The 71,791-nt window shown below is 35.5% G+C and overlaps 4 protein-coding genes, 2 long non-coding RNA genes and 1 other non-coding gene across 7 annotated transcripts; 5 read left to right on the top strand and 2 right to left on the bottom strand.

The window, feature by feature from the left end:
- Nucleotides 1–1,719: 1,719 nt before the first annotated feature.
- Nucleotides 1,720–4,000, top strand: LOC112737602 (putative cyclin-D6-1). The gene is made up of 6 exons (XM_025787569.3): nt 1,720–2,238; nt 2,325–2,405; nt 2,524–2,619; nt 2,695–2,905; nt 2,983–3,113; nt 3,495–4,000. The coding sequence occupies exons 1-6, from the start codon at nt 2,059–2,061 to the stop codon at nt 3,801–3,803; spliced, it is 1,008 nt and encodes a 335-aa protein (XP_025643354.1). The 5' UTR covers nt 1,720–2,058; the 3' UTR covers nt 3,804–4,000.
- A 13,324-nt stretch (nt 4,001–17,324) lies between these two features.
- On the bottom strand, nt 17,325–18,821 carry LOC112732914 (uncharacterized). Its single transcript, XM_025781734.1, has one exon. It carries the CDS (start codon nt 18,819–18,821, stop codon nt 17,325–17,327), a length of 1,497 nt encoding a protein of 498 aa, XP_025637519.1.
- A 12,760-nt stretch (nt 18,822–31,581) lies between these two features.
- Nucleotides 31,582–31,685, top strand: LOC112738505 (small nucleolar RNA R71). Its single transcript, XR_003169462.1, has one exon. It is a non-coding gene; the product is annotated as a small nucleolar RNA R71 (small nucleolar RNA).
- A 3,867-nt stretch (nt 31,686–35,552) lies between these two features.
- Nucleotides 35,553–37,281, top strand: LOC140177478 (uncharacterized). Its single transcript, XM_072210590.1, has 4 exons — nt 35,553–36,185; nt 36,417–36,824; nt 37,040–37,111; nt 37,216–37,281. The coding sequence occupies exons 1-4, from the start codon at nt 35,553–35,555 to the stop codon at nt 37,279–37,281; spliced, it is 1,179 nt and encodes a 392-aa protein (XP_072066691.1).
- Nucleotides 37,282–42,246: 4,965 nt separating this feature from the next.
- On the top strand, nt 42,247–45,412 carry LOC112737601 (uncharacterized). Its single transcript, XR_003812982.2, has 2 exons — nt 42,247–43,654; nt 45,164–45,412. It is a non-coding gene; the product is annotated as an uncharacterized lncRNA (long non-coding RNA).
- Nucleotides 45,413–49,128: 3,716 nt separating this feature from the next.
- LOC140177881 (uncharacterized) lies at nt 49,129–52,320 on the top strand. The gene is made up of 2 exons (XR_011869446.1): nt 49,129–50,559; nt 52,069–52,320. It is a non-coding gene; the product is annotated as an uncharacterized lncRNA (long non-coding RNA).
- A 5,376-nt stretch (nt 52,321–57,696) lies between these two features.
- Nucleotides 57,697–65,313, bottom strand: LOC112737600 (UDP-glycosyltransferase TURAN). Its single transcript, XM_025787567.3, has 18 exons — nt 64,988–65,313; nt 64,225–64,368; nt 63,972–64,084; nt 62,401–62,434; nt 62,217–62,272; nt 61,996–62,127; nt 61,111–61,259; nt 60,904–60,993; nt 60,744–60,810; nt 60,122–60,185; nt 59,928–60,042; nt 59,594–59,760; nt 59,404–59,514; nt 59,261–59,322; nt 58,871–58,923; nt 58,699–58,774; nt 58,138–58,266; nt 57,697–58,037 (listed from the first exon to the last, which is right to left on the bottom strand). The coding sequence occupies exons 2-18, from the start codon at nt 64,229–64,231 to the stop codon at nt 58,020–58,022; spliced, it is 1,443 nt and encodes a 480-aa protein (XP_025643352.1). The 5' UTR covers nt 64,232–64,368; nt 64,988–65,313; the 3' UTR covers nt 57,697–58,019.
- Between the last annotated feature and the right edge of the window lie 6,478 nt (nt 65,314–71,791).

Genomic DNA, 71,791 nt, shown 5'->3' with positions numbered 1-71,791 from the left:
TCGATCACTCATCAATTACGGTGACATTGAATTGGTCTTGGGTGCATGCATGCGTGCCTAAGGCAATATCTCCACCAATTTCAGTCTCATCATTATATATGACATAGTTTATTATGCATATCAATAATTTATCTCTTATTTTAAATTGTTAGTCACCTAAACGTTCTTATATTAAATTCTAAAAAGAAATTGCAGCACTATTCACTCAAATCTTGATATCCATAGTATTTTTTTTTTGTTTCTCACAGTATTTTTATAATTCGACAGACTAAGAATTAATCCATCGCAGTACTGAGTGCTATTTAAGGATTTGTCATTGCCAATAGGTTACTGTATACACAAGATGAAATTTAAACTCCCAACACTTATTTAAGCAAATTAATAAATTACTTATTAGATCAACCCAATTTGGTTTTCTAGTATTTTTTTAATGTAAGGTTATTTGAATTATTGAATAGTGGCTCCATTTTAATAGTAAGTAGCATTTCCCATTTTATGTCATGACCAATCATGTACTGATGTACACGCATCTTAATCAGAGCGAGGCATGCCATTAAGCACAAGTAAGCTACTTAAGGGCACAATCAATACCGAAGAAAAAGAAAAAGAAAAAGAAAGGGGGGGGGGGGGTAAATAGATTCAATAAGTACATAATATCACATAGATATCGGATCAAATTCAACTTAAACTTTTTTCCTTTTAATATATAATATCAATTGTTAATCAACAGAGAAACGCAAATTCAAATTCAATACTTGAATATGATACTAAAATATCTTAATTAATTTAACGGTGACTAAATATAATATTTACTTTCTCATTTTATAAATTTCTTTATTTTAGAAGATTTTGATTCTTGTGGAATGAATTTAGATCTTTCAAATAAAAAAAATTAGTAAAGTAATAAAATAAAAAATTAACTATAGTTGAATTTGTAATTTCTATCATATGTGAATCGAGTAATACTACACATTCAAGTCTTTTTGTTAATCAAGTCTAATCAAATTGGTCTAACATAACAAAAATTAGTTATGGTTAACATTATTTCAAGTCTTATTGTTTAACTTGGTTGGACTTAATTTATAAAAAGATTTTAATGTATAGCATTATTCATATGAGTCTTACTATCTTAATTCAGTTGTTGATTATATACTTATTTTTTTACTTTATAAATCTTTTCACTTTAAATGATCTTAATCCTTGTGAAAATCACAAGTTATAAATAAATAGTGATTTAAGAATAAATGTGAAATTAATAATTTTAATATTTGATTTTAATTCATTTAAAATTTTATATAAGATGTCAAAATTTAATTAGTTAACTTGAGTGAGTAGTTAGCTCACTTGTTATCAAAGATTTAAATTTTATTTTGTACATATAATATCTCATTAATAAATAAATCGTTAAATAAATTTTTAATACATAATAGAGTAATCCTTATTTTATCGAATTAAAAAATACCAAAATAAATAAAAAATAATTAATTGTTTATTCATCAAAGTGAAATAGTCTTTCTAAAATGAGATTGATCTCATCTCATTAACCATCTCCATTTTAAAGTAAAATTTAGAATAATTTTACTCTACATACACTCAAATTTAAAACTTGAGAAGCACTTTATTAGAATGGTTGTGAACTTTCAAAAAACAAATTGAGCTGGGCCTTGAGGATCTAACAACTCTGGTTCAGTTATTAAACCATCGCCTCATGCAACCAAAGGGGACCAACAACCCTTCCATTTCCCCAAAATTTAATATACCAATCAGAGAGAGAGAGAGAGAGAGATACATAGAATGAAGCAACGCTAATAAGAGCCAAGCAACTAGCTACACAGAAGAAGACTGCAAAGCTTTTTTCTTTTATTCATTTGAAAAAAAAAATAAAAAACCAGAAAATTCCTCTCTCCCTCTCTCTCTCTCTCTCACCAACTTTACTTTAAACACCAAAACCAACCTCTCTCTCTTCTCAGTACTCATTGAACAATGCTTGAACTACTACTATTTACCTATTGAGAAGACCTTGCTTCCTTCTTGGACCACAAACAAGCACTCATATCCATGGAGTTTGACCTTGAAAATCCTCTAGACAACTCTCATGCTCTTCTTCAATGGGATGCTGTTGCTTCACTATTCCACATTGAATCTCAACACACTCCATCTCACACTTACTTTCACTCTCTCAAAGCTTCAAACTTTAACATCTCTGTTAGAAGGGAACTCATTTCTCTAATCTCCAAGGTCCCTTTTGTGAAAAGATCACATTTTTAAACTCATCCAATCTTGGGTTGCTTCCCTTTTTAATTATTTTAGTTTTTCTTTTTCAGTTTTCTTGCAGTTTGGATCCACTTGTTTCTTACCTTTCTATCAACTATCTGGACCGGTTCTTGTCCAACCATGGGATACTGGTAAAGGAACCAAATTTCTTATTATTTGGATGATCCTATGATCTTATGTTTTCATATTTTTTTTTTATTTTTGAATATAGAAGAATAAGATAGATTCTAATTCCTTAAGATCTAACAGAAACAAAAGGCATGGGCCCTTAGGCTGCTTGCAATTTCTTGCATTTCTTTAGCATCCAAGATGATAAAGCCAGGGTACTCTGCCATTGATACTCAGGTATATTCTAATTTAATTAACTTTGTTTTGTTCTTGTGATATATTCATTGAAACTTGTGATGATTTTATTAACAGGCCCTTCTCATTAATGATGGTGGCATCATTTTTGAGACACAAACAATGCAAAGAATGGAAGGACTCATCTTGGGAGCATTAGAATGGAGAATGCGGTCCATTACCCCTTTCTCCTTCTTAACTTTCTTTATTACTTTAATATGTGTCAAAGACCCAATGGAACAGGTTCTCAAGAAAAGAGTGGCTGAAATTATATTCAAGTCACAAGGAGGTATCATATTTAATTTATGACTTCATTTGATGGTAGTTTAAATAATAATGATTGCATCTTATGGTATGATAATGCAGAGATAAAGCTTTTGGAATTCAAGCCATCTATAATTGCCGCATCAGCACTTCTTTGTGCTTCTCATGAACTCTTTCCTTTTCAATACCAAAGCTTCTCAGCAGCAATATCCAATTGTTTATATGTAAATAAAGTACATCTCTCATCCTTTACCATCATTATTATGAAAATTCAAATAGCAAGTGATTTACATGACTTAAAGTATAGCAAGAGATTCAACTATATTAGGAATTTTCGTGGTTTTTATCATTGATCTAGATTATAAAATGTATATGATCAACTCTTAAAATCACTGAAACACCGGTATTTCAGGTATAATTGAAAATTTTCCGACTAAAAGTATAAAACTTTTGCCCATATACAAAATCAATTATCCTCAATCACTTAATTAGCCATTGTAATTGAATTTGACTAGTTGAAAATATAAAACAATTTTAGACTGATAAACTCTTAAAATATGTCAAAACTTTATTGTATACATGAATAATAATAATGAAATGATGCTATGGTGTAGGAAAACATGGTGAAATGCTATAATGTGATACAAGAAGTGGTAGGAATGGAGATGGAAGAAGAGGAGTGTGTGATCAATGAAGTTTCAAGTTCAGGAACACCAGTGAATGTGTTAGACTTAGACCATAAGTTTTCACTGAGCTCAGAAAGTGAGAAAACCGATAATAATGGAGGAATCGCCATAGTAGTAGATGATGATGAAGAAGAAGCCTTGCAAGAGAAGAAGGATTTCATCATCAACAAGAGAAGGAAGATGAATAATAATAACAACAATCAAACGGTCCATGTTTCTCGGATGGCACAATGCTGATGATGAAGAAGAAAGTACTGGACACAGGATAACATTTAATTAAAACCTCTCTTTGGTCCAACCGAAAGCGACTATGTCATTAGGCCTATTTAGTAATAGATAAGAGATTAAGAGAGATCTTTTATCTTCCAATTTGTGAAACCAAAATGAGAATCAAAAGTAATGATGTTATATCTACAACTCTTTTTAACAACTAAGTTTAGTTAAGGTAGCCCATTAACAATAAAAGATATTCTCAAAATAACATGCGTATATAAGTGCTCCACTAGAGCTTAATTAGAGCGCGCCTTGCATTTTTCACATTTTTTTAGCATACAAAATTTTGTTGAAAAGCACATAAATTTCAAAGTATAACACAATAATTTTTCGAAGTATAGCATACTAAATTTTGCACATAACATTTATCGATATAGTTAAGGGTATTTATGTTCCAATTTTTTCACGTAAAAACTGATTTTAAACTAATTTAATAATGTAGTTCACTAGAATAAATCAATCCATCCATAAAAATAAAACCAATTTAAATTAGTTGAATTTGGATCTTTTAAATTTTAGATTTCACTTAGAGAGAGAAAATTATAATCTTTTATCCTTGAATATTTTTTCTCTTATATTTTCTCTCTCATATTTTCTCTTGGTTCCATTTATAAAATAAAGTGAGAAATTACACTTTATTCTCTAAAATAAAATCCAAAATTTAGAGGATCCAAATCTAAACTAGTTTATATGCTAAAACTAGTTTTTAACATATTAAAAAAAAAAATCAAATTTAACATCTATCCCCTCTCTCCTTTTCTCTTTTTCTCCATTTTCTCATCCTCCTCTCCTCTCCCTCTCTCTCAACTTTTTTTTATTTATTTATCATCATTTATCTTTTTTTTTTAGTTTTTTTATTTTATCTTTATTTTTTACGCTTTGATACAAATATTTTTTGTTTATTATCTTCCTTCTCAAAAATATTTATGAGTATATTGTGTGACACAAGACTTTTAATCATTTATACTAAAGAAATTGGTTAAACTGATTTTTTTCAATACCCCTAGATATAGTATACAATTTCGCATATAGCACACAAACTTTTGCACATAACACATAAATTTTTATACATAACATACAAGTTTTTGCTGCGAATATATTTTGTTAGTTAGGTGAGTAATGTTTGGGATATATAGTCTTCCAAAAAATTTTGTGCTGCACATCAAAATTTATGTATTGTGCGTATTTTATTGGTTGTGTATCAAAATTTCTGTACTCTAGTTTTCTGAATATTTATAGGAGAAGAAGATGAAGACGATGAGTGTGATGATAATATAATAAAAGAGGATGATGAGAAAAAAAAATTAAATAACAATAACATCATTATCAAGAAGATGGCGGTGGCTACAGTGATTATGACAATGGTAGTGGCCGCAACGACAACAACGTTGAAGAAAGAAAAAGAAAAAAAGAGCGTAGGAAGAGAAGAGGGAGGAAGAATAATGCGTGAGTGATTTTTAAATTTTAACAACTTAATTAAATTTATTTACTCAAAAAACTTAGACACATAGTATTTTTTAATCAAAAGTATGTGTATCCTCTTCTATTTGCAACTTTGATACAAGTGAGAAGATTTGATTAGTATTTTTTATTTTAAAATTTTGTCAAAAAAATAAAAAGTAAAAAGAAAAAATATAATTTTATTATAGTTTTTTTAATAAAATTTTAAAAATAGAAATAGAAAATAAAAATATAAGCTAAATGCACTTAGAATTTTTGTGATAATGTCTTATTTTGTTATTGCCGTCTTTGTTCTCTGGTTTTGGTTTTAATTAGTCTTAATATTAGCAAAATTTTATTTAGATTACTATATATAGCATTGAATTACTAGAATTCATCTTTGTTGGTCTGTAAGTAATCTCAAAAAGTGAGATAATTGGTTTGGAATTTTAAAACCTTTTTATATAAGAGAAAGATTAAACTTTTGACACTTGATTTTTTATTAAAGAAAAATGACCCTTTTCAATGCAAAGTTTATTCAATTTTTGAAAGTGATGCGAGAATGAGAAAGTAGGGAAGTTGATGGATATAGTTCACGGACAAGATCACTGCGATATGATCCTCGTACGACATTCATTAAATCCGTTAGTTGAGAAAAAAAGAATCACCGAAGATAACATGCGGGAATTTTTGTTTTTAGTTAAGACATCAAACTAGAAGACAAACCACAACTTTGATTTGTAGGGTTCAGTTTTGTGTGTATGTTCCTGGATTTAGTGTTGCTTTCTTTCTTACCTTCTTCGCAAACCAATAATAAATTTGGATAATTATTCATATGGCTAATATAATTTTTTATATAATATTACGTAATTAAATATTTTATATTAGTGTATTAAAATTAAATTTAATTTTAATTGCTAAACTAGATCTCGATCTTTTCTTTGATAAGTTAGTTTTTATTAAACCAGATTATTCAATTAAAAGCTAGCAGAATTCGTTTATGCAGAAGGAGTGAAGGACTATCTAAAAATTTTAAAAATTGTAAAAGACTTTATGTCATTTTAAATAATAAATAAAATTGATTTGATTAAATTGAATTTATTAGCCTCCGGCAATAAAATTTGACGATGTAGAAAGTGATTTATATATCTAACAGAGTAAAATAATAAATGAAAATTAGTTTAGTATTTAAAATTTGTTAAAAATTAAATTTTTTACTAAAATGTATTTTTTAATTCTTATTATTTTGTATATTAAATTGATATAAAGTATTTATATAGTATTTTGAATACTAAAGTTTAGATTTATTCTTATTATATATACGTGTGTGTGTATATTTCAATAATATTTTATAAATTTTGATGTATCAGTCAAAATGAATAAATAATAGTTTTTTAGTATAACAGGAAAGCAACAATTTTGTTGGTGAGGATAAAGTGTTTGTACTTTTATATGTAACCTGTATATTATATTTGTATGTTGTATATTGTACGTACTGTTTCAGTTCTTTGTAGTTTTGTAAAAGTGAGTCAAGGTTAGCGCCTAGTAGAATAGGGAGAAATCTCTCGCTTCGATGCTGCATATTAATATATAAATTTAATTTTGATATATTTATATTGTAAAGTGTTTTATATAATTATGTAGTTATATTTGTTTTTTTAAATAATTATTTATGTAATTAATATAAAAAATAATTAATGTTATTGATATAATATTATATAATTAATATACATATAAAATTATTTTAGACTAATAATATATTAAAATTAAATTATTAATATTTACCTTTTTTTTTGTTACCTGGAAATGGAAGTGTGATTCGGGTGAGTTTCGTGAAAAATAGATTAAGTGAAAATAAATAATACAAGAACTAATACAAGAACTAATAGTGAGGAAGAGAGATGGAGAACAAGTGTTGAGACCTCCACTAATGTCACAAGAGGATGAATGAACTTTGTTTAAAGTGGACAAGAATGGTTTACAGAGAAGAGAAGCTCTCAGAAGAGGATGAAGGTGAAGGTGAAAGTAAATGATGAAAAGGGTTTCAGGGTCTGCGAAGAAGAAGATGATCAAGGTGAAAGTGAAGAGTGAGAGTGAAGGATGAAGGATGAAAAGTGAAGTAAAAAGATGATTTACAAAGGTGGCTTGAGGTCCTTTTTATAGCGTAAAACCATGATGAAGAGGACACCCCTTGGCCAATGGTTTTAGTCTGACATTTGGTTTACTGCTCTTTCCAAAATATCTTTAAGTATTTGGGATCACCTCAAGTCTTGTCAACTGAAAAAGGTAGGAAGTTGATTCCCACACGTTAAACTAAAGCTCCTGACATGTGACATTAGTGAAGGGACATCTAGTTTGGTTTTCTTTCAACTAGATGACACCTTTACACTCCAAATCCAACCAATCCACTTCCACCAATATAGTTCCCACTGAAGAAAAATTCAACTCCTCAAGGTGTTATTTTGGGTTCCATCTTTTTAGCCCAATACCTTTAGGAGGAACTTAACTCTTTTTTGACCATGTTTGTAAGTCATTATAAAAATAATTATGTACAAAAAATATTTATATTTTTAGTACACAATCATAAGTCCCATGCAGTCTTTGAGGGTACAAAGTATTCCCTCAAGCTGCATTAAACTTTTTTGTACTCAACAGAACAAGAATAATATTTTTTTTTTTAAGAAGCTAACATATCATAAGTCTAAAGAATCAAATTTCCCCTCTTTTATTTATTTATTTTTTGTCATAATGAGATATGTATTTGTAAATATTCAAATATAAATATTTATGTATAATATGAATATAATTATGTACTCATAAAAAATAAAAAAAATAAATAAAAGAATGTTATTGTGCAAATATTTTAAATATTAATAAAATAAATAAATAAGATTAGTAAATGAATATATTCATAATTTATTTGTATGTATGTACTTATTTTTAAAAGTAGTGTATGTATATATACATAATATTATTATTATTTATTTATATATATATAAACTCTTTTTTTTTAAATGAAAAAAGAGGAAAGATTTGATTTAATATAATAATTTAATATATAAGAAAATAAGAAGGGAGAAACTCTTACCCTTTTAATTGGACGCGTTTTAAATTTGAATACCTGGATTTGGAGAGACACATAAGAAGGGAAGAACACCTAGGAGGACAGGGAGAGCGTGTTTCTCATCATCTTTGTTAGGGTATTTTTTACACAGCAGCACCACCATCCAAACCCTCTGTCTTCTTCAACAATTGGGAGTTTTTCTTAGGACAAAGGACACTCCCATATTCAACATTGCTCTGTATTCTCACTCTGTCTTCTTACTTGGTAAAACTCTTTTTCTTCTTTTCTTGCTTTTGTCTTGGGTCTTGTTCCCTTTTTTGTCATATAATGCGTACTCCTATTTTCTTGTGTGAGATTCTGGCACTTGAATATCTACTATTGTATATTTGACATTTTTATTTCATATTGTTCTGAACTTTTGTTACTCTGAACTCTTGTCAAAACTCTGATGATCATTCTGTATTCTTTGTTACTATGAACCCTTATTATTATGTTCTCTGCCTTTGTTCTCATGTAACCCCTCTCAGCCCCATGTATATTGAGTTGCTAATTTTGGGATTAGCTATAGGGATTCTTTGATAAAGGTCTTTCACCTTACAACTTGGATGTTGTATCCTCATTTGTACATGTTCTCATTTGTATATGTTTCCAATGGCATCACAAAATAAAAGAAATTGAGTTAAACATCATGAACAATGTTCATCTGCAACTATAAAATAGATATTTAAGAATAAAAATAATTTAATTAAAAATTTATTTTTTTTGTATAGTATAGTCATAAGTAATTTGTTTATAAACTTTTTCAATTAGAACAAATTTTTAGTGTTCCATATTTATATTCTTTCAAAGCTATAAACGTATAATGTTTTGCAATATTTTCATATATGTCACCAAATGAAATATGATATTGTGAGGATATGAGGAGTTAGTGGCTTTATCGAGTAAAGAATATGATGAATGATTTTCATACCTTTGCTTTTTTGTTTCATTTGAGAACTCCTTGGTTGTTTTCTTGACATGCGATGCTCTTTGGCTTTTTTAGAATTTCTTGAGTGTTCTGCAATATTCTCCTTTATATTTTGAACATTTTTGTCGTTGGTATTTGCGTGATATTGATGTTTACTCTATTTTGTTGTTGCTGTTCTCCTTCTTCCCCCCCCCTTTTTAAGGAATTGCTTCTTTTTTGTTGTCATGCCTCGTGTGAAACTTGCTGAGATAATGGATAGTGACCCAGAGGACTCTAGTAATAGTTTAGGTACTGACTCTTCTGTGAATGATATGGACGATGTTCCTGAAGAATATGCAATGGGATTTTCTGAATCTATCCCCCAACCTTGGGTTAAACCATCAAATAAGAGGGCTACTTTTGTGGATCCTCCTCTGATGAAGAAACCTTTTTTGGACCCTCCTTCTTCTGGCTTGTTATTAGGTATGGATAAAACTATGAAACCCGCCTTTGATTCTTCAGATTGTAGAATTTTAGGTGAATTTGTTGAGAAGCCTTCATATCAAGTGGGTCCTACTCTACTTTGTTCTCGGTTAAAGCGCCAAGAATTTCCATGGACGTCTTTTAAATATGAGGCAGCTACTCACATAAATAAGGTTTGGCAAAAGTGGGTGTTCACAGTATTGTTTGAGGAGGGTGGTAGTTTTGTGAGGAGATTAGAATCAGCTGGTGTTGCCGAGGCTATTCGCACATCTGCAAGTTGGTTGTTCTCTGCCATCTATCCTCATAATTGATTCTTATAATTTCTTTACCTTGTTGCTATATGTTGAAGGAGCACTAATTGATTTCCTCTTGGCAGGCTTGGGTGTTCAGCGAAATGGATCTGATATGAGTTTACTTTGGTAGAGGTGGTGTTCTCAGACTCATACTTTTCTGACTTCTTGGGGTGAGTTTTCACCCACTTTGGAAGATGTTGTGGTTCTTCTTCAACTGCCGGTGTTTGGTAGTGTGGATCTCACTCTTCTTCGCCCAGATTCTAATTTGCTTAAGCTTGCACAACATCTTCAAATGAGTTTAAGTGATGCTGGTCGATATGCAAAAGGGTTGTCCAAGAGTAGGCAGGCTAAGAAATCTTCCTCCAAGGATGAGCATCCGAAGACTCGTCAGTCCTCGAGAGGAAAAGAGGTGGTTAGCGACAAGCAAGATTCCAAGAAGAAGAAGATTACTGTTAAGTATTCTTACTCTAATTGGTCTCGTTATTTCTTTGGTGATTTCTTCAATGGTGAGTTTGTCCCTGCTCCCGCTGTTTCTTCAGATCTTAGGGGAGCTGCTTTTGTTGCTTATTGGTTAAGTAAATACGTATTTTTTGGACCGGCGGATGAGTGTATGAGCCATGGGGTGTTTCTTTTAGCCTGCTTGATTGCTAGAGGAGAACGTTTACCATTGGCTCCTATGTATCTCGGCAGCTTATATACGCGACTTGATCAATTTTCCCAGCAACTCAAGATTGCTCATGGTCGCTTTCCAGTTTTGTCTTTCATTGACGAAATGTTTCTTCAACTCTTTCTTTTTGAGCGGTTCTCTCTGTTTGCTCCCACCCGTAAGCCCCTTACAATTCTTCCAGATAAGAAGGCAAGTCCTCGTGCTTGGGTTTGGGGTTCAGCTCATCCTTCGAAATCTTTGGAGGATGTTATTGACTTGGAGGAAAATTTTGTTTTCGCCCGTACGTAACCTCTTACCAGCCCGATGCATTGGCTATTCATCGTATATATTCTGCTTGTCTTGAGCATGACCGCAATAATATTTCTACCGGCCAGGATGGGGTTTATGACTTTTGGCTTTTGTGTACTTCTCCTACCCCTCTTCCTGGTTTGATTGTTATGGATAGGGATTTTCACTGTGGAGCTTTGATCTGTCCAGTGATCTACCGTCCTGATAGGGTAAGTCGCCAACTAGGGTGGGACCAGGATCGAAAAAACGTGGAGCATATTTTTTTTTTCATCGAAAAATTTAATGAAAAATGTTCTGTTTCAAGAAGAACTCCCGAAGTACAATCCTTTCTTGGTTGTTCCTCTCGACAGGGATGGAGGAGTTACAAAGGAGTATGTGGATTACCTTATGCGTATGAAGGAGCATATCAGGCAATATGAGGGTACCTCCGTCCCTGATGTCAGATCATTTGTCCGAGTTTTGATCAAGGATGCATATTTCATGACTGGTAACCTTTCTCCTTCGATCATTACAAGTAATATTTGCTCTTTGCTGATTCTTGTTTTTTGTTTCTTCATTTCTTTTTCATCTCTCTCTCCTCTTTGTGTATTTGACTGTTGTATCTTTTGTGCTGGTATTTTGTAGACTTGAATGCTAGGTGTTATAGACATCCACCCTCTTCAAAAAGAAAACCTGATGATTCAGTTGTTACTGCTGAAGTGGTCAAGCGCAGTAAAGTGGAGAGTTCAAATGTTAAGGTTGCAAAGAGATCTCTTGAAAGACCACCTAGGCCTTCTGTTGATGCTACGCCTTCACCAATTTCCACTGGCTCAGGGATTTCTCCTTCTTCGATGGCAAAAGCTAAAGGTTCTTCTGCTGCTGCTTGCTTTGTTGAGTCATCACAGTCTCCTGGTAAAGCTGTGGTTAGCTTATCTAGAAGTGTTGTGAAGCGTAGGTCCCATCGTCTTTTGGGTAAAATGAAAACAATTCCAAATGCACCCTCTGATCCGGTAAATGTAGGCGATGAGAGCTCTCAAGAAAGGGTCAGTGGGGACTCTCCTAATTCATTTGTTGTTGGCGACATCCCTGACAAGGGTACTACCCAAGAAGTTGTGCGAGATGACCCACGAGCAATAGCAAGTTCTAAGAGCAATGTTGACATTGAGCCGGGTGTTACCTGCCAAGGGGACCCTACTAGACGTGTTGTTACTCCCATCCGAACGGTATTTCCTGGCGCAGGTACAACTGTTTTTTTTTCTGCCTTTCTTTTTTTTTATTTTTTAAAGGGGGTACATGATTTTGTTCATGCTGTTTGTGTGTATGTTTGTATCTTCAGCTTCTCATGCTATTTCTGAGTCCACCTTTTAATCTTCGAGCATTTCTGATATCACAAAGGAACCTTTAGCTAGTGCTTCTTCTGGTGTGTTCCATTGTATTTCTTTTCATTTGTCAGGCGTGCCAGCACTTTATAAGTTCTTGATGAAAAAAGGTTGTTTTGCTTTTTAGTTTCTGTCTGTGATGAGTTTGAGCATTTCAATGGCGATGCGAAGAACTTGTTATCGGAAATTGCATCTCGGACTCCTTTCTTCTTGCTTCCAAATGACCTGAACTGCCTTTTCAAGAAGCTTGGGTACCAAGCTTTTCTGGATGCATGGGATTTCTTTACTTCACACTCCCTTGCGGACTTGTGGGGTGCTCATCGGGATATGGTAGCAAATCATCTAAATAACCTTAAGTTATTTAAATTTAGTGGTCGTTGGCTTGAAAATCTTTCTGCAAAATTGGAGCCTCCACTTGGGATCTCTGATCTTGCTAGAGAAGAATTGTTGTCTAAAGAGCATCACGTTCTCTCTTCTGATGTTTCTGCTCTTCAAGAAAAGGTTAACAATCTTACATCTGAAATGAACACCATGAAGGCTAGGTTAGCCAGCGTCAGCATGGAGCGAGAGCAATTGGCCAAGCATAAGGAGGCTGCTTCTTCTGCGATTTCTTACAGTGATATTTTGTGGGTGTGATAGTTTCAGCACTTATTTTTGTAAAATATGTAATACTTTGACAAAGTATATTTTTGTCCTACTGCTTCTATGACTTTCATTGTACACCTCTTTTTGGGTGTTATGTTTCCCCTCATTTTTTTTTATAATATGCATACTCTTCCAGGGGCTTTACCTGCTTATGTGATCATTTTATTTTGGATACACACTTTTTTTTTTGCAGGGGGAGGGTATAATTTTAAGATGAGCAGGATTATCTACTGCTATTTTTTTCTGCCTCTTTTTTTTTTAGGCAAAGAAAAGGAAGGTACCCATAACTTTCTTGCCCTATTTATGCTCGACTCTTTTTAGGAGCTTGGAGGGTGGGACACTTCACTTTTTTGGAACTATTTTGTACTGAAAATTTCTTAAGATGCATCACTCGCATTTTTTGAGTGTATGATTGCTAAAGCAGTTTTCTCATGTATTGCAGGATGCTTGCAGAATAATATAACATAAACATTGGCTCTTGATAAAGAAGCCTTTTGAAATTGAAATTTGAATTACTAAAGCTGAAATTAGGCATAGTATTTCTTGACATACTTGAAATTGATGGGACCAGTGGTTGTTCCATGATCTGGGTCTAACAGGATACAGTGTCCGTTGGGGTGTACTTCAGAAACAATGTAAGGACCCTCCCATTTGGGAGCCCATTTTGGCAAAGACATCTTCCTCATTACTGCGTCTACTGATTTTAGCACCAGATCACCCTCTAGGAACACCCTGGGCTGAACATGCTTGTCGTAAGCTAATGCTAGTCTCCGGTGGTATTCTTCCATCTTGCATCCCACAACTTCTCTTTTTTCTTCCAATTCTTGCAACTCAGCTTCACGATCCCTTGCCTCGTCTAACAACATCCTGGCGGTGGGTACTTCAATCTCTGTTGGCAGTACAGCTTCAACCCCATAAACCAACGAGAAAGGCGTTACTCCGGTTGTTCCATGTCTGGTTGTTCTGTAAGCCCAAAGAGCAAGTGGTAGGTATTCACTCCAATCTTTATGAGCATCGGTCACCATCTTTGTGAATATTTTCAAAAGGCTCTTATTAGTAGCCTCTGCCTGGCCATTGCCTTGCGGGTAGTAGGGGGAAGACTTGTGATGTTTGATTTGGTATTGTTCAAGAACACCCCACACTCTTTGGTTAACAAAGTGGGTTCCATTATCGGACACTAGAACACTTGGCAGCCCGAACCTGCATATTATATTTTCTTTGATAAATCTCACTACTGCTTCAGCATTTGCTTCCCTGACAGCGACAGCCTCCACCCACTTGGTGAAGCTTTCTGTTGCAACTAGAATCCATTTCTTTCCCATTGATGGGGGGTTGATTGGTCCCACAAAATCTACCGCCCATGTATGGAATGGGTATGGTGTTTTGAGGCTGTTCTTCTGCACGCTTGGCGCATGTATCAAGTTTGCATGCTTTTGACATTGTACACACCTTTTGGCCCAGTTGATTGCATCTTCCTTCATTTTTGGCCAGTAATAGCCAATCCTGATTAGTTCATACCATAAGGCCCTTCCTCCTTGGTGTCTCCCACATACTCCTTGATGGACTTCTTCCAAGACTTTATCTTTTTCTTCATCTCGAACGTATTTTAGCATCTCTCCGGTAAAACTCTTTTTGAACAACTCACCTTTTTGCAAGAAGTAACGTTCTGATCTCTTCTTCAATCTCCCAGCTTCTATTTTCTCTGAAGGCAAAACTCCAGCATCGAGGTACTCTACGATGGGTTGTTGCCAATTGTGAACATTACATATTTGTATGCTTTCTTTTGTTTCTTGACAAGCCTTGCAGGAAGCCTGTAATTCATCACAATGAAACTTCATTTTCGGCCAATAAATACCCCACCTCTGGAGCCTTCGGTACAAACCGGGGCCTTCTTCTCTGCAAGTGGCTCCATGCAGTTGTTCTGCTTTTTCTTTCCCTTCTTCTTCTCCTACACATTTCATGAGGAGTCCATCATTGCTTTTTTTGAACATTTGCCCATTGAGGAGGCAAAATCCTCTTGTTTCTTTGGTGATCTTGAGCGTTCTGAGCTGTTCATGTATAGGCGTTCACCAATCATTGGTTTTTTCTTCCACAGACTTCCCTTCTTCTCTGGCTGGACTTTCAGCTATCCGGTGTTCCAAAGCATGTTGTCCATTTTGAATAGTGACTCTACTCCCCAATGTTGCTAAAGCATCCGCATGCTTGTTTTCTGTTCGGGGTACATGCTCAAATGAGATCTTATCAAATACCTTCATCATGCGCCACACTTGCTCTCTGCATAAGGCCAGACTTCTTTCCTTCGTGCCATATCCTCCTAGGATTTGTTGTATTATTAGGTTGGAGTCTCCTTTGACATGGAGTTTCTTGATACCAACTTCTTGAGCCATCTTTAGACCGAGCATTAGCGCTTCATACTCTGCCTCATTGTTGGTGCAAGAGAAATCCAATCGAAACATGAAGGACAGATTTCTTCCATGGGAGTCTGTAAGGACGACTCCTGCCCCTCCTTGAGGATTCGAGGGTGTTCCATCAAACATGAGGGTCCATGTTTCCTCTTCATTGCAAGCATAAACAGTCTCTATTGTTCCTGGAATCTGATCTGGCAACTCTTCAATCGTTGCTTTTTCAGGACAGATCGACAAGAGGTCAGCCAAAGCTTGGGTCTTAATGGTGGTAGGTGTCACCAATTTTACATCATATTCGCTTATTAGGAGTGCCCAACGACTCATTCTTCCAGTCAACATTGGCTTTTCAATTAAAAATCTGATACCTTCATTTTTCGATACGACTTCTACTTGGTGTTCTTGAAAGTAGTGTCGGTATCTTTGTGAGATGTACACCAGAGCAAGACAATGTTTCTCTGGTGAATAGTATCTTTGTTCCGGCCTTTTTATGGCTCTGCTAACATAAGCAATGGGTTTCTCTTTGCCTTCACCTTCTTGTGCAATTAACCCACTAACTGCTTCTTCTCCTACCGCTAAGTATACCTTCAATGGTGCACTAGGCTGAGGGGAAGTCATGGTGTGAGTGGACATGAGAACGTTCTTGATCTTGTCCATCACAGCTTGGTGATGTTGTCCCCACATAAAGGTGTTCTTCTCTTTCAACAAAGGTCTTAGGGGTCCTAAGAGCTCCCCTAATGCTGGTATGAACCTTCGAATGTACCCCAGCTTGCCTATAAACTTCTGAAGTCCCTTGATGTCTTTCGGAGGTTCCATGTCTTGGACAACTTTAATCTTATCCTCGTCAGCTGAAATGCCTCCTTTGTGGACTCTGAATCCCAAGAACTTTCCAGATGACACCTCGAAGGCACATTTCATGGGGTTCATCTTGAGTCTATACTTTCTGCATCTAGTGAACACAGCTCTGAGGTGTTCTGTGTGTTGCTTCTCGAATGTTGACTTGACAACCAAATTGTCTACATAGTCTTCTACAAAGTCATGCATTATGTCATGGAATATAGCAGTCATGGCTCTTTGGTAGGTTGCTCTAGCATTCTTTAGGCCAAAAGGCATGACAGTATAGTAAAAATTACCTACGGGTGTTCGAAATGCTGTCTTTTCTTCATCTCCCAGAGCCATTCTAATTTGGTTGTACCCGCTAAATCCATCCATGAAGGAGAACCTCTCAAATCCGGCTGTAGCATCTACCATTCTATCGACATCTGGCAGAGGAAAATCATCCTTAGGACAAGCTCTGTTTAGATCTCTAAAATCCACGCAACACCGGATCTGCCCATTCTTCTTTTTCACTGGCACTATGTTGGCTAACCAAGAGGGGTGTTGTATTGGTTTGACAAACTTGGCTGCGAGTAACTTTTCGATTTCTTTCTTTGCTTGAGCTTCTATTTCATTGGAGAATTTTCTAGGAGCTTGCTTGACAGGAGTTGCTCCTTTCCTCACGGCTAAATTGTGGGTTACCAGGTTTGGATCTAACCCCGGCATTTCATCATAGTTCCAAGCGAACACATCTCTGAACTCTGTTAATAATGCTATCAAATCCCTTTTCTCCTTCTCCCCTAGAGTTTTACACACGAACAAAGGCCTCGGGTGTTCTTCAGTCCCTAAATTAATCTCTTCCAACTCTTCCTTCTTTTGCTTTGCTTCATCTTGGAGTTGGAAAGGGGCATTTTATATGCTGCTTTGCAGATGTTCTTTTTCTTGTATACTTAGGATGTCGGGGCCAGGGGAGTTCTGGTAATTTTACTTCGCTGGACCCCCGAGTTCCTATAGGATACACCACCAATATCCTCCACCTGGGAGAATTTCCTTACAAAGCCCTAGGTCTTCGATTGCTGTTGCTCATTTTTTGGTGTTTTCTTTTGGTGCTTCCTCCCTCAGGGTGTCCTTCCGTACTGCTTTTTGTCTGGGTGTTCCAATGGTGCATTCCTGCACAGGCCTTATTTTGTTGATCCCTGGTAACGCAAGCTCTTCATAGAAACTCGCATCCACTAAATGTGCTTCTCCCGCATCAAAGGGTGTTACAGTGGCTGAGATGCTAATATCCTTCCCTCTCCAGCTAGACTTTATGCATTGATGCCAACTTGAAGGAACACACCGATGTAAATGAATCCATGGACGTCCCAGTAGGATGTGATAGCTAGAGCTTCCATCCACCACATGAAACTTATTATTGGTCTTTATGGGGCCAACCTCCAAGACAGCATTAACACACCCTCTAGATTTCACACCCACTCCATTAAAAGCATTGAGCCCGACTTGAGTAGGCCTTATCTGATCAGCAGAACCTCCCATTTCTAGAAATATATGAGTGGGTATGATATTTATCCCTGATCCAGCATCCACCAAGGCCCTTCTGACCTTCATGCCTTCTACCACTGCTTCCCTATACAATAGTTTATTATGGTAGAACTCCCCATTAAATGAGTCAGGGTCCCGAAACACTAGGGCATTTGCATGGGCCTTTGCTAATCTTGTGAGTTGAGCGTTGATGCCCCTAAAACCTTTTTCATGCTTCTGAATGACTCCTATTAGAGCTCTGGCCACCTCTTTCTGAATGTGGGATTCCAAGCCAAGTTGGTTGAACATGATTCTACAACCTCGAGACTTCAAAAGACCTCTTGTCAAGGTGTCTTCATCCAAGGGCTCCTCCATGGTAACCATCTCTTCTGCTTCATCTACGATCTCTGTCAGCATTACCTCTCCTTCAATGCCTATCATTCCAACATCATGTTGAGGAAAAGGAGTGCTTTTTACTCCTTCTTGGTTTTGTTCCCCATTTAGGAGTATCTTCCCTTCCTTCACTTGCCTATGAAACATCGTCCTCACCACATAACAATCGGTTAACCCATGGCCCTTATTGCGGTGCACCATGCAATATCTTGGATCTCTCAAGTCTTCAGATGTTGGTGGCTCTCTATCTGTTCTGGGGTTTAATGTTCCATCCTCAAACCATCCATTTACGACAACCATGGCCTGAGCTTTGGAGAGAGGTAGTGGGGGTGGAGGACTGCTTTTCTTAACACCCTTAGAATAGGAACTCCTTCTGCCCCTGCCATCAGCGGCACACACTTCCAGAGGAGAAACTTCTTTATATCTCCTTCCATTGCGCTTCATTGCCTCTGTTATGTCAGATGCTCTCTTTAAGAGATCAGAGAAAGTGTTTATGTTGCTCATAGAAAGATAAATTTGGGATCCATCTTCCACATTTCTAATACATCCGTACACCAATTGTGGCTCTGGGAGAGTGTCTATACAAAGTAAAGCTTGATCTCTGTACCTCTTGACGGACGCTACCAATCCTTCTCCTTGTCTCTGTTTCACTCTCCCCAGATCCATGATGTGCATGGAGGGTTCCTCTTCCAGGAACTTGTTGTAGAACTCCGTTACTAATTGCTCCTAGGTGTTGATGCTACTGACTTTCAACTTGCAATACCACGTGAATGCCCTTCCTGTCAGTGATTTTGAGAACTCCTTGATCTTGAGCTCCTGGTGGTTCCTGAACACCCCGAGATCATCCAAGAATGACAGGATGTGTTCTTTGGCACTTCCAGTACCATCAAATTTACGAAAGGTAGGTGGTTGGTACCCCTTAGGGTATGGTTTCGCCAAGATATGATGCCCAAATGGTGGACTTATCTCCCAAGTGGGCTCACTTGCTTCTCCTTTGCCCTTTAGAATACGTGTCAACTCCCTACGAGTGACTGGGGTGTTCTCGTCTTCCTCCATATTCTCCTGGTTCGCGAATGGAGGCGGTGAGGGGGTTCTATACCTCGTTTGATCTCTAGCCATCATTTCTGTGATCAAAGCTTGCATCTTTATTTGGTTGTCTATCATATAGTTGTACACATGAGCAGGAATGGTTACATGAGTGTGCATGCCAGTGGTACCTCCAGCATGGGGTGTGAAGAAATTTGCATGGGCATGAGCTCCTTCTCCTCCTGCACCCAGATTCTGCTGCTCCATGTGTTCCTCTTCTTGGTTGTGCCCGTCCTCGTCTTGAGGTGATCCCAAACTGAGGTTGAGATCCCGAGGAGTTATTGAGCGTCGCTTAGGTGGTCGATTCTGCCCAGGATGAGTATTGCTAGATTCAGCCATCACGTCGAAGTGTTCCTCCCCAGTGGAGTCGCCAGATGATTCGGGTGAGTTTCGTGAAAAATAGATTAAGTGAAAAAATAATAGTTAAGGTAAGAGATTAGGGGTAAGTAAACTTGTGAGGAAGACACTTCTGTTAATGGCAAATAAACAATACAAGAACTAATAGTGAGGAAGAGAGGTGGAGAACAAGTGTTGAGACCTCCACTAATGTCACAAGAGGATGAATGAGCTTTGTTTAAAGTGGACAGGAATGGTTTACAAAGAAGAGAAGCTCTCAGAAGAGGATGAAGGTGAAGGTGAAAGTAAAGGATGAAAAGGGTTTCAGGGTCTATGAAGAAGAAGATGATCAAGGTGAAAGTGAAGAGTGAGAGTGAAGGATGAAGGATGAAAAGTGAAGTAAAAAGATGATTTACAGAGGTGGCTTGAGGTCCTTTTTATAGCGTAAAACCATGATGAAGAGGACACCCCTTGGCTAATGGTTTTAGTCTGACATTTGGTTTACTGCTCTTTCCAAAATATCTTTAGGTATTTGGGATCACCTCAAGTCTTGTCAACTGAAAAGGGTAGGAAGTTGATTCCCACACGTTAAACTAAAGCTCCTGACATGTGACATTAGTGAAGGGACATCTAGTTTGGTTTTCTTTCAACTAGATGACACCTTTACACTCCAAATCCAACCAATCCACTTCCACCAATATAGTTCCCACTGAAGAGAAATTCAACTCCTCAAGGTGTTATTTTGGGTTCCATCCTTTTAGCCCAATACCTTTAGGAGGAACTTAACTATTTTTTGACCATGTTTGTAGGTCATTATAAAAATAATTATGTACAAAAAAGGTTTATATTTTTAGTACACAATCAAAGTGCATCTTTTGTCTTGGATTCTCTATAAACATGCCGTAACAAAATGTTAAGTTGTTAACCATTAATTGTAGAACCACGAAAGAGTCTCGCTCGAATCTCTATTTTTGTTTCTTTTAAATCTTTGTCTTTATCTCTTTGTTTTCTTTAATCTTTTTTTAATATTATCATTGTTGACAGATAATCGGTTTTGTTTATATAATTGAGAATTGCATAGTTATAATATTGAATAATGTTATATGTACACTAAAATAAGTTATTAAAGTTAGTCATCAGTATAAAATATATATTAAAATATAAATATACATTAAAAATAAATAAAATTATAAACGACATCTATCTATGCAGAAAACGGAAGAATAGAAGGATCTATCTCTTTGTCTTTGTCCGATACACGACGAAAGGCGGTGCGCTAAAAGCTATTGGTGAGATGAACCAGTGGAGACTTCGGGGGAGGGTGATCACTGTCGGAGAAGCCAGGTTTCGAAGGTAAGGACCGAAGAGGGAACGAGCGGGGAATGTGGACCTGAGACATAAGCAAGAAAGAGGGCCAGAGAAATCTCATAGGAGGAAAGAGGTTGATACCGACTTAGTAGTAGAGAAAAGGCTAGTGAGTGATCAACCGGCAAGCAATCCGGGTAGTGGAGAGACGAAAAGAGTTGAGGTTGCCATCGTCGAAGCAAATATGAAATGGTTGAAGAGGAGCTTGGTGGGGAGAACTTTGAAACCGGTGGACCCAAAATCGTTGAGGAAAACGCTGTGTACAAATATGCCGCACATTGTGGACGTCAAGGAGATTGGAGCGTCAAAAGTGTTGCTAACTTTGATACTGTGCAACATGCTGACGATGCGTTTGCTTTCAACCTGAATACGTTGTTACAATTCTTCCATAGGGTCTGGCGTTGGGAGAAGGCAGACCGTTGTGACACTCGAATAGTGTGGTTGAAGTGCTACGGGATCCCGTTACATGTCTGGTCGCCGGAGACGGTTACAACAATAGGCCGACAATGGGGTGAGGTGCTTCAGTGTGATTTACCAACAGAGGGAGGTGCGGCGTTTAAACCTGGAAGGATCCAAGTTGAGACAGGGGTGTTTGACATAATTCGAGAGTGGGTTCAAATCTCTGTTGAGAATAACGTATATGGAGTTTTTGTGAAGGAGGTGGGTTCTGCTGCTTATGGGAAGGACAGTGTGGGGAGAGGGGAGTACTGGTGCGGTATTTGCAACCACACTTACTAACCGGCAAGTGCACCGGGTCGTACCAAGTAATACCTTACGTGAGTAAGGGTCGATCCCACGAGGATTGATGGATTAAGCAACAATAGTGTTTGATAGGATTAGTTAGACAGACAGAAAATAGTGTTGGGAGTTCAAAGACATTAAACAATAGCAAAAATATTAAAGAAGGGCAAGTAATTAAGATGGGAATAATATATGGAGAAGACAGTTAAGGTTTTAGAGTTATCTATTTTCTGGATTGACTTTTCTTATTAACTATTTTAATCATGCGAGATTTAATTCATGGCAAACTAATTGTGACTAGACCCTAATTCCTTAGACCTTCCTAGTCTCCTCTAAAATTCATCAACTGCCAATTCCTTGGTCAATTGATTCCAATTAGAGGGTGATGATTAAATTCCAATTTATATGCCACAAGAATCCTAATTGTCCAAAAATAAAGAGATTATATGTCACGTATCCCGTTAAATACAAACAATTAGAAATTCAGGATAATATGTTTTCAAGTTATTGTTCAAGTAAAGAGCTTTTCCAAGTTTTACAAGAACTCAAATAGAACATGGGTCATACTTCCGTTCCACCCAAATTCATAAAATAAAGAACGAAAACAATTATTGAAATATAAATTAAAACATTAATTAAAATAGAAAAATAGTAATATTAATCCATACAATAGACAGAGCTCATAACCTTAACAATGGAGAATTAGTTGCTCATAGAATATGAAATGTAAATTTGTATGGAATAATGTTTTTGGAATATCTTCTTCTGGAACCACCCTATTGGGATCCCTTTTATAACTAATCCTAATAATTTAAAAATCAAATTTCTAAAATTAAAATTAAAATAATATCTTTTCCTAAAATAAGATTTGAATTTAAATTCGAATTAATTAACAAGTCTTCAGCTGAAGGGTGGGACCACTTGATTTGTCCATTCTACAGCTTCTAATATGTGATTTCTGGGCTAAGAACTGGGTCAAAACAGCCCAGAAATCGCCCCCAGCGTTTTTCTACATTTTCTGCACGTGGCGCATGTGACGCGTCCGCGTTGTCCACGTGTTCGCGTCATTTGTGCAGATTCCAGTCCACGCGTTCGCGTTAGGCACGCGATCGCGTCATTGCGATTTCCTCCATTCCGTGCGGTTGCGTGAGCCATGCGTCCGCATCGATATTCGCTGGTCATCTCCTTGACTTCTTCACTTTCTTTGCAGAAACTCAATCAAATTCCGCCAAATGCTACCTAAAATAAACAGTATTGTACAAAACTCAAAATAGCATCCATAGTGGCTAAAATATAATTAATTCTTAATTAAATTCAACAATTTAGATGCAAATTCACTAGAAAAAGATAGACAAGATGCTCACGCATCACAGCACCAAACTTAAACTGTTGCTTGTCCTCAAGCAACCAATACTAATATAAGCTTAGGATGTGAATTTGCATGAGAATGAGAGTTCGATTAAGCTCATGTCTGTTCTTATAGTGGGGTTTACAACTGCAATCCTGAATAGTTTTGACATCTCACTTTATCCTTTGAAGTTCAGAATGATTGGCATCCATAGGAACTCAGAATTCAGATAGTGTTATTGATTCTCCTAGTTCAGTATGTTGATTCTTGAACACAGCTACTTTATGAGTCTTGGCTGTGACCCTAAGCATTTTGTTTTCCAGTATTACCACCGGATACATAAATGCCATAGACACATGACTGAGTGAACCTTTTCAGATTGTGACTCAGCTTTGCTAGAGTCCCCAGTTAGAGGTGCCCAGAGTTCTTAAGCACACTCTTTTTGCTTTGGATCACGACTTTAACCGCTCAGTCTCAAGCTTTTCACTTGACACCTTCACGCCACAAACACATGGTTAGGGACAGCTTGATTTAGCTGCTTAGGCCAGGATTTTATTCCTTAGGGCCCTCCTATCCATTAATGCTCAAAGTCTTGGATCCTTTTTACCCTTTGCCTTTTAGTTTAAAGGGTTATTGGCTTTTTCTGCTTGCTTTTTCTTTTTCTTGTTTTTTTCTTTATTTTATTAATTTTTTTTCGTAAGCTTTGTGTTTTCACTGCTTTTTCTTGCTTCAAGAATCAATTTTATGATTTTTCATATTATCAATAACATTTTTATTTTTCATCATTCTTTCAAGAGCCAACAATTTTAACATTCATAAACTTCACTATCAAAAATATGCACTGTTCATGTCATGCATTCAGAATCACAGAAAACACCACCACATTTAAGTAAATAAGACTATTCTTCAATATAGACCCACTTTCTCATGCAATATATCACTCTTGTATTTTTTATTTGAAATTAAGCTTAGTGAGTAATACATCAGACATTTTTTTTTTCAGAATTAAAGCAATAGGGAGAACTAAACTAGTCCTAGGATTCTAACTAATAAAGGATCATGCAACAAACAAAGAAAAATAGCAAAAAACCAGAACATAACATACACAAAGAGGGGAGGAATAAAAAATGAAAGGAACTCAACCACCTTAGTTATCCTAGCAGTCGTTTATTCTTCAGGTTGTGCTCCTCAGTGAAGATGATTTGCCTCCCTTTTGGTGCCATAGGAATAAACAGAAAACCTATAAGCGAAGCGTCAACACCAAACTTAAAGGTTTGCTTGTCCTCAAGCAAAGAAGAACTAAAAATAAAAATAAATAGTGAGAGGAAAGAAGAATATACAGGTAAAATAACAAGAGAGAATTAGGATTGGGAGAAAAAAAGATAAGATAATTGGCAAATCAGGGAAGCTGTGCGGCGCAAGCGACGCGGCCGCGTGGGGCACGCGGTCGCGCAAATTGCGCTTATACTGATTGACACGGTCGCGTCGGTCACGCGGTCGCATCGGTCACGCGGTCGCGTGACCCGTTTTATGCTACTGGCGCGAGGGCAGCCTCGCACTCGCACAACTCTCTGTTTGAAATTTTATTTTTTTTGCCAAATCTTGGGTGACGCGATCGCGTGGGGCATGCGATCGCGTGAGTGGCCATTAGAAGGATATGACGCAGATGCGTGAGCCATGCGTCCGCGTGAGTAGAATTGGGCGTTCAGCGCGAATCCAGCACCACTCTAGCACAACTTTCGGTCGTGCACCCTTTTCACGTCGAATTCCAGGGCACGCGGCCGCGTGAGTGACGCGGTCGCGTGGGAGGCCAATGTTCCCACCCGACGCGGACGCGTCATCGACGCGGTCGCGTGGAACAATTTGTGCCAAAGGCACTATTCTAGCGCCACTCCCTCGCAACTCTCTGTCAAATTTATTTTTTCACACACACCCATCCGACGCGGACGCGTCAGCGACGCGTTTGTGTCGTGTGCGCTCTTTTTTTTTTTTTTTTGAAATAGCTTGAGGTGTTCAGTTCCTGTGATAGAATAGCTGCATGATCAGAAAGATAGTAAGAATTTAATAAAAACCAAACAAGTAAGAAAACTACTACTACGAAAAATAACTAAGGATACGAAATTATCGGGTTGCCTCCCGACAAGCGCTTCTTTAACGTCACTAGCTTGACGGTCAGTTCTGCTAGTTCAGCAGATGAGTGGACCTCTGGCGATCAATCTCGCCTCCAAGATAGTGCTTCAACCTCTGGCCATTCACTGTGAATTTTCTGTCAGAATTCTCTTCATGTATCTCCACATGACCATATGGTGAAGCTCTGGTAACCACAAATGGTCCTGACCACCGGGATTTCAGCTTCCTGGGAAAGAATTTGAGCCTTGAATTATATAAAAGCACTCTCTGTCCTGGCTCAAATATTCTGATGGCAATCTTCTTATCATGCAGTAGCTTGGTTCTCTCCTTATAGAGCTTGGCATTCTCATAGGCTGAATATCTGAATTCATCAAGCTCATTCAACTGAAGCATCCGCTTAATTCCTGCAGCTTCTGAATCAAGATTCAGATACCTAATTGCCCAATAAGCCTTGTGCTCCAGCTCAACTAGCAAGTGACAGGCTTTGCCAACTGATATGGGGACATGCCAATTGGGGTCTTGTATGCTGTCCGGTATGCCCAGAGAGCATCATCAAGCTTTCTAGACCAGTCCTTTCTTGAAACACTGACGGTCTTCTCTAGAATCCTTTTGAGTTTCCTGTTGGAAACTTTAACCTGTCCACTTGTTTGAGGGTGATTGGGGGTTGCCACTTTATGACGGACTCCATATCTATGCAGAAGAGAGTCTAGCTGTCTGTTACAGAAGTGACTTCCTCCATCACTAATGAGTGTCCTTGGGACACCAAACCGGCTGAAGATATATCTCTGAAGAAAGCTCATTACCACCTTGGCATCATTGGTGGGTAAAGCCACAGCTTCCACCCACTTGGACACATAGTCGACTGCCACTAGAATATAGTTGTTTGAATGTGAGGGTGGGAAAGGTCCCATGAAATCAATACCCCACATATCAAACAACTCAACCTCAAGAATTTCCTGCTGTGGCATTTCATGGTTGGCAGGGAGGTTTGTGGCTTTTTCACATCTGTCACAGTGCTTTAAAAATGCTCTTGAGTCTTTGAAGAGAGTCAGCCAGTAAAACCCGCTCTGAAGGACCTTTGTAGCTGTCCTTTCACCACCAAAGTGGCCTCCATACTCAGAACCATGACAGTGCCAAAGAATCTGCTGTTTTTCTTCATCTGGGACACACCTCCGGATAATTCCATCTGAACACCTTTTAAAAAGGTATGGTTCCTCCCAAATGTAGTACTTTGCATCAGTCAATAGCTTCTTCACTTGTTGCCTACTGTACTCCCTTGGGATAAAATTCATGGCCTTATAATTTGCAATGTCTGCAAACTATGGAGCCTGCTGAATGAGGAACAATTGTTCATCTAGAAACGTCTCATTCACAGTTATGGGTGGTTATACTCCTGCTTCAGGCTCAATTCTGGAGAGATGGTCAGCTACTTGATTTTCTAACCCTTTCCTGTCTTTTATCTCAATATCAAACTCCTGAAGGAGCAACACCCATCTGATTAACCTTGGTTTAGAATCCTGTTTGGTTAGAAGGTACTTCAACGCAGCATGGTCAGTATAAACAATAACCTTAGAACCAAGTAAATAGGACCTAAACTTATCAACAGCATACACAACAGCTAATAATTCTTTTTCTGTAGTTGTGTAATTCTTTTGAGCATCATTTAACACACGACTGGCATAGTAAATGACATGTACAAACTTACCATGCCTCTGTCCTAAAACAACTCCTATAGCAAAATCACTAGCATCACACATTAATTCAAATGGTAAATCCCAGTCAGGGGAAGCTATAATGGGAGCAGAGGTAAGATTTGCCTTCAGAGTTTCAAAAGCATGCAGACAATCAGAATCAAAGACAAAAGGAACATCAACAACCAACAGGTTGCTCAATGGTTTAGAAATTTTAGAAAAATCCTTTATAAATCTTCTATAAAATCCTGCATGACCCAAGAAACTCCTAATTGCCTTAACATTAGTTGGTGGTGGTAATTTTTCAATTACCTCCACCTTTTTTCTCTCAACCTCAATTCCCTTACTTGAAATCCAGTGTCCAAGAACAATGCCTTCTGTAACCATAAAATGGCATTTTTCTCAATTTAAAATAAGGTTTGATTCTTGACACCATTTCAAGACAAGAGATAAATGTTTAAGGCAGGATTCAAAAGAATTACCAAAAACAAAAAAATATCCATAAATATCTCAATAAACTTTTCAACCATATCAGAAAAATTGAAAGCATACACCTCTGAAAAGTTGCTGGAACATTGCAAAGTCCAAATGGCATTCTCCTGTAGGCAAATACTCCAAAGGGGCATGTGAATGCTGTCTTCTCTTGATCTTGAGGGTCCACTGCAATTTGATTATATCCAGAATATCCATCTAAAAAACAATAAAAAGCATGACCAGCTAACCTCTCAAGCATCTGATCAATGAAAGGGAGGGGGAAATGATCATTCCTTGTAACAGTATTTAGCCTCCTGTAATCTATGCACATTCTCCATCATGTGACTGTTCTTGTAGGAATAAGCTCATTCTTTTCATTTTTGATCACTGTCATCCCTCCTTTCTTGGGAACTACCTATACAGGACTTACCCAAGGACTGTCAGAAATAGGGTAAATAATACCTGCTTCCCATAATTTCATTACCTCTTTTTGGACCACCTCTTTCATAGTTGGATTGAGTCTCCTTTGTGGTTGCACAATTGGTTTAGCATCATCTTCAAGAAGGATCTTGTGCATACACTTGGTTGGACTAATCCCCTTTAAGTCACTAATGGTCCATCCAAGAGCTGTTTTATGGCTCCTAAGCACTGAAATAAGCGCCTCCTCTTCTTTAGGATTCAGAGAAGAGCTAATAATCACTGGATATGAATCATTTCCACCCAAGAACACATATTTCAGAGAAGGGGGTAAGGGTTTGAGCTCAAGCTTGGGGGCTTCCTCCTCCTTAATTGGCATGTTCATCAGCTCCTTTTGGGGTGGTGAATCATCAACTTCAACTAATTCACACTCAGAAATAGGATCTAGAACATCATCAAGTACTTCAGTTTCCAGTACTTCTTGAACAAGTGGTTCAATAACATCTATTTTCATACACCCCTCAGAATCATTGGGGTGTTTGAGGGCTTCAAAAACATTTAGGACCACCTGTTCTTCATTGACCCTCAGGGTTAATTCACCCTTTTGCACATCAATCAGAGCTCTACCTGTAGCTAAAAAGGGTCTACCAAGTATAATAGAGGGTTTTACCTCCTCTTCCATGTCTAATATAACAAAATCAACAGGGAAGATAAATGGTCCTACTTTCACAAGTAAATCTTCAACAACACCTACAGGTAATTTGATAGAAAGATCAGCAAGTTGAAGAGAAATATGAGTGGATTTTACCTCCTCAATTTGAAACTTTTTTATCACTGAAAGTGGCATGAGGTTAATGCTAGCTCCAAAATCACATAAAGCTCTCTGAATGCCGACTTCTCCAATGGTGCAAGGAATGACAAAGCTCCCTGGGTCTGGCATCTTCTCAGGAAGGGTGTGTTGAATAATAACACTGCATTCCTTGGTTAGCACCACTGTTTCTTGTTCCTTCCAATTCCTCTTGTGGGTTGATGAGCGGATAATTTATACGCTTTTTGGCATTGTTTTTAGTATGTTTTTAGTAGGATCTAGTTACTTTTAGGGATGTTTTTATTAGTTTTTATGTTAAATTCACATTTCTGGACTTTACTATGAGTTTGTGTATTTTTCTGTGATTTCAGGTATTTTTTGGCTGAAATTGAGGGACTTGAGCAAAAATCAGATTCAAAGGTTGAAGAAGGACTGCTGATGCTGTTGGATTCTGACCTCCCTGCACTCAAAATGGATTTTTTGGAGATACAGAACTCGAAATGGTGTGCTTCCAATTGCATTGGAAAGTAGACATCCAGGGCTTTCCAGCAATATATAATAGTTCATACTTTGCCCAATTTTAGACGACGCAAACTGGTGTTCAACGCCAGCTCTCTGCCCAATTCTGGCGTCCAGCGCCAGAAACAAGCTGCAAAGTGGAGTTCAACGCCCAAACTAGCACAAAAGTTGGCGTTCAACTCCAAGAAGGACCTCTACACGTGCAACATTCAAGCTCAGCCCAAGCACACACCAAGTGGACCCCGGAAGTAGATTTATGCATCAATTACTTACTTCTGTAAACCCTAGTAGCTAGTTTATTATAAATAGGACCTCTTACTATTGTATGAGGATCTTTGGTCTCAGTTTTAATCCATTGTTCATCTTAGGAGACTATTGATCACGTTTTGGGGGCTTGCCTCTCGGCCATGCCTGGACCTTTCACTTATGTATTTTCAACGGTAGAGTTTCTACACTCCATAGATTAAGGTGTGGAGCTCTGCTGTTCCTCAAAGATTAATGCAAAGTACTACTGTTTTCCTATTCAATTCATCTTATTTCGCTTCTAAGATATTCATTCGCACTTCAACCTGAATGTGATGAACGTGACAATCATCATCATTCCCTATGAACGCGTGCCTGACAACCACTTCCGTTCTACATTAGATTGAATGAGTATCTCTTAGATCTCTTAATCAGAATCTTCGTGGTGTAAGCTAGAATGATGGCAGCATTCAAGAGAATTCGGAAAGTCTAAACCTTGTCTGTGGTATTCCGAGTAGGATTCAATGATTGAATGACTGTGACGAGCTTCAAACTCGCGAGTGCTGGGCGTAGTGACAGACGCAAAAGGAGGGTGAATCCTATTCCAGCATGATTGGGAACCTCAGATGATTAGTCGTGCCGTGACAGGGCATCTTGGACCATTTTCACAAGAGGAGGGGATGTAGCCACTGACAACGGTGATGCCCTTGCATAAAGCCAGCCATGGAAAGGAGTAAGACTGATTGGATGAAGACAGCAGGAAAGCAGAGGTTCAGAGGAACGAAAGCATCTCTATGCGCTTATCTGAAATTCTCACCAATGATTTACATAAGTATTTCTATCCCTCTTTTATTATTTAATTTTGAAAACCCCATTACTATTTTATATCCACCTGACTGAGATTTACAAGGTGACCATAGCTTGCTTCATACCAACAATCTCCGTGGGATTCGACCCTTACTCACGTAAGGTATTACTTGGACGACCCAGTGCACTTGCTGGTTAGTTGTGCGAAGTTGTGAACCATGGTATTGGCATCATGTTTTTGGCGCCATTACCAGGGAAAGAAAGAGCAATGAATTTTACATAATCAAGGTGTAATCACAATTTCGTCCACCATGGGTCAACAATTCTTTCATAAATTTAGCATAGAGAGGCATTTGCTCCAGAGCCTCTGCAAAAGGGATGTTGATCTGCAGCTTCTTGAAGACATCTAAAAATTTAGAGAATTACTTTTCTTTGGACGCCTTCTGAAACCTCTGAGGATATGGCATTTTTGGCTTGTATTCAGGGGCCTTTGGTAAGGTAGGATACGTGTCAAGAGAGTCAGGGAACGGGTTGTTTGCCCGCTTAGGAGGGGTGTGCTCTACTTCTTCCTTCTTCTCCTCTAGAGCTTCCTTTTCAACTAGATCTTCATTGACCTTGGTCTCAGAACCAGCCACCTTACCACTTCTCAATTGAATAGCCTTGCAATCTTCTCTTGGGTTCACCACTGTATCACCAGGGAATGTATTTGAAGACCTTTCAGGTAATTGCTTGCTCATTTGACCCATTTGCACCTCCAAGTTTCTAATGGAGGCTCTGGTTTCTTGTATGAAACTCATCATCATCTTCCATTTAGAATCTTCTTGGGATTTAGAATTTGCCTGCTGAGGTGGTTGTTGTTGCTGAGACTGAAATTGGCGGTTATTATGGTTGTTCTATTGAAAACCACCCTGAGAAGTATTGTTGAAGTTCTGAGGTCTCTGAGGTTGATCTCTCCACCCAAAATTTGGGTGATTCCTCCACCCCTGATTGTATGTCTTAGAATATGGATCATTGTTGGGATTTCTAGGACCACTCCCCATGTAATTCACCTGTTCAGAAGAGGGTTGAGCATAATCATAATTATCATTTTGCATAAAGTTACCTGTCATGTCATAGGAGGTATCTTGGGGTGGATTTTGAATGTTGATAGCTGAGACTTGCATGCCACCCATCTGTTGAGTAAGTAGATTTATCTGTTGAGACATAAGCTTGTTCTGAGCAAGAAGAGCATTAACAGCTTCTACTTCCAACACGCCTCTCTTCTGAGTGGCCTCAGAGTTCACAGGATTCCTGTTAGATGTGTATAAATATTGGTTGCTTGCAACTAATTCAATCAGCTCAATAGTCTCCTCTGGTGTCTTCTTCTTGTGCAATGAACCGCCTGCAGAAGTGTCTAGGCTCATCTTTGACATCTCTCCTAAGCCTTCATAAAAGATATCCAGTTGGGTCCACTTGGAGAACATGTCAGGAGGGCATTGCCTAGTCAGTAGCTTGTATCTCTCCCAAGCTTCATAAAGAGTTTCACCGTCCTTCTGCTTGAAGGTCTGAATCTCCAACCTAAGCTTAGTCAGCTTCTTTGGTGGGAAAAATTTAGTGAGAAACTCTGTAACAACCTTTTCCCAAGTATTCAAACTCTCTTTTGGTTGGGAATCTAGCCATAGCTTTGCTTTATCCCTCAGAGCAAATGGGAAAAGCATGAGTTTGTACACCTCTGGGTTTACTCCATTTGTCTTCACAGTATCACATATCTGCAGAAAATCAGAAATAAATTGATTTGGATCTTCATGAAGAAGTCCATGATACTGGCAGTTTTGTTGCACCAGGGTGACCAATTGTGGCTTCAACTCAAAGTTGTTTGCAGTTATAGGAGGCACCACAATACTTTTTCCATAGAGATCCGCAGTAGGGGCAGAATAAGAGCCAAGCACTCTTCTCTGTTGATCATCCCCATTCGGATTTACCACATTGGCATTAGCATTATTATTTGCCATAGTGGATTCAGCAGCCTTGCAAAGTCTTGCTTGTTGTAAACGTCGCCTGAAAGTTCTTTCAGGTTCAGGATCAAAGTCTAAGAGATGTTCTTTGTCTCTATTTCTGTGCATACACAAGCAGAAAATAAGAAAAAAATGGGACTCTCTACGTCAGAGTGCAGAGAAGTCCCTGTGAGGTAACCTGTGTAAAATAATAAAATAAAAATACTAAATAAATAAATAAATAAAATTTCGAAAATAATAATTGAAAATAAATAAAAATTTTGAAAATTTAAAAGAAAAATTAAACAGAAAAATTAAAATAGAATCAACTGAGTAACACCAAACTTAATTTCAGAAATTAAGAAAAATTATTAGTATTATTTATTAAATTTTTTTTTGAAAAAATAATAAAATAATATTTAAATAAAATTAAAATTAAAACGCCTAATCTAAAAAATCAAACAACTAATAGTTGTTAATCACAGTCAATCCCCGGCAACGGCGCCAAAAATTTGGTGCGGTATTTGCAACCACACTTACTAACCGGCAAGTGCACCGGGTCGTACCAAGTAATACCTTACGTGAGTAAGGGTCGATCCCATGAGGATTGATGGATTAAGCAACAATAGCGTTTGATAGGATTAGTTAGACAGACAGAAAATAGTATTGGGAGTTCAAAGACATTAAACAATAGCAAAAATATTAAAGAAGGGCAAGTAATTAAGATGGAAATAATATATGGAGAAGACAGTTAAGGTTTTAGAATTATCTGTTTTTTGGATTGATTTTTCTTTTTAACTATTTTAATCATGCGAGATTTAATTCATGGCAAACTAATTGTGACTAGACCCTAATTCCTTAGACCTTCTTAGTCTCCTCTAAAATTCATCAACTGCCAATTCCTTGGTCAATTGATTCCAATTAGAGGGTGATGATTAAATTCCAGTTTATATGCCACAAGAATCCTAATTGTCCAAAAATAAAGAGATTATATGTCACGTATCCCGTTAAATACAAACAATTAGAAATTCAGGATAATATGTTTTCAAGCTATTGTTCAAGTAAAGAGCTTTTCCAAGTTTTACAAGAACTCAAATAGAACATGGGTCATACTTCCGTTCCACCCAAATTCATAAAATAAAGAACAAAAACAATTATTGAAATATAAATCAAAAAATTAATTAAAATAGAAAAATAGTAATATCAATCCATACAATAGACAGAGCTCCTAACCTTAACAATGGAGGATTAGTTGCTCATAGAATATGAAATGTAAATTTGTATGGAATAATATTTTTGGAATATCTTCTTCTGGAACCACCCTATTGGGATCCCTTTTATAACTAATCCTAATAATTTAAAAATCAAATTTCTAAAATTAAAATTAAAATAATATCTTTTCCTAAAATAAGATTTGAATTTAAATTTGAATTAATTAACAAGTCTTCAGCTGATGGGTGGGACCACTTGATTTGTCCATTCTACAGCTTCTAATCTGTGATTTATGGGCTAAGAACTGGGTCAAAACAGCCCAAAAATCGCCCCCAGCGTTTTTCTACATTTTCTGCACGTGGCGCATGTGACGCGTCCGCGTCGTCCACGTGTTCGCGTCATTTGTGCATATTCCAGTCCACGCGTTCGCGTCAGGCACGCGATCGCGTCATTGCAATTTCCTCCATTCCGCGCGGTTGCGTGAGCCATGCGTTCGCGTCGGTATTCGCTGGTCATCTCTTTGACTTCTTCTCTTTCTTTGCAGAAACTCCATCAAATTCCGCTAAATGCTACCTAAAATAAACAGTATTGTACAAAACTCAAAATAGCATCCATAGTGGCTAAAATATAATTAATTCTTAATTAAATTCAACAATTTAGATGCAAATTCACTAGAAAAATATAGACAAGATGCTCACGCATCAAGTACCATGGTCGGAAATTCTGTCGCCCATGGTAATGTCCCGATGATGGTGGCGGTGCAGTGGGATCATGCGGCGGACTTGATTGATGGTGGTGCACTGGTGGCTGAGGACGAGAAGGACAGAATAGTAACTCCCAATGTGCTGTTAAATGATGTTAACATTGATTATTTGAAATTCAAACAGGATAAGCATGTACCAAATTCAGTTAGCTGTACAAAGGATGAAGGAGGAGCGGATTCTAAGGGTTTGGTGGAGAATAATGAGGAGGGGTCTGAGAGGACGGTTACTCAGGTGTGTGGTACTGGGGAAGGAGGAATTAATTCCGGGTTTGACAGTCCACGTGATCTCTATCTTTGGGGCCAGTCTATGTGTTACCATGCTATGATGAGTAATGTGGAGAGGTATGAGATGGGCTTGGGGTCTCGTGGCCCAATACCAAGCCAATTAGAAAATGGGTGGAGAGGCCATTGTGTACGGCGTATGGGAAGTGGGGCGGATAATGGGTTGGAGCAGGTTGGGAGGCGGGCTGACCGGGTACATGGAGGTCCTTCTATTGTGGGCGAAAACGGGTCGGATGATCCGTGTCTTATGAAGGGTGATCCAAGGGCTGCGTCGAAGGGGGCGTCTAGGCGGGGCGTGAATGGCTGGCACGGGTTCATCGCGGAGGCTGCCACTGGCATCGAAAAGGCAGAGCCCGTCGATTTGAGGGAAGTGGAGGCTGGGACATGGAACTTGGTGGCGGATCTGGAGGAAGCTGAAGCCGTAGATTGCGATGATATGGGGTTGAGGAGGGGATGGGCGAACGTGTGCGATGCAGTTCGGAGGCAGGAGCTGGGGACCATAGCAGGGGGAAGGACGGGTAGGAGTCCTGATGCTGGTTCCCCGTTGGGACTGGATTGGGAAACCGGGGAGGGGAGGAACTCGGTAGCACACTGCACAACAAAAGGAGACGTGCAGTGTGTGGCTAGCGGGGAGGGAACATCACGAGGAGCAGTAGGGTATGGAATGAGGACAGAGCAGCGTTCAGTGGGTGACTAAGTCAAGGGGACGCATGAAGATCAGCTGCAGGAAAATGAAGCAACTTGGGCTCCGGTGGTAGAATCGGGAGCGGTTTTGTACGATGAGGAAGCAGATATTATGGAAATTTTAAAAGCACAAAATGAGGAAGTAGCGGCGAAGAGAAGGTTGGTGAAGCAAAAAGAAAAAGCGAGAAGAATTCGGCCAAAGCATAAAAATAAGGTGTGTAAAAATTTGATTAAATGATTATAGGCTGTTGGAACATTAGGGGGTTGAGGGGAGACGAAAAATTGAGTATGGTGAAATCTTTGAAGAAGAAATATAACTTAAACATGATAGGATTGCTAGAAACAAAAAGAGAAGTGCTTTCTAAATATGATATTTCAAGGCTTTGGGGTCATAGTACTGTTGGTTGGGAGTTTCTGGAGTCTGTAGGGACGGCTGGGGTTTAGTATTGATTTGGGATGATGTAGTGTTTAAAGTACAGAATTGTCATAAAGGTGAGTGGTGGCTGTGTGTGGAAGGCATGATAACAACGACCAACTTCCATTGTGCTCTTTGTTTGGTGTACGGAGCGCATGGGAGGGAGGAGAAGCGGGGGGTGTGGGAAGAACTCAGCTATGTGGCGGGGTTGTGTCAGGTTCCGTTCTGCTTTTTAGGGGACTTTAATGAAATTATGTATGCTGAGGATCGCAAAGGGGCGACCAGCTTGCCGACAACAGGGGAAGAGTTTAAAAGATGGGTGCATGACATACAACTGATGGATCTAGCTCTTACTGATAGGAAGTACATATGGTTTCGGGGTCGGTCCTGTAGTCGGATTGATAGGGTTCTGGTCAATGTGGAATGGACTGAGAAGTTCTCGGATATTCGACTAAAAGGTGGTCCACGAGGGTTATCTGATCACTGCCCGTTGATTGTGGAGGGTACAAAATTACAAGGGGGTCCTAGACCGTTCAGAAGTCTGGATTCCTGGTTTACGCATGAGGGCTTTCTGAGAATGGTGAAAACTGAATGGAGAAGCTTAGAAGATGCTCAATTTACGTGTAAGCTAAAGGCTTTAATAGTTCCTCTGCGGCAATGGCACAAGAATACCTTCGGGGACATGGATAAGAGACTAATGAGGTTTGAGGAGGAGATCACAAGACTGGGCAATTTGGTAAGTAATAGGATATATGATGGTACAACGCAGGCTAGAAGAAAGGCGTTGGTGAGCTTTTGTGAAAAATAGTACGTTAGGAAGGAAATCCACTGGAAGCAGATGTCTCGGTCCCAGCATGCGGCCAACATGGATAAGAATACAAGATACTTTCATACTATTGCCTCGGCCAGAAGAAGGAATAACAGGATAGATGCTTTGATGATCCATGGACGACTTGTGCGGAATCAGGCCAGGATCAAAGGTGCCATTAGGGGGTTTTACAAAGATTTATATCGGCAGGAATATGTTCCAAGGATTGGGGTTAGGGATGGGTTGGTGAAACAGATTAGTAGAGATGAGGCTGCAGCGTTGGAGGTGTTGCCATCGGAGAAGGAAATCAAGGAGGCAGTGTGGGATTGCGGATCGTCCAAGACTCCAAGGAGTGATGGGTACAACATGAACTTCATCAAGAAATTCTGGGAGGACATTGGCCTGGAATTCATTGCAGCGGTACTAGGATTCTTCCAAAGTGCTAAGTTACCAATGGATTTGAATGTAACTTGGGTGACACTAGCCCCGAAGGTGGAGGGTGCAAAGGAGGTGAAGGATTTTAGGCCAATTAGTATGGTGGGATGTGTGTATAAAGTGATCTCCAAGGTGTTAGTGAGGAGAATGAGGTTCATTATGCCAAGGTTGGTAGGAGAGACTCAGACGGAATTTGTAAAAGGAAGAAAAATTTATGATGGCGCACTCATAGCATGTGAGATAGTTCATTGGCTGAAGACAAGGAACAAAACAGCGCTATTATTAAGTTGGATTTCCAAAAGGCTCATGATAGAGTGAGATGGAGCTTTGTAGATGTTGTGTTACAGAAAATGGGTTTCGGCCTAAGGTGGAGGAATTGGGTGAGGGAGTGTGTTACTACAGCTACTATGGCAATCCTGGTAAATAGGACACCATCCAAGCCGTTCAAGATGGAAAGGGGACTAAGACAAGGAGACCCCCTTTCTCCACTTCTGTTTGTACTAGTGGTTGATGTTCTGCATAGGATGCTGGGGGAAGCAGTCAGAAACGGGCGCATTGCCCCGTTGTTGGTGGGAGGAGATCATATTGAACTGTCACACCTATAATTTGCATATGAGACAATTTTGTTCTGTCCACCAGAGACGAAAACAATTGTAAACTATAAAAGGCTGTTGAGGAGTTTTGAGCTGATGTCCGGGTTGAGCATTAATTTTGATAAGTCAAATCTGATCTCGGTGAACTGCGAGCAAGGTTGGGTTGATCGTGCGTGTGGATTACTGGGGTGCCAGCAAGCTTCTCTACCTGTTAGATACCTTGGGGTTTTCTTTAGGAGTAAATCCGCGCCTGGTGAAGACTTGGAAACCAATCATAGATAAGGTGGAACAGAAGCTAAGTTTATGGAAAGCAAAGGTTTTGAATAAAGCAGGCAAGCTTGTCCTCATCAAGTCGGTACTGAATAGCCTACCCATTTATTACTTGAGTTTGTACAAGATGCCGAAGGCGGTAGCAGACAAGCTGATTACTTTACAAAGGAACTTTATGTGGTGCAAGGAGGATGGAACCTACGGGATGCCGATGGTCAAGTGGGAGCTGGTTCAGGCTCCAAAAAAGGCTGGGGGCTTGGGAGTGGGAGATGCAGTACTTCGAAATACCGCACTCTTGTTTAAGTGGTGGTGGCGGTTTTCAAAGAAAGATTGCCCGCTGTGGAAGAAGATTGTGTGTTCTTGCAACAAGTTGAATCCGAAGGTCATGCTAGCAACTCAACCTTTACCGGTAAAAGGGGGGCATTGGAAAGACATATGTCAGCTGAATATCAAAGAACAAAGGGTCCGAGAAAAAATTGTTAGTGGTCTGGCAATAGAGATCGGCAATGGTAGGAGAACTCGATTTTGGGAAGATAACTGGGTCCAGGGTGGTCCTCTAAAAGTGAGTTTTCCAAGATTCTTTTCCGTATCAAGACAACAAGGATCTGTCATTGGGGACTGTGGGTTCTGGGATGGACTGGAGTGGATATGGAATTTTCAATGGAGAAGGGAGTTGTTCCAATGGGAGCTGGAACTTGTCCATAAGCTTCATGAGCGGTTAAGGCCAGTGAAGTTGTCATCTGCGAGCGAGGATTCTGTTGTGTGGAAGTTCGATAATAAAGGGGTGTTCTCTACTAAATCCTTTATGCAGGTCTTACAATCGGAAACGTTGTCAGATGAGATCACGAGCTATAGCTTCACAAGTGTACCCTGGAGAGGCTTGATACCCCCAAGAATTGAGCTTTTTGGATGGTTTGTACTAGTTGGTAGAATTAATACTAAGGAGAGGTTGACTAGATTAGGAGTTGTTATTAATAGTGTTAATATGTGTGTCCTGTTTAACAAGGGGATAGAATCTGTTGAGCATTTATTTCTTCTTTGTGAGGTAACTTGGCAGGTGTGGTGCTCCTGGCTGCGGTCCTTGGGTACAGAGTGGGTAATTCCTGGAACCATTAAAGAGCTGTTTGTGAGTTGGATTGGCATGCCCAACAGACGACAAGGACAGAAGATGTGGATGACGGCTTTTTTGCAGTGATCTGTAACGTCTGGTTGGAACATAATGCCAGAATCTTCAATAATAAAAGAGCAAGTATCGAGATCATTCAAACAAGGACGTGGTTGAGTTACACAGAATGGAATAGCTGTGATCCTTTTGGTGGTTGATGGCACTGCTGAAGATGCCAGGGGATTGGTTTCTTTGTTTACAGTATGATTATGTTTTATTTTGTACTTTTTGCTCCACTTTAATGTGTTGAGTTTGCTGTGTTTCAAAAAAACACTATATTAGTGACTGATTTTAGTATACAAATAATATTTTTATTATTATTTATATCTATTTTAACAGATAATAATTTTTAATTATCAATTTTAATGTATATATATTCTTATTTTGCGTATTACTTTTCGGCTCTATTTTTTTAATAACTCATATAAATATGAATAATTAATTAGGATTGATTAAGTAATCAGTTTACTCATCTGCTTAAATAAGTATTAGAGTTTGAATTTTATTTTGTATATACAGTAATTCATTGACTAAGTATAGACTCTTAAAAAAATAGACACTTAACCAACTTGGGCTTGTCGAGTGGTTAGCTCACTCGTCCGCTTAAATTAGTGTCAGAAGTTTGAATTTCGCCTTGTGCATGCAGCAACCCATTGGCCAGCAACAAACCCTTAAATGGAACTCAGATTCGCGATGAATTAGTCCTTTGTCTATCGAGTTGGGGAATACCATGGACAATAAAAAAAATAAACACTTTAGCCCTTAACTTTTGTAATTTAAGACAATACAATCTCTTTGTTTATGAGTATTTTGTGGTGGTTTAAAACTTCCATAAACTATTAATAAGTTTATTTTTAAAAAAAAAATTTACTGATGATAATTAAGCGAAAAAAGACCATTATTAAAAATAATTTTCTATAAAAAAAATTTGTTAATCTATTTAATTGTATTATTTCACTTTTTTTTACATTGTAAATTTATTATTACTAAATGTCAGGTTTTGAATATAATTAAATAATAATAACAAGAGAAAATTACACTCTCATCTTTTAAGAGATGCTAAAATAATATTTTTCTCACATTTATTCGTAAAATGTACATTCTCTTATTTTATAATTTTTAAAAAATTTTCTCTTTAATCCATTTTAAAATTTTTTTGTTGACTAACATCAACTTTACCCATTTTTTTATAAAAAAATTATATAAAAATATCTTTTAACAATTTTTTTTATTAAATTTTGTTTATCAAAATACCTTTTAACAAATTATTTTTTTATTGATTAAATTGTACTTTTATCAATTTTTTTTTAAAAAAATTGTTAATGATTAAATTTTTTTTTATAAGATAACATATTAAACTTTTTTTCAAAAACATAAATGAAAGTCACCCTTACTTCTGAAGGTTATCTTTAGAGGATCCATGCTTCTCCTTCTCTATATGACTTTCTTTTCATATGTTCTTAAAATTTTTTAAAAAAATATTTTGGTATAAATATAATTTAATCAATAAAAAAATAATTTGTTAAAGAATATTGTGAAAAACAAAAATCATAAAAAATAAATTTTTTTGCTAAATACTTTATCTAAGAGGTCGATTTCCTTCGAGAGTAGGGCATATTATATAAGATGGATACGAGTGGGCCAGAAAAGTGAATAGGTATCAGACCAGGTTACTTTTTTGAGAGTCCTAAGCCGATCCCTTAAGTCACCAGCGCTGCTGGGAAAGGTCCAATCCGATCGCTCCGAAGCTGGTAGGGTCTCGCTGCTTAAATAAAATAAGAAATCTTCTTTTCTCGCCACCCGGCCTTGAAAGAGATGCTCATCTGCTCTGGTTAGCTCGGTAGATGCGATGGGAGAAGTTTTTTTTTCATCAATGCTGGCCCAGTCGAGGCTCGTCCATGCCCAATACCAATGGACAAACCTCTGATCTGCCCTAAACGGTATTTTTGTAAAAAAGAATTTTTTTTCTAAAAAATGAATAAAATTAACGTTAGTTAATACAAAAAACTTAAAATAGATTAATGATGTGATTTTTTAAAAGTTATAACTTATAAGAGAATGGAATGTATATTTTACAAATGGAATGTCATTTTAATATTTCTTAGGAGAAGGGAGTGAAATCTTCACTAATAATAATAATAGTAGAATCTATGAAGCATAGACACTTCATTAATTTGTTGTGTCTACATATCAAACACATTTCGGACATGATACTCATTGACACTCTTTCGACACGCATGTCTTTTGTGTTCAACTGTCTTAAAAAAAATAAAAAAAATTCTTTTCGAGACACACTTGACACACCTAAATACCATCACGTGTCAATGTCCAACCTTATTTTTAACATATATTCTTAAAATGAGTTTAGAAATAGTATATATTATTAATTATTAAAAAAATATTTTAAATATTTTATATAATTAAATTAAAAAAAATATTAAAAATAATTTAAAAATTAATTTATATTTTAATATCAATAAAATACTAAAATATCATTATAATTTATCTAAAAAATTTTTTATATTTTATATATATACCGTATCCCCATATTTTTTAAAAATTTTAAATTCGTGTATCTGCATATCTCATGACATATAGTATCATATTCTGTGCTAGTGTATTATAGGATAGGATTAAGCTTTACTAGAACTTCATCCAGAAGTTGTGAAAGCCTTTTAGGTTATTGAAGTGTGCATAATAAATGAAATAAGTGCAAGCTAAGAACTGAAAGGCCAAAACAGCATCCATCTGTTGAAACAAATTAGACCGTGATAGAGTAATCATGAATTTAAGAATTAAAAAATATCTTTCCCATCCAATCCAAGATTCATATAAATCTTGAAAAGGCCATATATCAAAAAGTGCATAACCCATTTGTTATGATAAATTTTAGAAAGTTAGATTTAATGGTGTTTGTATAATTTTTTAGAGTATTTGAGAATGCTCTAGATGATTTTGGAATGTCGTTTTAGAATATTTTAGAAGGTCTCGAAATATCTTAAAAAGTTTTAGAAGACTCTAAAAGGCCATATGTAAAACCCAGAAATTTTAGAAAATCTTATTAAGAGCTAATTTTGATTTATTTATTCATTAAGTACTTTAATCTCATAAATTATTTTATTAAAGATAATTAAAGCAAATTTTGATTAATTGAGTTTAAAATAATTTAAGGTTTTATCTAATTTTATAATTAACGAATCATTTTCTATATTTAAATTATAAATTTTAGTAAATGTAAAATAATAAGAATTTTACATGGTTTAAATAATTAAGATTTTGTAATTTAATACTTTAATCCTTATAAACAAAGAAAATTAATTATATTATTTTATATTTTAAATTAGAATATTTAATTAAAAGCTAATCAACAAATTAATAATTAAATAATATCTTTAAAATAATTTTAAAGGATTAATTTAAAATTTAATTTAATATAATATCTCTTAATTTTATTAAAATTTAACAAAATTTCAATTTACCCAAAAATTTCTAATTTTATATTTATCCCAAATCAAATTCTAATTCTACCCTAATCCCTAACCCCCTAACCACCACCGCCATACCCCCCTTTTCTTTAAAGAAACACAGCTTCAGAATAAACAAAAAGAAAAAGAGAAGGGAAATGGAAACAGGAAAAGCAGGGAAGAGAGAGTGAAATCCGAGAAAACAGAGAGAGAAGGAAGAGCGCCGGTAGAAGGGGGAAGACGCACCAGAGCTGGTGAGCTGTTCCGCCGCTCTTCGTCGCGGCTGAGGCCGTTGCCGCCGCAGATGCGTCCGTGCCATTGTGTCACCGTCAGAGGAAGAGGAGCGCGAACCAGAGCCATGCAAGGGAGGAGCAGAGCGCGCGCAGGGGAGAAGCCACCACTGCCGTCGCATCTTGCCGCCGCTGCCACTGCTGAGGTCACCATCGTCGTCCTCACTGCAAGCAGAGTCACCGCCATCCATGGTGGAGCCGAGGAGAGAGAGTGCCCAAAGAGAGGAGACTGACGGAGGAGGAGTGCGACGCGAGGAAGGAGTCGATGTTTACGTCACTGCCGCCAAATCTCACCACCGCTGCTGGAGCCTCTGGCCGTCGGGACCGCCTTTCTTACCACCGCTGATGAAGCTCATCGGAGTTGCTCGAAGGTTACTGTCGCTCTATTTGGTTCTGTTGGAAGCTGCGCTGCTGCGAGTGTGGTTGTCGAAAACTGACGCCGGAACCCCTGTCTTCTTGATTGGTTGGTTAGATGGTATGCAGCAATCGTGTAAGTCTTTGGTTGTTCAAGCTGGAATCTTTTCCAAACAAGTGAGAATAAACAACACTAAGAGGAGTTTGCAAGCTGCCCCTAGTAATTCTTATTCGTCAATTTAAGACATTCACAGTGATGATGGTGGATACGGGTTATGTGTTAAGAAGTGTTGGTTCCCTTGTGAATATGATGCCAGAAAAAGATGATGATGGCCGGGTTGCGAGTGGAGGGTGGAAAAGTGAGGATGGAAGATTTAGCTGTGGGTGTTCAAGCTTCAGATGTGACGATGGAGGATTTTTATGATATTAAAACATTGAAGATTGGTGGTCATTCAGTATGCTTATTTGGAATATTTGACGTTCATGGTAGTTCTCGTGTTGCAGAGTATTTGAAAGAGCATCTCTTTGATAATCTCATGAAGCATCCAAATTTTCTTTACTGGTGCCAAATTGGCTATAAGTGAAACGTATCAAGGGACTGATTCTCAATTGGATTCCAAAAAAAACACTTTCCAGGATGATGGCTCTACTGTTTCAACCGCTGTTTTGGTTGATAATCATCTCTATGTGGCTAATGTTGGAGATTCTGGGACTATAATATTGAAGGCTGGTAAAGCAATTGCTCTCTTAGGATCATAAGCCAAACAGAAGTGATGAACGGAAAAGGAATTGATGCGTTTAACTACTGAGCTTTGGCTAAACTGAGGTAGGGGTTTTTCTTAAAATCTATTTTACATTACAGAGTTGTTATAAATAGATATTAATGTGAGAAACATGTCTGTGATTATGATTGTCTTATATATGTGGTTGTTTCCTGGACTGAATGACTAACTGCTTGATTGTTTGAGTAGTTTGTGATGGCTGAAAAGAAATTAGTTTGAAAGGTTATTTAGTTGATTATTATGAAAAATGGCTTTCTTGTTTTGAAGCTGTTTTGAGAATGTAAACGCATCGGCTTTGGAAATGATTTGAAATATGAAAATGAATTAATTTTAGAAATGGTTTAATTTTGAGTTAGTCTTACTTTATAAATGATTTAGTATTTGAGCTGTTTTGATTTTAAAAAGAGATTTATTATTGGCATTGATTCGCTTTGAAAATAAATTGATATTGGAGTTGGTTGAATTTTGGAAGATGATTAAGATTTAGAAATAGTTGAGAAAATGTTTGAGAAATGTTTGGATGGAACCCGAAAAGGGTGGCAGAATCCGAGTTTTAGAGGAGATGCTGCCGGAATTTTATAAAATTGGAAGTTTCTTTTGAAGTAATTGTTTAAAAAGATTTAGTTCTTAAACGTTATATGTTTAAGATTGATTTATTTAGAAAAGAAAGAATTATGTTTTGGATTGAGATTGTTGATTAACGGAAAGAAGGATGATGAGGATGGATTTGAAATATGATTTTTGAATGAATTTGGAAACAAGACATGGATTGACGAATGATGATGATATTGATGAATGTGAATGAATTATTTATGTGGCTTATGAATTTGAAATATCTGAGATACGAGGTTCCTTGGATTAAGTGTCGTGGCTTGCCACCACGTGTACCAGGTTGAAAACTCGATACTCTGTTGACCCTACGACGTAAGTGTGACCGGGCACTATATAAATTCCCGGGAATGTTACCCCCATTGAGCAATATTGATTATTTAAGAAAAAGCTATGCATAGACTCTTGGGGATGTACGTCGGGGGACGGTCTAAGGACAATTCAGACTTGTCGGGTTGGCTGGATAACCGACAGATGAGCCTCATCAGCCATAGGACAGGCATGCATCATATGCATTTGTATGCTTTGCTTGGGTTTGAACTTGTTTTGGTTTGCCTAATTGCTAAACTGTTCTTAACTGCTACTTGAACTATTTGCTGTAATTGCTACCTACTTGTGCTTTCCTTGTCTGTCTTGCCTGTGTTTGTCCTGGCGTGCTACATTTGAGAATGAACTTTGGTGCTGAATTAATGATTGTGTTGTTTGATTGCGTGGTTGGTTTCTGATTGAGATTTTCTTATAAGAAAGGAACGGTTTCAGATTTCAATTAGATTAAACATTATTTCTTTGAAAAAGTTTTGAACGATTACCTACTGGTTTTTAAAAGATTCATAAGGCGATGATAATCATTGAGCTTGAAAATGATTTTCTTGTTAAATATCTTCTTATGACAACTTTGAAACTCCGTGGTGAGACCATGTGGTTAGGTTCTCACCCCCCTACAGCTTTACCTTTTCAGGAACCGGATGAAGAAGCATTAAGAAGAGTTAAATTGTGTTTGGTTTCATATATTGTTGTATGAATTAGATTATTTTCTTCCCTCGTCTTTGTTATCACAAATTTGTAAGAGGGATAGGAGTTGTATGTTTTATGTGTATACTATATTATAAGATATTATGTAAGGAGTCTTGTATATGAATCTATGTCTGCTTGTATTTTTCTTAAGATAAAGTATTTATTTTTCGGTTTTCAAAGAACGCAGTGATACAGTGTCGAGTCACAGGCTCCTATTTAAATATTTAGTATGTAAAGTAGTCATAATACTTCTTGCTATCAGAGTGGCGCAGCCGGAAGCGTGACATTCTGGTAGTGAGAGTGTTACATTGTGGTATCAGAGCGGTCTTTCCTGTAGAGCCTTGGGAATGGACTGATTATGCAACAATTGCATACTTTGAGAGTTTGTCATGTAGTAGGTCTTGTTTGAATAACGAGAATTAGAGATTTATGCACATGACGGTCTATTGATTAATGCCATTAGTCTTGCGTTGCATAATTCCTGGTATTAAGTTTGGCCGGCTTAACACTGTGAATTATGTATATGGAAGCACCAATGTGTTATCATAGATGATATGCGAGTCATAAATAACGTGAGTCGCGTGTTTTGGGAACGTTAGAAATTATTTCTCGAAATTACGCAGTTAAGTGTCTTGAACTCTGCAAATATTACGTATCTTATTCCTGCTTGGAATGCTCTAAGGTTCCTGTCTGCGATACTTTTCTTGAAAAGTGATCAAATTATCTATCAATCCTACTCTCTTGTTCACGTACGCTCTTGTTTGATCCTGACTGCATATGCCTGTTTAAAATCCTTGGTGTATTTACCTTCTTTATTTAGCCACTTCCACTTGAATCATGTATTTTTTTTTATATATACATTTGAATCTGTTTTGATGCAATACACCTTTTTAAATTCATATTTTGAGTCCTTTGTAAACAAATTGTAATTTAGTTTTCCTCTTATTTGACGATAATTACAGCCATCTTTAAACAAAACCGCTTTTGATTTGAAATATACAACCGCTTTTAATTTGATATGTACTTTATATAAACGTTGAAAGATTCTTATACAGTTTAAAACTAATTGTTTCCAATACCTCGCCTGTTTCTTCACTGATTTATGGAAATGTATATATACTTTAAATACAATTTGATTTTCTAGCAATTTTATTACAATTTTTACGAATATCCTTATTTGATTATATACTTAGATATTTTTCAAAGAAAGGTTTTTATCTCTTCCCAGTTAGTTTTTGTTTGGTAAATTTCACCTATTTTATTTTTAATTTGAATTTGGTTTAGCATACTACATTGTTTATGCAATTATTGTTCTTTTAGAAAAAAAAATGTTGGACTCATATCTTTCTTCTTGTGAATAGACCAATTTCTTTCTTAAGCTTTTCATTTCTGAGAATGTTATATTTGATTCTGTTTTTAATTACTCTCTCACTTTTTTTTTTTGAACGTCACCATTAGTCTTAGTTTTTCATTTCCTATGAATCTCATGCTCATCCGAGTCAACGTGAATTCGTTTCCATCTAATGCACCATTTATCCTTTTATTTGTCTTTCTTTAGTCAAAGATTCTTTCTTGAGAATTTTTCATTGATTAAGTTGTCTTTCCTGACGCATGTTGTATTCCTTTGGACCAATTGGAAACTCATTTGATAATCCATGCCTAGTGAGTTCTTGTTCGAATTCCCTTGATTTAAATGATTTTTGCAAGGTGGTTATTCCAAGTATACTTTCAAAAATTTTTTTAAACCATTTTGATGAAGTTTTGAGTTCTTTTTGAAGAAATTTAAGTTTTGAATCAACTTCTTTAAGTTGCTGAGTTCCTTTTTAAGCTTTTCATTTCTATGAGTGACATGCTTTATGAATCCTAATCGAAATCCTTTAAGTTCCTTTCTTAAAATGAATTAGTTTCCTTTTTAGCGCATCTTAATATTATTGAACATCTTTATAAAGTTGTAACTTCAAGTATATTATTGGAATTTTGTTTTAAACCTTTTTAAACAGGTTTTGATTTATTCTTATGCAAAGTTGTCCCTGACTTTGAATTGCTTTACTTAAGCAGTGCCTCTCTTTGATATGATTTGAACTCGTTCCGGGGCGATATAACCGTTTATTAAAGTTTTAATAAAATCGCTTTCAATTCAGCCTACACTCCTTTACCTTATACTCTGAAAATTTCTGTATGTGATTTAAACATGTTCAATTGTAATGCATCATCTTTTCTTTTATGAGTAAAACTTTATGTCAGGTTTTCTTCCAACAAAATTGTAGTTTTCATACATGCTTGAAAAAGAAGAGAAAATACAATTTAGCTCTTAGTCAAATTAATCCTTCTATTTACAAAGTTTGTGTAATCTATTTCCACTTGAATTTATATTGAAATAATGCTACATTTATGCTTTTATTAATCTTTTGAAGGATGTTTGTTACCCATTTTCTCTTTCAGAACATGAAATGATTTCCCCTTAAGTTTTTCATTCTTTACGAACAATGCATTCGAAAATATTTTTAAACCATACTCTTGAGTTCTATAAACTTTGTCTTTGGTTTGGATATTCTTCTTCTGTAAACCTCATATTTCTTGATTCATCTTGAATTCGTTTCAAAATACTGTGTTGTTTTTCATCTTATTGATCCTATCGAATCCCTTCGACTCAAGAGTTATCCTTAAAGTTATCAATTGATCCTGTTTCCAACATTCTTCGTTTCTTGTTTATCCTTGTCTACTTGTGATTTCAACAATTCTTTCAAATTCTCGCAAATACAGTCCTTGCCGCTTTTCTTTCTTTTCTAAGGTCTATTATCCTTCGGAGTTTACTCGAGGTTAGTTTTGGTATCTTGTGTGACTGTTGGACTTAGTAAACGACACATTAATTCCTTAGGGTATGTTTGATGGACGCAAAAGGTGAAACTTGTAAATATACAATGTTGCAGGGAGTTGTGGAACCTTATTTCATGTGAAAGAATTTTGTTGATGTTGGGTTTGTGATCATTAAAATTTGCGAAGTGTTGACGAGGTTGAAGACCCTCAGATGAGTTGTTCGATGAAGTACGATTGAGGATGGAGGAAATAAGTTAAGTTGAAGTTTGAATAATTGAATCTGAAGTTGGTGTGAGAACAAATGCAAACGTTAAGTACGTTGTTTTAACCCTATCCCGTTTTATAACCTTTTGTCGCCTTGTTTTACCATCACATGTTTGAAACATATTATTTTGTGCATCAAGCCTATCTTGTAACCTTGTTTCACATAATACTTATACCTTCATATTTTTATATGAAAATCCTGGTATTTGAAATTATATGTATATATATTGAGGACTTTTTGCCTTTTTTTTAAATGAGTTCAAGAGCGAAGTAATACGAAATCTCTTTTATTTTGTATCAATTTTCGAGGACGAAAATTTTTATAAGGTGGGTAGGATGTAAAACCCAGAAATTTTAGAAAATCTTATTAAGAGCTAATTTTGATTTATTTATTCATTAAGTACTTTAATCTCATAAATTATTTTATTAAAGATAATTAAAGCAAATTTTGATTAATTGAGTTTAAAATAATTTAAGGTTTTATCTAATTTTATAATTAACGAATCATTTTCTATATTTAAATTATAAATTTTAGTAAATGTAAAATAATAAGAATTTTACATGATTTGGTTTAAATAATTAAGAATTTATAATTTAATACTTTAATCCTTATAAACAAAGAAAATTAATTATATTATTTTATATTTTAAATTAGAATATTTAATTAAAAGCTAATCAACAAATTAATAATTAAATAATATCTTTAAAATAATTTTAAAGGATTAATTTAAAATTTAATTTAATATAATATCTCTTAATTTTATTAAAATTTAACAAAATTTCAATTTACCCAAAAATTTCTAATTTTATATTTGTCCCAAATCAAATTCTAATTCTACCCTAATCCCTAACCCCCTAACCACCACCGCCATACCCCCCTTTTCTTTAAAGAAACACAGCTTCAGAATAAACAAAAAGAAAAAGAGAAGGGAAATGAAAACAGGAAAAGCAGGGAAGAGAGAGTGAAATCCGAGAAAACAGAGAGAGAGGGAAGAGCGCCGGTGGAAGGGGGAAAACGCACCGGAGCTGGTGAGCTGTTCCGCCGCTCTTCGTCGCGGCTGAGGCCGTTGCCGCCGCAGATGCGTCCGTGCCATTGTGTCACCGTCAGAGGAAGAGGAGCGCGAACCAGAGCCATGCAAGGGAGGAGCAGAGCGCGCGCAGGGGAGAAGCCACCACTGCCGTCGCATCTTGCCGCCGCTGCCACTGCTGAGGTCACCATCGTCGTCCTCACTGCAAGCAGAGTCACCGCCATCCATGGTGGAGCCGAGGAGAGAGAGTGCCCAAAGAGAGGAGACTGACGGAGGAGGAGTGCGACGCGAGGAAGGAGTCGATGTTTACGTCACTGCCGCCAAATCTCACCACCGCTGCTGGAGCCTCTGGCCGTCGGGACCGCCTTTCTTACCACCGCTGATGAAGCTCATCGGAGTTGCTCGAAGGTTACTGTCGCTCTATTTGGTTCTGTTGGAAGCTGCGCTGCTGCGAGTGTGGTTGTCGAAAACTGACGCCGGAACCCCTGTCTTCTTGATTGGTTGGTTAGATGGTATGCAGCAATCGTGTAAGTCTTTGGTTGTTCAAGCTGGAATCTTTTCCAAACAAGTGAGAATAAACAACACTAAGAGGAGTTTGCAAGCTGCCCCTAGTAATTCTTATTCGTCAATTTAAGACATTCACAGTGATGATGATGGATACGGGTTATGTGTTAAGAAGTGTTGGTTCCCTTGTGAATATGATGCCAGAAAAAGATGATGATGGCCGGGTTGCGAGTGGAGGGTGGAAAAGTGAGGATGGAAGATTTAGCTGTGGGTGTTCAAGCTTCAGATGTGACGATGGAGGATTTTTATGATATTAAAACATTGAAGATTGGTGGTCATTCAGTATGCTTATTTGGAATATTTGACGTTCATGGTAGTTCTCGTGTTGCAGAGTATTTGAAAGAGCATCTCTTTGATAATCTCATGAAGCATCCAAATTTTCTTTACTGGTGCCAAATTGGCTATAAGTGAAACGTATCAAGGGACTGATTCTCAATTGGATTCCAAAAAAAACACTTTCCAGGATGATGGCTCTACTGTTTCAACCGCTGTTTTGGTTGATAATCATCTCTATGTGGCTAATGTTGGAGATTCTGGAACTATAATATTGAAGGCTGGTAAAGCAATTGCTCTCTTAGGATCATAAGCCAAACAGAAGTGATGAACGGAAAAGGAATTGATGCGTTTAACTACTGAGCTTTGGCTAAACTGAGGTAGGGGTTTTTCTTAAAATCTATTTTACATTACAGAGTTGTTATAAATAGATATTAATGTGAGAAACATGTCTGTGATTATGATTGTCTTATATATGTGGTTGTTTCCTGGACTGAATGACTAACTACTTGATTGTTTGAGTAGTTTGTGATGGCTGAAAAGAAATTAGTTTGAAAGGTTATTTAGTTGATTATTATGAAAAATGGCTTTCTTGTTTTGAAGCTGTTTTGAGAATGTAAACGCATCGGCTTTGGAAATGATTTGAAATATGAAAATGAATTAATTTTAGAAATGGTTTAATTTTGAGTTAGTCTTACTTTATAAATGATTTAGTATTTGAGCTGTTTTGATTTTAAAAAGAGATTTATTATTGGCATTGATTCGCTTTGAAAATAAATTGATATTGGAGTTGGTTGAATTTTGGAAGATGATTAAGATTTAGAAATAGTTGAGAAAATGTTTGAGAAATGTTTGGATGGAACCCGAAAAGGGTGGCAGAATCCGAGTTTTAGAGGAGATGCTGCCGGAATTTTATAAAATTGGAAGTTTCTTTTGAAGTAATTGTTTAAAAAGATTTAGTTCTTAAACGTTATATGTTTAAGATTGATTTATTTAGAAAAGAAAGAATTATGTTTTGGATTGAGATTGTTGATTAACGGAAAGAAGGATGATGAGGATGGATTTGAAATATGATTTTTGAATGAATTTGGAAATAAGACATGGATTGACGAATGATGATGATATTGATGAATGTGAATGAATTATTTATGTGGCTTATGAATTTGAAATATCTGAGATACGAGGTTCCCTGGATTAAGTGCCGTGGCTTGCCACCACGTGTACCAGGTTGAAAACTCGATACTCTGTTGACCCTACGACGTAAGTGTGACCGGGCACTATATAAATTCCCGGGAATGTTACCCCCATTGAGCAATATTGATTATTTAAGAAAAAGCTATGCATAGACTCTTGGGGATGCACGTCGGGGGACAGTCTAAGGACAATTCAGACTTGTCGGGTTGGCTGGATAACCGACAGATGAGCCTCATCAGCCATAGGACAGGCATGCATCATATGCATTTGTATGCTTTGCTTGGGTTTGAACTTGTTTTGGTTTGCCTAATTGCTAAACTGTTCTTAACTGCTACTTGAACTATTTGCTGTAATTGCTACCTACTTGTGCTTTCCTTGTCTGTCTTGCCTGTGTTTGTCCTGGCGTGCTACATTTGAGAATGAACTTTGGTGCTGAATTAATGATTGTGTTGTTTGATTGCGTGGTTGGTTTCTGATTGAGATTTTCTTATAAGAAAGGAAAGGTTTCAGATTTCAATTAGATTAAACATTATTTCTTTGAAAAAGTTTTGAACGATTACCTACTGGTTTTTAAAAGATTCATAAGGCGATGATAATCATTGAGCTTGAAAATGATTTTCTTGTTAAATATCTTCTTATGACAACTTTGAAACTCCGTGGTGAGACCATGTGGTTAGGTTCTCACCCCCCTACAGCTTTACCTTTTCAGGAACCGGATGAAGAAGCATTAAGAAGAGTTAAATTGTGTTTGGTTTCATATATTGTTGTATGAATTAGATTATTTTCTTCCCTCGTCTTTGTTATCACAAATTTGTAAGAGGGATAGGAGTTGTATGTTTTATGTGTATACTATATTATAAGATATTATGTAAGGAGTCTTGTATATGAATCTATGTCTGCTTGTATTTTTCTTAAGATAAAGTATTTATTTTTCGGTTTTCAAAGAACGCAGTGATACAGTGTCGAGTCACAGGCTCCTATTTAAATATTTAGTATGTAAAGTAGCCATAATACTTCTTGCTATCAGAGTGGCGCAGCCGGAAGCGTGACATTCTGGTAGTGAGAGTGTTACACCATAGAGTATTCTAGAAGAGTTTTGATATATATAGAAATATGAAGAATAGTATGGAATAATTTAGAAGTATTTAGAAAATTGTGGTAGGATAGATATTTGTAATGAAGGTTCTAGATGATTAATCTGGACCGTTAATTAGATTCAATCCTAACCATCTATTAAGGAGGTGGATGGCTATAAATAGGAAGTGAGAGTTAGAGTTTCAGTATGTGAGTCATTTGTAACAAACACTTGAATAATAAAGTGTTCTTTCCACCAATCTTCCTTTCTCTAGTGTACTCTTATGTTCTTAGCTTTCTTACTAAATATTGAGGGTTAGACTGACTTGGTCTTAGCTCAAGAGATTGAGTAAGTCTGAGTATCGGCACGGTACCGTTGGAGTGTGTCCAAGGCTGTGACAATTTGGTATCAGAGTAAGGTTCGAGAAGGAGCACAAGTGGTTTGTGGGTATGGCTTCTAGTATAACCATGGAGCATGTTGAGTCTCAAAGGGGAAAGAATGCTATTCCTTCTCAATTGGAATGCAAGAAGTCCCGTTCTTCAAGTGAGCCTAGAGGTAAGGACTCTAACTTTTTAGAAGAGAGAGTTTCTATGTTGGAGAATGTTCTATCCTCTATGGATGAGCGCTTCCAAAGGATAGAACATGACAAGGAGACCCTCGAGACTCACGTGTTAGGAAAACTAGATGCTTTCAAAGAAAGCATGCTCCAAATCGAAGAGAAACTTGAGAATTCCTTGAAGTTATTTGAGGAAGTTCGAGTTTGACTCGAGGAGGCAAAATCTCGATCAACCATTATAAGGGAGACGACAAAGATTGATCTCCCAAAGCTAAATGAGTTCAAGAGCGTGAGGGACATTCGAGAGGTGGAGAACTTCTTATGGCAAATGGAGAGGTACTTTGAAGGCTAATGGGTGGTCGAAGAAGCAATAAAATTACGCACTGCAACTCTCTACCTTTCTGATAATGCTACTTTGTGGTGGAGGACAAAATGCGTAGATATGGAGAATGGTACTTGCAACATAGCCACATGGGAAGATTTCAAAAGGGAGTTGAAAAGACAATTTTTTCCTGAGAATGTGGTTTATGAAGCAAGGAAGAAGTTGAGGGAGTTAAAGTACAAGAGTACGATTAGCAACTATGTAAAGTAGTTCACTACTCTCACGCTTCAAATCCCCAACTTAGCATCAGAAGATGCATTGTTCTTCTTCATTGATGGACTCCAACCTTGGACAAAGCAAGAACTACAAAGAAGGAATGTTAAGGATGTCGATGAGGTCATCGTGGTGGCCGAATCACTCACTGAGTATCATAGGAGAGACTCTAAATCTAAGTCTTCCTCCAAACTTAGTTCTATTAAAGGTGAGGGAGACAAGGGGAAGAGTTTCTCAACCAAGAAAGAAGGAAAATACTCTTCAAAGAAAGAGTACGAGGAAAAGAAGAATATTTTTGTGCCCAAAAGAGGATGTTTTGTGTGCAAGAGGCCACACCAAATGAAGGACTGTTCCAAACCAGGGACTCTGGCATCTATCACCGAGGAATGAGAGGCCCAAACTCAAGTAAATGAGTGTGTTGCATCTATCTAACTCATGAATGTTGTGAAGGGTAAAGAAGCAAGCACTGCAGAAAAGAAAGACTTGATGTATGTCAAAGCCTGTATTATTGAAAAATTTGTCATGGCTATGATCGACACTAGCGTTACACACAACTTCATCATGCTTGATGAAGTAAAGAGGCTTGGGTTAAAGATCACCGAAAAGAATGGCTGGTTTAAACCCGTGAATACCAAGGGTAAACCTCTTAAAGGAGTAGCAAAACGGGTTTAGATGAATCTTGGTTCTTGGAAGGGCCTTGTGGATTTTTCAGTAGCACCCATGGACGATTCCAAAATAGTCATCGGGCTCGATTTGCAAAAGAAGGCAAATATAATACCTATGTTATACTACGACATAGTATGCGTCATGGAAAAAGGGTCTCCATGCATGGTCCCTACGGTCTCTAAAGCTGGAGGACTACCCATGCTTTCTGCTATGCAACTCAAGAAAGTAGAGATTACATATTTGGCTCTATTACAAGAGGAGTTAACATCTGAAAGAGAAGACGTTCCTCCCGAAATCAAGGAAGTCCTTTAAGAAAATAAGGATGTGATGCCTCCCGAGTTGCCAAAACAACTACCACCTAGGAGAAAGGTGGACCACAAGATTGAATTGGAGTCAGGAGTAAAGCCGCCTGCCTCAACACCTTATAGGATGGTACTGCCAGAACTTGAGGAGTTGAAGAAGCAACTCAAGGATTTTCTAGATGCTGGGTTCATTCGTCCATCAAAGGCACCTTATGGCGCACCAGTCTTGTTCCAAAAGAAGCATGATGGTTCGTTGAGACTATGCATCGATTATCGAGCACTTAACAAGGTAACCATCAAGAACAAATACCCTATTCCTTTGATAGCCGATTTGTTTGATCAACTTGGTAGAGCCAAGTGGTTCTCAAAGCTGGATTTAAGGTCAGGATATCACCAAGTGAGGATTGTCGATGGTGATGAGCCTAAGACCACGTGTGTCATGAGATATGGATCGTATGAGTGGTTGGTGATGCCTTTTGGCTTGACCAATGCTCCTGCGAACTTCTGTTCCTTGATGAACGAGATATTTCGTCCTTATCTTGATCGGTTTGTAGTGGTCTACTTGGATGATATTGTTGTCTATAGCAATACCTTGGAGAAACATGTACAATACTTACAAACTGTGTTTAAGATCTTGCGAGAGAATAACATGTATGTGAAGAAAGAACAGTGTTTCTTTGCAAGGGACGAAGTCCACTTCTTGGGACACATCATTAAAGATGGAACTCTCTGCATGGATCAAGGAAAGGTGAAGGTTATCAAAGAATGGGAGCCGCCAAACAAGGTATCTGAAATTGAGGTCATTCCTTGGACTGGCTAATTACTATCGGAGGTTTATCAAGGGACACTCCGCCAAGGCTGCACCATTAACTGATCTTCTCAAGAAGAATCACTCTTAGGAATGGTCAAAGAAGTGTCAAAAGGCCTTTGATGAGTTCAAGGCTGCTATCACAAAAGGACCAGTACTAGCACTGTCCGACTACTCAAAGGTGTTTAAAGTCCATACCGATGCTTCTGACTACGCCATTGGAGGGATTTTGATGCAAGAAGGACATCCTATTGCCTTTTAGAGTCGCAAGTTGAATGATACAGAGAGGCGATACACCGTCCACGAGAAGGAGATGACCGCAGTGGTGCATTGTCTGAGAACTTGGCATCACTACTTACTTGGTTCACACTTCATTGTCAAGACAGAAAATGTGGCTACAAGCTACTTCCAAACTAAAAAAAAAGTAAGCCCCAAACAAGCTAGGTGGCAAGATTTCTTAGCTGAGTTTAATTTCGAATTTGAATACAAGTGGGTTGGCTTCAAATGAGAGATGAAGTGGAGGGCTATGTTAAAACTTGTCTTGTATGCCAACAAGATAAGATTGAAAAGAAGACGCCAAGTGGGTTGTTGGAACCTCTGCCTCCATCAGAGCGACCGTGGAAAAGTGTCTCTCTAGATTTCATCTTTGTTTTACCGAAGGGCTTGGATCTATTCTCGTGGTAGTGGATCGATTTTCGAAGTATGCTACTTTTATACATGCCCCTACTGACTGCACTGCAGAGGAAGCAGCACGACTATTCTTTAAGAATGTGGTGAAGTATTGGAGATTGCCTAAGAGTATCATTAGTGATCGAGATCCACGCTTCACAAAATGACTATGGACATAGCTGTTCAAACTCCTTGGGTCGGAACTTCATTTTTCAACAAGCTTCCATCCTCAAACCGATGGGCAGACTGAGAGAGTGAATACCTTATTTGAGTGTTACTTGAAGCATTTCGTAAGCGCTAATCAGAGGATTGGACAAAATTCCTAGACATTGCTCAGTTCTCATACAATCTACAAAGGAGTCAGTCTACAGAGAAGAGTCCGTTCGAGATTGTGACTGGACAACAGTCACTTACACCTCACTCTCTTTCTTCCTCTTACTCAGAGAAGAACCCTGGAGCTTATCATATGATTAAGTCATGGAAAGAACAAGCAGATGTCACTCATTCTTATCTCGATAGAGCTGCAAAGAGGATGAAGAAATGAGCAGATAAAAAGAGGAGGCATGCAAGCTATCAAGTAGAAGACAAGGTAATGATTAAACTTCTTCCACAACAATTCAAAGTCTTGCACAAGGTTCATAAGGGCTTAATCCGCAAATACGAATGGTCATTTGAGATCATTGGGAAGGTTGCTTACAAAGTACAACTCATTCCCTCTATGAAGATTCACTCGGTCTTCCATGTGAGTATGCTTAAACTATATCATGAAGACCAAGATGAACCGAGTAAAGGTGACTCAAGTCGAGCTCTGCGTGTGGTGATTAGATCCTTTGATGAAATCAAAGAGATCTTAGCTAATCATGTCATGCGACGAAAAGGAATATCACCAAGTATCCAATACTTGATCAAGTGGAAAGGACTCCCGATAACCAAAGCTAATTAGGAAGCTCGTGAAAATCTATTGCAATTCCAAGAACATCTAGAGCGCTATTATGAACAGAACGCAACGAGGACGTGTGCGCATTAGATGGGGGAGAATGTCATAGTAAATTTTAAAATTTTAGATTTAATAGTGTTTATATAGTTTTCTAGAGTGTTTGAGAATGCTCTAGATGGTTCCGGAACGTTTTAAAATATCCTAGAAGGTCCCGAAATACCTTAAAAAGTTCTAAAAGACTCTAGAAAGCCAGAGTATTCTAGAAGAGTCTTGATGTATATAGAAATATGAAAAATAATATGGAATAATCAAGAAATATTTAAAAAGTTATAGTAGGATATATATTTGTAATAAAAATTTTGGATGATTAATCTGGACCATTGATTAGATTCAATCCTAACCATCTATTAAGAAAGTGAATGACTATAAATAAGAGGCAAGAGTTAGAGTTTGGATGTGAGTCTTTTGTGACAAATACTTAAATAATAAAGTGTTCTTTCTATCAAAACTTCCTTTCTCTTGTGTGCTTTTGTGTTCTTAACTTTCTTGCCAAAATATTGAGAGTTAGATTGACTTGGTCTTAACTCAAGAGGTTGAGTAAATCCAAGTGCCTACACGGTAGCGTTGGAATGTGTCAAGATTGTGACACATTGGTGAAAACAATTACCTAATCAAAATAGGCCTCAGCTCACCAAAGAAAAAAAAAATAAAAACATAATCAAATCTCTGGTGATTTAGAATTATACTCTCACTTTTGCTACAATCTTGACCACAGTTTCGGGCAATAGTCAAACAAAAATGGAACCCTATATCAGACAAAGCCATCATTTAGGAACAGGATCTCTTTAAACCTTCAAATTCTACAAGGTGCACCGATTTTACAGAAGATAACTCCGACTGCTCACGTTGCCAAACATCATCATGCCGGACACAATCAGCATACGGTGCCAGCTGACCTTCCACTGGATCCAGCCAAGAGATCAATCTCATTTGTCGTTAGAGCTGTTATATAGACATCTTCCGAGAATCAAAAGAAAATCAAAATCTTGATACAACCTGAAAATCGAAATTCACATATTTTAAGTTCAAAGGCCTGAAGCAGTGTATAAAATAAAACAACGGGGAGAATTGGATTAACTCAGATTCACAATCTTGCCTTGTTTATTAGTGGCTTTGCATGTTCTTCCCATTCTGTAGCCCACCTTGTCGAAGAACTGGTTTCTAGTGCACCATTTTTGAGAATCTTCAGAGCATCACATTCATCAGGAAATCCCTTGAAAAGCATCTGAAAATATACAGCAAGAGAACAAATTAGCATGTTACAAGTTTACGGATCACTAAGATACAAAATGGCCACAGGGATCACTAAGATACAAAATCTCAAAGCAAATGAAGTTACGGATTATCATTTGAGTCTCTAATATATCTTTCTTACAAGGTCTCTATGTTGGTAGGTTTAGGTAATAATGACCCACTAGAAGTGCCTTGTGGCCAAGTCAAGCTGAAAATAAATTAAACTTTACAGAAACAAATTCCGAAACAGGGGTGTATTCAGATGACCGTATAACCTAGATGCAATTTCTCTTTTTTCTTATTATTTTTTCTTTATTACAATGTATATTTAACAAACTAATCTACTCAATAGTTGTGTATCATGTTAAAGGGAGATTGTGTATAATCTAACAAATATTGCATATGAAAGCATTAACAAACTCACCACAAGTTCATCAGCCAGCTCTGAAGATGAAGAGAAGAGAATACCATTTTTGTCAACTCTAACCAATTCTTTAATACTTCAACAACAAAAAAAGACCAATAAATAAATGAAAAAGGCATATTGTCTGAAAATAAAGAATACAAGTGGTTCCCAAAGGAAGTACATAGCTCACCAAGAGTACGAAACAGCACAAACAGGCAGTCCGCAGCCAAACATATCGACAACCTGGTACATTAAATGATGAAAAATGGAGAAAATAATAGAAAACAAATAAAATTTCAGTCAACAGTTGTTTGAAACCTACATTAAAAAACAAACCATAATATTCAAAATTAAAAAGTGACACTCAATTCAAGTTCTTTTTAACATATAACAAGATAATTTTCGAAAGTTTTCTAATATAAACATAATGCCTTACAATTAATGCCTAAGAAGCTAATGAGTGCTCTGTGGCCAAACATTTGAAAAGACAGATTATAAAGAGGGGAGTTATCTAAATAATAAAAAAATGGCAACACTCCATCTGTGTTACTATCATATATTGCCAAATGACTATGATTACCTTCATGGGAAGGTCTAATCCTGATGATGAAGTATGCAGACAAACTCCAAGGTCAGCCGACCCTAAATTACATGAAGATGTTAAGATCAAATAATGAACCACAATGTACAGCAACTTTTAAAGCCATGCAATACACAAAATACCTAGCAATAATGGGTAATCTTCAGCAGACAGCCACATGGTACGAAATGCCACACGTTTAAGTTTTAATCTCTTTATTTTTGCTTCGTACTTTTCTTTTTCAGGACCTTTACCTTTAGCAATAAAGATCCCATGTTAAGAAGTTTCATTTGATATCCAATACTTGAATAGGAAAGAACACAAATTTTATACCAGTAATGATAAATAACAATCTGGGATATAAACATTGTTTTCCATCAGATATTTCTTTCCAGACGACATCCTCATCTAGCGAATCGTCTTCACCTAATATAGCAGCAACACGTCTGTCATACATCACAGCAGCTTCCAAAAGAATTCCAAAATCTTCATCAGGAGTCCTGAAAGTGTCACGGTTAACAGAAACAAATCACTCAGACCTGGTAAAGTAACCCACTGAAATAAATGGAGCAGCCTTTCTATAATAAAGAGGTAAATAAGGAAAATTAGAATAGGCAGACCAGCCATTTTAAACTAATGCATTCAATTAATGATAGAATATACTTACCAGCTCGTGCTGCTTACAACAAGTGCTGGACGGTTACGCTTCAAATATATGTCTGGACCAACCTCATTTGTAAATAAGGTCTCATTTTGGCCATGGCTTCCAATCAAAGAAGTTCCTTTAAGAAGAAGGTAGATTAACAAACAATTCACAAAGATTGACAGTATTATATCTCTAGATTGTAAGACCTTTCTTACCATTGCTAACACAATCTCTAAAACCAAGAGGCTGACAGAGTTCCTTATTTAATCTACAAAACAACTATTAATTATCCGCATTATACATGGGGATCTTTCAGTTCTTATTGAATAATTACGGGTTTAATTATTATAGAGGATCCTATTGTTTCACTTAATTCTTTTTATTAGCTTGATATAATTTGAAAGTGTGAAATCCAGTCCTATGCTGTATAAAAAAAAATTCAATCTGGTCCATACAATTCAAACATTTTCTCAATCAAGTCCCTATAGTATATACATTCTTCAATTAGGTCCCTCTATTTTAAAATTTTATGATTATGTCCTTATACTATAAATACTAATTTCAAGAAAAATAGCGATTTATCATTTAAGATAAGGGCTTGATCACAATTTTTAAATTGGAGGAACTAAATTGAAAATTGTTTGTACATATAGGGACTTGATTAGAAATGTTTAAATTATAGGAACCTATTGAAAATTTGTGTAGAATATAAGGACTTGATTATAAATTTTTAAACTATAAAAACATAATTGAAAATTGAGTGAAACTACAAGATTCTCCAGAGTGATTTAACCATAATAATAAGCAGAGCTACTCGTAACAAGACAATAAACTTACCTTATGCCTCTCCTCTAATGAAGTGGGATGAAAGAAGTCAGGTGGCTGATCATACAATACTGTAGCACTGTAAAGTTAAGAAATATGCATAAGATTGGTTTATGTTCAAGGACAATTTAATATCAAACAATTTCATTGAACTTTGAGCTGACCCTCTTACTTAATTCCCCAATTTTGAGCCAATTCATGCTGCATTGCTCTTGTTACACACAGAGAAGCATCTGCCATTTTCCCATAATGCTTTTCAAACCTAAATGAAGCCAAGAAAAATAACATTAGCAAAAACCATGTGAGAGCAAAATCATTATAGACCAAAAAGAAAATTACTCATCAGCTGATGTGTAATAAAAAAACACTAAAATGTTACCATTTATATAAAGATACAAAGTGACTATTTCTTCCAAGGGACAGACCAAGTAGTGTGTATCCAAAATTATGCCAATCTACGACAAATGATGAATTCCTCAACCAACTAGCCCATTTTACTGCCACTAGTGTCGGAACCGAAGGAGGATTCTGTACAAAGAAAGGAAGCAGATAAAATGTAAAAATAAACTACAAAGCAGTCTTGCTCCAGCAATGGTTGTTTCACTTGAATGTCATTGAATTCATTATGTAATTAACCTAACCAGAAACCAGATAATAAATTATTACCCTTACGAATATAGTACCTATGATCAACTATGAAAGATACCCAAGCTAGACACCATTATCATATCAATTCTTTTCTAGAAGCATAAGCTGATCTAACAAAAATTTCTTTTGCAGAAATAATTTTATTATGAGTAAGAAGACAAGTAGCTCCCCCAAGAGATTTGCGATGGACTTATAGGTCCCTCAAGAAAATAAAAGTACTAAGTAAGTTCTTGAGAAAATCAGAAAAGAATGAATCGTGTCCAACATTGCAAATTTTCAGGCACCTATAACTCCAGTATTTCAATTCTTCATGGATTTATTTGGCATTTTTCTCAGGGACCTATAAGTCCATCACCGAGTTTTCTCAGGACTTACTTGGTACTTTATTTTCCTTAAAAACTTGTAAGTCCATTGCAAAATTTCTCAGGACCTACTTGTCCTGGCATCTGGTTTGCTTCTCAAAAAGTGGCAACAGAGCCAAAGGAAACAACCATCCAATATTTCAGGTATAAAAATACTATTTCGCAAGTATCATACTATCATTGGATCTATTGAGCAAAGCATAAAAATACTTAATTTCAATAACAATGGACCTAAAGGAGGAAAGTAAACTAACCTGGACAATAAAAATATCAGGAGAAGGTACTTTTATACAAAGGAACCAAAGAAGCGTGAAAAATTGAACTAATGGCTTCAACAAAAGTATAAGTATCCTTGGTAAACTTTGGCGGGCCGTTGGCCACTGCTTCTGAAAATTTGAGAATGTTCCAACGCTACATCAATTTTGAGTAAAATATGACAATAGCTAAAGCTGAAAAGATTTGTCAACTTACATACCATTATGTAAAGATGGATAGATGGATTAACAAGAAGTGCACCATGCGGCTCTGAACCTGTCAGAAAATAGAAATTGTTAGATAAGAAAAATTTACACTTGCGGTACATGAAAAGTGGTAATTAATTCCATTAACTGTAATAATAGAACCTATTCCTCATAAAAATATGAAATTGCAAAATCTACCTCCGTATGCAACAATGTCCACCTCCAACGAAGCCTGCAATGCATTAGAAGGAACTCATAAATCACTATTAAATTGCGTTGTACTACAAAATGCTTATACCTATGACTGTAAAAGCATGGGACATCAAAGTTGGACAAACCAAAGAAATAACACTGAAATCAAGATGGTGTCAGTAAAAGAAAAACAGCAGACACATGAAACTGAAATGGCCGGAAAGGAAATATATTAAAAATATGTTTTAAGCTGAAATACTTTTGTTTAAAATGTATTGATAACATATTATCCTAGGTTCTTTTGGATCTATCCCTATACAGAGTCCTAGATTGATCACACAATAATACGCTTAAGCTTCACACTGCCACAGCATTAAATCTAACATGCTTGAAAAAGAAAACAGAATTCAAATTTCCCTCCTACTTTGCTTCGGATATTTACTATATATTTAGACCCTTCCTATAGCAGACCCTCACTTCATATTAACTCCTACCAGTTGCCTCTAAACCACTTCATTTTCAGAACCACTGCATTTTCCTTCCCTGTTCCTTTTTCCTCTCAAAAATGGCCGAGAAAATCAATTTCCTAGGAGTCAATGCAAAGAAGCTAGATTGGTCTTTCAAGGTGTGGGTTGTGAGGGTTTGAGAGGTGCCTATGAAGGAGAAGTGAACAATAGTGGAATCAACACAATACTACAATAGAGATGGTCCTTCATGATTCCCAGGTATGTTTTGAGAGGTTTCTGAGTCTAAATTAACTCTAGCAATTAAATTATGCAATGTCAAGAACAAGACAAGGTTCTGTATGCAATGTAGCTAACGAAATGTATCATTTATGTATAAATGCAAGGTCATAGACTCAATCCGATAAAAACAGATTGACTAAGAAATTGAATTACTCCTAAGTTACCTATCCCTTTCTACATCAATATACCTTAATAGCTTATCAAATGTGACCCAGTCAATATCTAATCACACAAGGCAACTGCTGTGTACACAAACTCTACTTATTGCTTAGTATAAATTAATTGCTTTAAAGGACATAGGATTCATTTACACACCATAATTTATCTAATCACAGAAACAACATCATCGACTCCAAGGTCTGAGCATCAGCTAAGTCTTGGAAATAGTACAAGAACAGCTAACAACTAAGCAGACCTTAAAAAACATGGAACCCTGTTAAGAAATGCTAACCTGAGCAACTCCAGATTAATACCCAAAATCATGCTCATAAAATTAGATTACCAACTGCATAATATGAAGAATCTAGCCACCAAATAACTGGCAGTCATATTGAACACAAATGTTGGTACAATCTCAAATATATAACACAACAATTAAACAGCATGGTTGATTCTCAGACCAATTTAAAACACTTTTGCAATCTAAACTTTGAAAAAATAACTTAAAGAGCAGTTCTTTTGCGGTGATGATTCAGGTTCTGGTGAATTGTTCAGCACAAAAATTGGTAACAATATTATGGAAATTAAATAAAATTGGAGTGAAGTATGACACCAAATCATAAAATTGGATGGATAAACTAGAAAAATAGACAGAGAAGGGAAGAGAAAAACTTGATTAGCAAGTGAAAGAGCATGGTATTGCATTCTTGGGCTGCGTCCAATGTCACCTAAAACCACCACACATGCCCTCCCTCTTCTTCCGCCTTCTTTCTCTTTGCTTCTCCCTTCAATTTTCATATCCCAAAGTTAAAATCAAAATTCAATTAAAAAAAAAAATAAGAAACAAAGGGCCAATTCAGAACAAATTCACATAAAAATCTATTTTCCCCAAGGAAAATTGAAGATGAGATGAAGAAAATTTCACCTGCCATTGCTCCCTTCACTATGCGGAAAAAGAAAAAATAAATCAAAATTTCACAATTGGTATTTTGATTAGGAGTCCACTGGAAGAATCGAAGATGAAGAAGCACCTCACGAGCAACTGAGCAAGGTTGTCAGAAACTAGTGCCTATACAGGCACAGAAGGTTAGTACAGGAACAGAAAAAATGTAAAAACGCATCACGAAACACAAGTGCCTACAAAAAATCTTATTACTGCAAGTAACGGAGAAACGTAGGCTCAAATAGATATACATGCTGTACTATATAATTGCAAACAGGAAAAAGATAATCACCAATCTAATATAATAACACAGAGAAAATAAGTACAAATACCATAATTATATTACGTCATAGTAGCTCAAAATGCATAACAATTTATAGCTTATTAACGATTTATACCTAAACAAATAATCCATCATATAATAATTTGAAGTTGGAACTAATTATAATAAAAAGTTTGAGTCAAAAGTAGTAACAAATTTATGGATTATTAACAATCTTGCCATCACCTTCATTTCCAGCAACACCTCCTCCAAGTGAAGACATTTTACTCCGCAAAATACTTGTTAACAATCCATTAATCGCATAAACATCAATAAAAATTAGAACAATACAACAACAAATCCACAATTAAAAGCTATTAAAAATCAGTAAATCACAAAAGATAGCCCTATGGTTTATTTTTGCTAATATTATATATAGTGTAAGGGACTAAGAGTACATGATTACAGGGGTAGAAAACAAACCTGAGGCTGAAAGCACAGCAGAGGCGTGGCCGTGGAGAGCTTCGGACAGAGGTGAAGGGAGAACAGCGACCAGACCAGTGGCGGACAGCAGTGCCCAGCGACAGGCAACCAGTGAGAGACTGTGACCAGGGAGAGACCGCCACCGGAAGACAGTGAGAAAGGCAGAGGCACAGAGAGCAGAGTGTGCGAGTACGACTGCGTTGTTGTACTTCACTGCTGCTACTGCTAGGGTTCAAATGAAATTGGGCGTGTGTGAGATTAATCAGCAGGACCATCAGAATTTTTTATGGTCTCCTAACCTTAGGGAAAGGTAGCTTTGTTTTGAGGTTTTGAGGTATTGGGATAGAGATGGAAAGATTAAGTTTTAGTATTATGTTTGTTAGTTCAGAGATTGGTATTAAAATTTTTGTCTCTATTTTTAAAATTTTAGTATTTCAATACCTCTAAAAAGTAAGGACACAAGGGACTAAAAATTTTAGAGATAGAAACTAAAACTTTAATAATATTTTATATTTAAAATATTCTCATTTTAATTAATTAATTCCAATTTTATTCTTTGTATAAATTAAATTAAAATTTTATTTTTATTTCAATTTCTGCCTCCTATTTTGCACCAAACAGAATACTAAAATTTATTTCAATATTTTCTATCTCTCAGTCTGAATCTTTTCGTCTCTGTCTCTCCACCAAACACTACCTAAAAGACATTGAGATCACAATAAAAATATATTCTATCTTTGATTTTTATTTCTATGAAGCATATGTTCATATTTTTTTCTGTATTAATTAATATTAATCAAATTAATTATCGGATCACTTTAATTATTAATTTATTAATTTAATCGGTTCAATTAAAATAATTATTTTATAATAAATAATAAATAAAACATAAATAAAACACATTAATACATAATTATAATCTAATATAAATTTTAAAATATTATCTAAATTAAAAATCTAAAATCAAAATAACATAAAAACAAGCCAATGACAATATTAATAAATTAAGAATAACAACATAAACTAAGATCAAAACAATAATAATAACACCAAGATCGAGAACAACAAGTCACAGTAATAACAATTTATCAAATTAATGAATTCTCAAAATATCAAGAACAGCACAATAATCTAGCAATCACAAAATCAAAAACAGCAACACTATAACCATTTATCAAATTAACAAGTTAATCAAGACCCAATTTAAGTAAATAATTTAAATAAGTTCTTTTGAATAAAAAAAATTTAAAGTATAAGAATTTTTATTGTGCTTGTTTAGGTGTCATTATTTTGATAAAAAAAATTTTAATGAAAAAAGATTTTTATTTATTTTTTAGCGTATTTAGTAAATTTCTAGTAGTAAAAATAAAAATACTAGAAAAATAAAAAAAAAATATCTTTTTTGAGAAGCTGTTTAGGACTTGTTTGAATGAGCTTCTAAAAAAAATTCTTTTTTTTAGTTATCTTTTCTTAAAAGATCTTGTGAAAAAATAAAAGTAATTTTATGTTTGGGTATCTCATGCAAAAAGATCTTTTTATCTATCAATTATGTTTGGATATAACAATATAAAAGTACTTTTTTGTTTATTTATTACATAAAAAACAATTTTTTTAAAGAAAAAAGATCTTTTAAAAAAAGATGTAAATTACAACTTCTCAAAAAAGATATTTTTCTGATTTTTCTAGTACTTTTACTTTTACTACTCGAAATTTGCCAAACACGCTAAAAAATAAAAAAAAAAGATCATTTTCATTGAAAAAAGATCTTTTTTTTATCAAAATAATGGCGCCCAAACAAGCACTAATGCTGCGTTTATTTTCAAAGCCAGGACAGAACTGAGACAAAGACAATAGGACGGAGACACTAAAAATTATTGTTTGTGTATTGTGTTTGGATACGATGTACAAGACATTAATGTAACATCCAGTATTATGTTTGGATACACATGGACAAGACTGAAATATTATATAAAATGACTAAAATAACCATATGATTCCAAATTTTCTACATCAAGTACAAACTAATTTAATAGAGAATAAGAGTACGTAAGAGTACAGATGAAACTTGAAAAATGTTTGAAGAGACTAAAAATTTTAATAGAAAAATATATAATAATATTTATATTAAAATAAAAATTATAAATATATTTATTTTATTTTTAAATTTATTATTAATATGTAGGAATACATATGGTTAAGATTAATAAAAAAATAGATCTCAATTTGATTAATAAAAAATTTTGTTTAGGTTAATAAGCCAAATTAATTTTAAATAAAAAATCAGTTTTAAAAAAGAATCATTTTTACATGAAAAAAATAGTTTTTGCACAAAAATCTATTTTTATTTAGAAAATTAATTTTTTTTATCTAAAAATTGGTTTTTCTTTAAATTATATAAAATCAATTACAACTTATAAATTATTTGTTAGTATTTTAAAAGATTAATTTTACCTTTAATAATATTTATCTTTTAAAAATTTCAAGACTAATTATAGAAAAAATAAGAAGGGATAATAGTGGAATAATAAAAAATATCTATGGACAAAAAGAAAAATAAAATTTATAAAAAAATCCGTGTCCACTCTTCTAAATGCCGTGTCTATCATTGTCCTTCGTAAAAGAGTGGACACAAAAATATAAAAAACTGTTTCGGAGACAATGTGTTTCATATCCATGTCTCTGCTTCTAAACACATTTTAAACATGTACTGTCCATGTCTCTGTGTCCTGTCTCCGAAAACAAACGCTACCTAATTTACATCTTTTTTTAAAAGATCTTTTTTTCCTTAAAAAAAAGATGTTTTTCATATAATGAATAAACAAAAAAGTACTTTTATATTGTTATACTCAAACATAATTGATAGATAAAAAGATTTTTTTTAAATGAGATATTCAAACATAAAATTATTTTTACTTCTCCATAAGATCTTTTAAAAAAAGATAACTCGAAAAAATATATTTTCTTAGAAGCTCACCCAAACAAGCCCTAATAGCAGCTTATAAATAAATTATTTTGTACTAGCGGCTCAACAGGCACTAACTGCCTGTTCAGCCACTTTTCTATTATTTTGAAGAAATTAATTTTATTTTTAAAATATATTATTTGTTTTTCAAATTTATTAGATTACTTTTTTTAATTTTAATATTAACGTGATCTTATTTATATCATATTTTAGTGTTAGTGTTAATATATTATTTACTCTTTAAATTTGTCAGATAAGTATTTTTTTCATCATCTTAAAATTAACGTAGTCTTATTTATATGATATTTTGTTGAGAGTAAAATTACTATAAAAAAAAACCTTTAAAATGCTAAATTATAAAAGCACACAATAAAGATATATGTATATATTATCAGAAAAATGTATAGTTCAAGAAATAACGACAAAAATGTTATCTTAATTTAAAAAGAGTATATCTATAAACCCAAATGCATGTTAGTTATTTACAAAAGATTAATTTTGCCTAAATATCATGGATATTCATGTTTGTCTTCTTTTTTTTTTAAGTGGTAAGCCAAAATATGATTCTGAATCTGAAGAGGGCTTCATTTTCCTACAAATAGTGGAAGGATAGAAGAAATGAATATGCTTATTTTTTTCGTTTTTAAATATCAAACTATAAGAGAATTAATGAAAAAATTGGAAAAATTCAAAAATTGTGTACTTAAAAAAAATCCTTCGTAATTCATCATACATCTCCTTGTCAATAACTTATTGTATCTTGAAAAACTGTCAGATTTTGTTTACCATAAAAGTAACCATATAAACGCTTCAGGTTTATTCAATTAAATTGATTGCTTATTATAGAAAAGAATTCAATTAAAACCTGTAGAATTATAACCACGAATGTGTTTTTTGAAATGGTTCCCTTCTGCAGAAGGGTCTAAGAAGATTTCAAGTAATTCTTGAGGAGCATTTACTTGGGGGCAAAGAGACTTTTCCTCCATTGCAACACATGTTAAATGTTTTATGGTGAAACAGACGTGCATTATAGTGTGTACATGTCCTTGTAGTAGGTAGTGTAGTTTGAAGCACTGTTGTATTCTCTTGAAAATTCCGAGCACAATTGTGGGATGTTCTAACATGGTGTCTAATTTCTGCACTCGCATAAGAATATTAAAATATTATGTTATAGATTTCTTTTCCTACATGGGCCAATAATTATATGGTTAGGTACTCGGGTAGAATTCATTAATTATTTCATATTATTTTAGATAGTGAAATCAATAGTAAACAAAGAATATGTATACAACTCTTCAATTGAGGTTTATTTTTTGAAAAATAAACGTAATTTTTAAAGATGTAGTGTCTTTTTCTAGATTTTTCTGTTGCCTAAACTCATATAAGATTGTCAAAGTTTAAAATTCTAGGTAATATATGAGGTTAAATATATATTTAATAGAGCAAATTTTTATTCTGAGTTATACTAAAATATACAAAGAATATTTTCAAAATGATATGCTTCTATTGTGTTTTTGTTTGCTATTCAATTTCATGAAAGTTTTAAATGTTGTCCAATAATTTGTAATAATTTTAATTATATTTTTTAAAATTATTATAATAAATTAACGATACAATAAAAATTTTGTCTATTAAAATTGCATAAATATTTTTTATGGTTAACATGCATGGTGTACTTTTATTTTATTATTTTTGTTGGTGTTTATATTAATAATATTTCCTACATTATTAAATTTTAATTTGATAATCTTTTTATCATCAAGGGTTTATTCCCTAGTTACTATAACAACGTTAAAATTTATTTTTCATCACTAAATGATATTATATGTCTCATGGTTTTTACTATTGAATAACAGTTGTAGTAGCATTTTTTTTAGTTAGTACTTAAATTAGTGATTCATAAAAAAAAAATTTGTAACTCATAAAAATGTATACACCGTTATCTATGTTTTTAATTTGAGGTCTATATTATTAGTTACTTATTGACTTGTAACTTTTAATATAATATATAATTTTTTTTTTTTATTTTAAGAAATTAGAACACATTGTGCCATCAGTAAATTTCAGCATTTATTAATTTCTTAATTTGTTAATGACCTTATAATAAAAAGGACCCATATAATTTATACAATTTATTTTTAAATACATGAGATAGGACATCAATATTTTTGTAGTATCTGTTAATTGTTGTTTTTGTGTTTAAATTCTATTTATTTTTTGTTCAGTTTTTCTCTTTAATTTTAAAAGATATATGTTGTTACGAAAATTTTATTATAAAGTTATTCTTATTATTATTATTTGTATGAATGTATCAACTATTTTAAATATTTTATTTATTAAGTATTTATTTTAAATTTTTTTATTAAATTCAGAATTTTATTTACAGTATATAGTAAGCATAATTTAAAGAGCAATACAAATAATAAACATAATAAAAATTCATTTGTTATTATGATAACTAATAAGCATAATAATACAATAAGTTTAACTAAACACATTTTATATAGTAATGTATATTAATAAAACTTTATATTTATTCAATATAATAAATGTTTTAAATGATTATTATATGATGATGATAAAATATTAGAAATATAAATAGAGTACTTACCATTCATATTTGCATGGCTTCTAGTATTGTTTGTAGTTGGTTCATAAGATGCAATTGGTTGAGGAATTGAATTAGTAGTAGTAATGGTGTCTTGATGTACACCTATATTTAAAAAAAATGCAAATTTTATATGTTATATACTTTTTTGAAAAATAAAAATTAGCGCTTAGCAATAAAATAAAGCGTGTTAGTTAAGTTGGTTAAAGACAAAATAATTTATATCGATGTGTTTTACATGTTTAAAGCATATAAAGATACTAACCAGGGATCTATTACTTGAACCAACTTCGTTATCATGTATTTCCGTACCTATATTTTTAAAGAGCAATATAGAAAATAAGTATAAATTAAACTAATAAGAGAAGAATTAGTTATCATAATATTAGTTAACTTTGATTGCGTGAAACAAAATATCGGTAACTTTAATTATTTTAGAATTGATCTATATTTCTTTATTATAATACAAATAGTTTTTTCTATGCTTCTATTATATTTTTTTATAGTGTTTTTTATTTAAGGTTTAAATCTCATCCATTAATATTTGAGATATTTTAATTTATTTTTTTAATTTGTTACCATAAATTGATGATATGATGAGTATTTCATCAATTAAGACAATTAAGAATACAAAAATGTTTAAAAAATAATTTATTTATTATACTATAATGTATTCTTATTTTTTTGTGTTTAGGTTGATAATAAAAGAAATTAATCTTTATAATAAAAGGAATTAATCTTTATTTATGCCGTACTTTTTTAATTATAGGGGATAAAAAATAATAACTCTTGTAATTTTTTTAACCGTTATATTTGTATGTAAGTGAGATATATCCTAATTTTATTTTTAATTTTTTAGAAATATATATCGTTACCAAAGTTCTAAAATATGAGAACATAAAAAATTTAAAAAAATTAAATTAAAATGTTGTTAAAAAATTTAATGTTACATTGATTTATTACTTTAATATATAAATTTTATTTTTTATTATACAATTATTATAATAAACTTTAATATAAGAGTACTTTTTTGTTCTTAGTCTTACATGACATTATTTTTTATTCTTTTTTAATATAAATATAAATATATAAATATTATATATTACATTATATATTATATTGTAAGATAAAAATGAAATATTAAAAAAATATTATTATTATTTTGACCATTAAATTTTTTTAAAATTATTTTTATGGATGAATGATGTCTGAAAAAGTTGAATACTAAATTTTT

The sequence above is a fragment of the Arachis hypogaea genome, chromosome 13 (genome assembly GCF_003086295.3).
Source record: "Arachis hypogaea cultivar Tifrunner chromosome 13, arahy.Tifrunner.gnm2.J5K5, whole genome shotgun sequence".
NCBI lineage: Eukaryota > Viridiplantae > Streptophyta > Magnoliopsida > Fabales > Fabaceae > Arachis > Arachis hypogaea.
This window is presented reverse-complemented; position numbering and strand designations above follow the sequence as displayed.

Excerpts from the sequence above, each read along its gene's own strand:
- LOC112737602 (XM_025787569.3), top strand. The coding sequence starts at position 2,059 with ATGGAGTTTGACCTTGAAAATCCTCTAGACAACTCTCATGCTCTTCTT. Across the intron at positions 2,406-2,523 it reads TGTCCAACCATGGGATACTG|AAACAAAAGGCATGGGCCCT; the intron begins GTAAAGGAACCA and ends AAGATCTAACAG. Across the intron at positions 2,620-2,694 it reads ACTCTGCCATTGATACTCAG|GCCCTTCTCATTAATGATGG; the intron begins GTATATTCTAAT and ends TTTTATTAACAG.
- LOC112732914 (XM_025781734.1), bottom strand. The coding sequence starts at position 18,821 with ATGGATCTGGGGAGAGTGAAACAGAGACAAGGAGAAGGATTGGTAGCG.
- LOC140177478 (XM_072210590.1), top strand. The coding sequence starts at position 35,553 with ATGATAACAACGACCAACTTCCATTGTGCTCTTTGTTTGGTGTACGGA. Across the intron at positions 36,186-36,416 it reads TCACAAGACTGGGCAATTTG|GCCAGGATCAAAGGTGCCAT; the intron begins GTAAGTAATAGG and ends GTGCGGAATCAG. Across the intron at positions 36,825-37,039 it reads TGTATAAAGTGATCTCCAAG|AAAATGGGTTTCGGCCTAAG; the intron begins GTGTTAGTGAGG and ends GTTGTGTTACAG.
- LOC112737600 (XM_025787567.3), bottom strand. Across the intron at positions 62,128-62,216 it reads CTATCCATCTTTACATAATG|AAGCAGTGGCCAACGGCCCG; the intron begins GTATGTAAGTTG and ends TCAAATTTTCAG. Across the intron at positions 58,267-58,698 it reads AGCTGGCTGATGAACTTGTG|ATGCTTTTCAAGGGATTTCC; the intron begins GTGAGTTTGTTA and ends GTATATTTTCAG.